Source organism: Achroia grisella, unplaced genomic scaffold (assembly GCF_030625045.1).
Source record: "Achroia grisella isolate CSIRO2021 unplaced genomic scaffold, CSIRO_AGI_Agris_v1 utg1112, whole genome shotgun sequence".
Taxonomy (NCBI): Eukaryota; Metazoa; Arthropoda; class Insecta; order Lepidoptera; family Pyralidae; genus Achroia; species Achroia grisella.
The window spans coordinates 332661-396131 of NW_026712582.1; the positions used below are offsets into that span (position 1 = coordinate 332661).

At 37.9% G+C, this 63471-nt stretch overlaps 1 protein-coding gene across 1 annotated transcript; it reads left to right on the forward strand.

Annotated features, from left to right (window-relative positions):
* Positions 1-219: 219 nt before the first annotated feature.
* On the forward strand, positions 220-53299 carry LOC131849977 (protocadherin-16-like). The gene is made up of 15 exons (XM_059200117.1): positions 220-295; positions 33640-33729; positions 38492-38688; positions 40431-40631; positions 41449-41676; positions 42355-42546; positions 42964-43013; positions 43081-43183; positions 43814-43960; positions 46925-47130; positions 47867-47987; positions 48068-48213; positions 48822-49039; positions 49365-49597; positions 53130-53299. The coding sequence occupies exons 1-15, from the start codon at positions 220-222 to the stop codon at positions 53208-53210; spliced, it is 2289 nt and encodes a 762-aa protein (XP_059056100.1). The 3' UTR covers positions 53211-53299.
* The last annotated feature ends 10172 nt before the right edge of the window (positions 53300-63471 follow it).

Consider the following 63471-nt stretch of genomic DNA (forward strand, 5'->3'; position numbering starts at 1 on the left):
GCGTGGATGCAAGGACTTTGAATTTATTTTTAAATATAGAATGCGTTGCAGGTCCGAGAGTGTTGTGTGGTGCACACGAGGGTGTGCGCGGATGCAAGGACTTTGAATTTATTTTTAAATATAGAATGTGTTGCAGGCGCGAGAGTGTTTGGTGGTGCACACGAGAGTGTGCGCGGGTGCAACTGCGGCGGGTGATGCATCCGAACCGGTAGCGGCAGAATGGGCCGCGCGCCGCCGCCCGCGCTGGCTGCGCTGGCCGCGCTGCTGGCCTGCCTGCCATACGGCGCGCCGCAAGGTACATCACTCAACTTACTAGTATAAATTGACTCAAAGTTCTTGCTATAGTCCCCCTTCGATTGATTGCCTGTTCAATTCAAACGGGGATCGAAATTAATACGGCCTAAGTCGAACCCCTATCGGTTCGAAAGACTAAAGTCATATCCGTCAAGCGGGAGTTGGCTATAAGTCCTTCCGCGGGTTTGAAGTACAATCTGCACTCGTCCGGTGAAGCTGTAAAGGCCAGTTGCGGTTAACAGCATTAGAGTAGTCTGAAAAAATATTACTGTAGGTCAAATTACGACTTACGATCTGTGGAGTAAGTCGAGTTACTATATGATTAAGCCACAAAATTGCAATAGTCCGTATGGACTACTGACTTTGGGGGACAAAGTCAATAGTCCATACGGATTAGTAATGTGGACTATTGACCCCATGGCTAGCAATATACCATGCCAGGTTGACCTCCACGCAGTTCTCCCTGGAAACCTTTATGATAAATTCTTAGTGAATATATCACGATGAGCTAACTGACCTGATCTCTAGTTCATCGTATCATCCTTCACTGGTGCTCCGCCAGAGTATATGTTAGCGCAGGCTGGGGCACCATTGAATCAACCAACTCGACATCTGGTACATTGGTAGCAATGGTTCATCAGTCCAAATTACTCCTCCAATCTCCTTTTCGCCCCCAAATTCTACGTCTTACGTCTTAGTAAGGTTTTTTCTTATGTTTATCTAAATATATATAACTCAAAGGTGACTGACTGACTGACATAGTGATCTATCAACTCACAGCCCAAACCACTGCACGCATCGGGCTCAAATTTGGCATGCAGGTAGATGTTATGTCGTAGGCATCCGCTAAGAAAGGATTTTGATTAATTCTATCTCCAAGGGGATAAAATAGGGGATGAAAGTTTGTTTGAAACTTTGTCAATTTTAAACCGATCGGGCTCAGACTTTGCATGCATAAAGCTACTATGACGTAGGCATCCCCTAAGAAAGGATTTTGATAAATTCCACCCATAATGGGATATATTAATGCGAGCGAAGCCGCGGGCAAAAGCTAGTATATATACATAATTCAAAGGTGACTGACTGACTGATATAGTAATCTATTAACGCGCAGCCCAAACCACAGACGTATCGGGCTGAAATTTAGCATGCAGGTAGATGTTATGACGTAGGCATCCGCTAAGAAAGGATTTTGATTAATTCTACCCGCAAGAGAATAAAATAAGGGATGAAAGTTTGTATGAAACTTTGTCAATTTTAAACCGATCGGGCTGAGACTTTGCATGCATAAAGTTCAAATATACCATGTCAGATTGACCTCCACGCAGTTCTCCCTGGAAATCTTTATGATAAATTCTTGGTGAATATATCATGATTAGTCAACTGAACTGATCTCTTGTTCATCTTATCATTCTCCACTGGTACCCCGCTTGCGTATATTTATTTTGTAAATAAACATTCATTCCATATATATATTGTTAGCGCAGGCATGTTACCAGTGTCGGTAGGTATGGTGCCCGCACCATTAAACCAACCAACCTAATACGCAATAGGGTCGTCAGTTCAAATTTCTAGCAAACCCATTTCGTCCTCAAATTCTAGTTGTATTACGTCTTAGTAATTTTTATTTTATTTATACTAGCTACTCGCCCCGGCTTCGTACGGGTGTATATGTATATACACCCGTACATATATAATAATAATAATAATAATAACCTCAGGACAATTCACACAGAACCATCTAGACCCAAGTTAAGCTAGCTAAAGCTTGTGTTATGCGTACTAGACAACTTATACAAATACATAGATTTTTTTTTTTCGTAAATACATACATATTATACATAGAAAACACCCAGACCGATACAAACAATCATACTCATGAATACAAATGTTTGTGCCGTGCGAGGAATCGAACCCGCGACCATCGGTAGTAAGGCGGTGTGCTAAACCGCTAGACCACCGAGGCCGTCAAATATATATAACTACCTCTAGAATCACTCTATCTATTAAAAAAAAACTGCTTCAAAATTCGTTGCTTAGTTTTAAAGATTGAAGCATACATAGGGACGGACAGACAGCGACAGCGACTTTGTTTTATACTATGTAATGATTTATTAATGAAATAACTTATTCTATGTATATAGATAAAGAAGGAAAACATAAAAAGCAATTTAAGAAAATATTATTATTAACAAAAAATGAAAACAACTGCCGATAATAGCACTTCTTGCTGTGATTTATCTCATGTTCTAACTATTAGACAATTAACGGGAAACTGAATTGGATATATTAATTGTGTTTAATCGAATAATAGAGCAGTGTAATTGGAAATGTTTGGGATTGCGTGCCAGTTATTGCACATAGCACACACGATCCGAGCGCCGTTGTTGGTAGGGTCGCCAAATATTACTAACATATTTCAAAACAGACGTGTTTATTCAAAACTAGCTGTGACCGCGACTTCGTCCGCGTGGAACAGTGACTCTTTATGGCATTTTTAATTATTAAACGCCAAAGATAAAAGTTTCGCCGTTCTAGCTTTAAATATTACAAATTCCCATTTCAAAATTCAATTTTTTTTAATAATAAAAGTAGCCTATGTTACTCATTACATCAGCTACCTGCCAAAAAAGGCCCCATCAAAATCGGTCCAGCCATTTCAGAGATTAGCCGGAACAAACACACGGACAAAAATTGTAAAAAATGTTATTTTGGTGTATGTACCGTGTTTAAATTCATATGCATGTAGTAAAAAACAGTTAGTTCAATATTACAAACGGACACTCCAATTTTATTTATATGTATAGATGTATGGTATTTACAAAAAATCTAAGTATTTATATCAGTTGTCTAGAACCCATAACATAAGCTCTGCTCAGCTAGGAACTGGATAACGTTGTGACGAGGATTATTATTATTATATTAATTGTTAGCGAGAGAGTCAGGGTCAGCCCTAGGCAATACTGACTGCGGCTCGGTCAAGCGCCTCATACACTCAACGTAACGTAACTATACCGTACATACTTTACATATTCAAGTTGAATATGTAAAGTATGTACTGTATAGTTACTATATATAGTTACTATATTATAATAATAATCCTGGTCACAACGTTATCTAGTCCCCAGCTGAGCAAAGCTTATGAGGATTATTATTATTATATTAATTGTTAGCGAGAGAGTCAGGGTCAGCCCTAGACAATACTGACTGCGACTCGGTCAAGCGCCCCATACACTCAACGTAACGTAACTATACCGTACATACTTTACATATTAAACTCTAGCGGACTGCATTTGTAACTACCATTCAACATAGACTATGCTAATTTGACAGCCTCGATAATCTAGCGGTTTAGGTACTTCCGATGGTCGCGGGTTCGATTCCTCGCACGGCACAAAAATTGTATACATAAGTATGATTGCTTGTATCCGTCTGGGTATTCTCTATGTATATTATGTATGTATTTATAAAACATAATATCTGAATATTGATATCAGTTGTCTAGTACCCATAACATAAGCTTTGCTCAGCTGGGGACTAGATAACGTTGTGACCAGGATTATTATTATTATATTAATTGTTAGCGAGAGAGTCAGGGTCAGCCCTAGACAATACTGACTGCGGCTCGGTCAAGCGCCCCATACACTCAACGTAACGTAACTATACCAAGCATACTCTATATATTCAACACTCAACAAATACTACATTATGTATTATATTTAGTCTACAAAACTTATGTATTACTATATTACTACGATAAAAATAAAATCAATACAAATAAATAAAGTCAAGGTTTCTGTTTATTATTTGAAATTAACAGCTTTTGACTAAATGCATATGAAAGTATATACATTAGAAAGTAGTTTGAGAAATTTTTGTCTGTCTGTTTGTTCTTGCCATTTCAGAGAGGCTGTATTGATTTTGACGGGACTTTCACTAGCAAATAGTATATATTATAATATTATTATAATATTATTATTAAGGACTATCCTAGACTACTCTTATTTTAGAAATGTTATTTTTATTATCTTATAATCCCCCTTTGCTAGCAATGTACCATGTCAGGTTGACCTCCACGCGGTTCCCCTGGAAACCATCGTGATAAATTCTTGGTGAATTTGTCACGACGGGCTAACAGACCTGACAAATTCATCCTATCATCCTCCACTGGTGCCCCGGCAGCGTGTCCCATTATCTCAGGCGGGGACACCATTTCATTATCATCCATTAGAATTAAATACTATTGATTTTGTGACATGCTTGTAAAATTAAACGTGCACCACTATATGGAATAGGACACTCACTTCTGGAAAACAGGTATAATTTATACCTTCCTCAGATGTCACACACATCATCATCTGCTTCTTCCTCTATCCCATTTATTTGGGGTCGACGTAATGTTTTTCTCTTCCATTCATCTCTGTTCGCAGTCATCTCTATGTTACGTCAGATACTTCATAAATTATTTGTATAAAATATGTGAAATAAAAAATATATATAAATATTGTTATAAAGAAATTAACTTACCCCATTTATTTGGGATCGACGTAATATGTTTTTCTCTTCCATTCATCTCTGTTCGCAGTCATCTCTATGTTACGTCAGATACTTCATAAATTATTTGTATAAAATATGTGAAATAAAAAAAATATATATAAATATTGTTAAAGAATTGAATTAAAACATTCCATAATGAATATATTTAGCGGAAGCTTTAGACAATCTTTGTCAATTTCGGCGAAAGCGCCCCATTTCGTCAGTTTCATTGTTACAGACCGACACTTCCTTTACAAACTTACTGTTTGAGGTTACAGTTCACTCGGATTGGTGACAAACGAGTCCAGTTGGTGAAACAGGAAGTTGCAATATCACGAAACCTCAAATTGTTTCGTTCGTTTAATCAAATATTTGGCAAATTTTGGTTGCTCAACGTTACGTTGGTTAAACGTCTATTTTTTTTATTAGGTACTAACTGTACATGCGACTACGTCCGCGTAGAATTCATCTTTAATTTTCTAAAATAAAGGTAGCCTAAGTTACTCCTTATTATATCAGCTATCTGCCAATAAAAGTCCCGTCAAAATCGGTACAGCCATTTCAGAGATTAGCCGGAACAAACAGACAGACAGACAGATTAAAATTGTAAAGAATATGATTTTGCTGTATGTACCATATTTAAATTCATATGCATGTAGTAAAAAACGGTTATTTGAATATTACAAACAGACTCTCCAATTTTATTTATATGTATAGATAGATAAGTGAGAGAGGTACCCACGCAGATAACCTAACCCAAGACTCATACACCAAATTGTTTTCAATCAAAATTAAGTACGTAACAATTAATTAAGCATTAAAGATAAGGACAATCACATTAAATATGAAGGTAACGCACAGTTGCCGAGGTACGTACACAAACAAACAAACAATACAATACTTGGCGTTCAGATAAAGAGGACCTTGAGAACTCCACTATTTTTATTCAATTAAAATAAAGGCGCGGAGGAAGCAACGGCTGTTAACGTGTGAATTTAATAATGTTGGATACAATGAGTTTCCGACAAACGTTATTACTTGGTTAGATTTACTGCAAAACGTAATGTATACACAAATATACATTCATCATCATCATCGTCTCAGCCTGGAGGACGTCCACTGCTGGACATAGGCCTCCCCCAAAGATCTCCACGACGATCGGTCCTGCGCTGCTCGCGCAAAATAAATCTTATATATAAAATTCTCGTGTCACAGTTTTCGTTCCCATACTCCTCCGAAACGGCTTGACCGATTCTCATGAAATTTTATGAGCGTATTGAGTAGGTCTGAGAATCGGCCAACATCTATTTTTCATCCCCCAAAATGTTAGGGGTAGTCCACCCCTAATTTTTTTTTTTAAGGCAAAACAACGTTTGCCGGGACAGCTAGTATACTTTATAAATGCTTAAACTTATCTTATATATAAAATTCTGGTGTCATAATGTTAGTTACCATACTCCTCCCAAACGGTTTGATCGATTTTTATGAAATTTTATATGCATATTCAGTAGGTCTGAGAATCGGCTACCATCTATTATTCAAACCCCTACGTGCTAAGGGTTGTCCACCCCTAACATTATTGTTTGGTCAAAATTTTTTATTTATATTTTTTTTATTATGTGTCATTAAAAGATACATATAACCTTCAATTTTTAGTAGGTAGCTGATGTAATAAGGAGTAATTTAGGCTACTTTTATTTTAGAAAATTGTTAAGTTAAATTCCACGCGGATGAAGTCGCAGAAACAGCTAGTCAGAAATATAGCAAAACAAACTGTGTTGATATTTAGAAGTGAAATCATAAGTGTTCAGTATAACGGGCATCGCTGAACGTGGTCCTCATCATGCCCATAGGAGAGTTATTAGTTATGATAATGGAAAGTTGCACCCGCCTGTGCTATCGGTTTACACTGACGGGGCATCAGTGGAGGATGATAAGATGAGCGAGGTCAGGTCAGGTAACTCATCGTGACAAATTCAACAGGAACTTATAAGATGATTTCCAGGGGGAACCGCTTGCAGGGTCCATTGCTACCATTGGATTAGTACCAAACCCCTTTCTCACAAACAACATAATATGCAATATAACATATGTATTTTTTTATCCATATTATTATTAAATCTAAAGAGTTTTTATAAACGCGCAAATCTCAGGAACTACTGGAGTTGTTTATTTGTTTAAACGCGCTAATCTCAGGAACTACTGGTTCGAATTAAAAAATTCTTTTTCTGTTTGATAGTCCATTTGTCGAGGAAGGCTTTAAGCTATATAACATAACGCTATGACCAATAGGAGAGGAGCTGCAATGAAAAATATTGCAAATGGTGGGGAAATGAAACGCAGAAGTTGCGCGGGGCAGCGAGTATAAAATATGTGTTAAAATATTTAATACAGATATATATATATATATGTATGTTAATGTACTTTTTAAATAGTATTACAAATTGAAACTAGATAGGACATTCAATTGTACATCGCATAATGAATACCAATTTCTTGCGGCAGCTCTACAAATCTATTTGCTACGCTATAATCCGATTATTATTGCCCCAAAATCCAATTGTGACAATATTAAACTGTTTACTATCAATCTCTTTAAAATAGAGATGTGTCAAGTCGAGTTGTGCTGAATTCGAGTTAACTCGAGTTAAATTCTCCCTACTCGAGTTGGGAGAATTCTACTGGTAAATAAACGAATCAAGTGAAAGAGCGAGAGCGTGATTCGGTCGTTTGATTCGTGTTTTAGTATATACTCCCGCCTTTGCATCGACTGAATTCAATCGACAATGACATGAAGCTTTCTGATCATATCATATCATACTATTTTCGAATCGTAGTATAAGTAGGGAATAGTAGCTCTTTATCGAATAATGTTAAAAAAAACACTCAAATATTTGAATAGAATAGAATATAAAAATCATTTCTTCAAATAAACTTAATTTAAGCACTTTTGAATAGTCATAACAAAATAATGTTTTTCATCTACCGCTCATTCGGAAAGCTGTCTCATCGCAAGAAGAATCAGCAAGAAACATGTGTGTTGCTCTTCTAAATAATCCTTGTAAGTTCACATTTTACAAATCGAAACGTGTGAATACAAAAATACCAATCAGCACAAATTTATTTAGGCTCAAATATAAAAACACAATAAGATTAAATCAGTCGTAGTGATAAGAGCAGACAGACTTGATTTGGATGAGTTGACCTACAACCATGAATGCACTCCATAAGCCCTTCCGCGGGTTTGGAGTGCCATTTCCACCCGCCCCCTATCCGCCGCCCCTGCAATCAACAACATTACAATAGTTCGAAAATTAAATATAAACTGTTTTTAAATTTCGAACTGTAACTCAAGTCATCTCGAGTTAACTCGAGTTACCTGAATTTCAACTCGAGTTAACTCGAGTCACGTTTATTACGAGTTAGCACATCTCTACTTAATAATTTGAATTTTGGTTACGTTCGGCGTTACAAAATGTGACTGATTCGTATCGGCGTACCTCGAGCGGGAAGGCCGCGCGTTACACTCTCTCGCGAAGATGACTTGATGGGATTTGAACCGTTATGGCTCATTGTGACGTTAATTGCCCGGCTGGAATGTATTGACTGGAAATATTTCGTAATCACCTTTCTTTTTTTGCCGACTGCAAAAAGAAGAGTGTTCTCAATTGAAGATTATGTTAATGTACACGCCAAAAGTAATCGTCTTTTATGAACGTTAACTGATCACAGTTAGTTGTGAGATTTATTAATTTAACTTATCCGAGAGTTAACTTTGTTTAATATACAACAAATTTAGCATATTACAGCTCGTACTGTAGTTTATAGGAGACTAATTACCTCAAAATTTATATTATTTTTTACATTTTACACATGTGGTTTTTATTTTGTTCCTAATGAAAAATATAAAAACTATTGAAGCAGAGAAAATCTAAGAAATAGAAATAATCTTTATTGAATAAAACTTAATACAAACACTTTTGAATAGTCATTCTTTTTATTCTACCACTCATTCGGAATGCAGATTTATCACAAGAAGAATGACCAAGAAACTTGTGTGTTGCTCTTTTGAATAGATGTTTTTTTACGTGCAAATTCAACTGGCATTACATTGGTTATTTACTCCATTATACCTTGAAAAGGATTATAATTATTGTAATTCACTTCTAACATGTTTAATAATTAAACGCGCTGTATAAAAATTATGTCTGTATAATGAATATTATTGAGTGTATTTATAATTTGTATGTTTTGCCCAAATTAAGTTTCACCGCCAAATAAACTATAATTACTGAAGTTCATAATTACATCCGAAGTGTTATGATCATAATTTTAGAAATTGATTGATCTCGAGATTTTGATATCATAATCGTTGTAAGCTACTTATGTGTGTATGAGTAATGAAGAGGAAACGCCACTTCACATTTATTTATTTATTCTTTTGCACACATAATTGTATACATGCCGACTTAATGCCTAATGGCATTTTCTACCAGTCAACAGTCGCGTTGATCAGAGATAGTATGGCGGTGTAATTTTACAGGTATCAAATAAATTAACACAGAACATATATATATACATAATTACATAAATAAGCGAAATATATAAGCTTAGTAATTATCATACAAATTAAATATAATATTAAACTACAATATACAATACATATGATTTCATAACAAATATCTTCAGACAGTGGATTGAACACATCGTATTTGGTTGTAGCCCACTCATGCATAAACGAAATATCTCCTTTGGAAAGTACACACTATATCTTGAGATAAAAACCATCGCTCCTAAGAATATCCTTCAATTCTTGTCCCTGACGGGTCTAGGTAGCGAACTTTGAATAAGGGCGAGTACAATAGATCTATACAGGTCGCAGTGTTACAGGTCTTCACAGCTTCACGAGTGCAGATGGCACTCCAAACCCAAAGGACTTATGGAGCGGCTGAAGGCCAACTCCCACCTGACAGATACGACTAGTCTGAGGGCACCGCTAGGGGTTCGAACCTCGGCTCAGGCCGTCGTAACATGGGTCCCCGTTTGAATTGAGGATCGATCGGAGGGGACTTATGTCTGTACGAGTCTAATATAATAGGCCACGAGCCGACAACAGACGAATGTGACCAACTTCCTCCGTGTTGAAAACTTCTATAATGGTTACAGTAGTTGTATTATGAAGTCTAGGGAACGTCAGCTGGGGTTCCGAGGCTAGGTTGAGGAGCAGAAACCTCACCAACTGTCCTGAAATTTATTTTAACAGTTTGTCTACTGCTCACTAGATGGCGTTCTACAAAATGTAGACGGCGCTATTAATTTGTTCTTGCTTTTAATGACCTATTTAAAATGTCATCCAGTGACAGTGGACAACCTGTTATGGACTTTAAAGTTATAGAGCCATAAAGCTTATTTTCATCAAACAGAAAAAAATGTAATTTACGAGGATCCTACTTCTCAAATCCTCGGAACCGTCACTGACTTCCACTAAGCTTCATAAGACAAAAAATCTTAAACATTTTCCATTACAATACATGTCCTAATTAAATGACATGAACTTTAAAGTTATAGAGTATAAAGCTTATTTTCATCAAACAGAAAAAATGTGATTTACGAGGATCCTACTTCTCAAATCCTCGGAACCGTCACTGACTTCCACTAAGCTTCATAAGACAAAAAATCTTAAACATTTTCCATTACAATACATGTCCTAATTAAATGATATGAACTTTAAAGTTATAGAGCATAAAGCTTATTTTCATCATACAGAAAAAAATGTGATGTACGGATCCTCGTATATCACATTTTTTCTGTTACTTTACTTCTCAAATCTTCAGGACTGTCCTCAGAACCGCCACTGATTTCCACTAGCCTTCATAATATGACTATCTTAAACATTTTAGAAGATTTTAGTCGAAAGGAAATGATTAACGGAATTAGGGTCTAGCTCGGGGACTATAATTATAATCATAACGTGTAACAATTAACCTTGTTTGAATCTGCGCACGCAGCATCAATTCTCGAGGTGTAACGTGATAAACGTGTGTATCCTGTATTATATAAAGTTACAGGAAATTATGCTAAATGGCCAAGACAATGAATTAGAGCTTCCTTCCGCGCACACTCAGATTGTGGACTGAACTACCTGCCGAGGTTTTATCGAGTGGGGTTTTTAAGAAGGGTACATTAAGGATCGATACGTGAGACCCCTGGTGTTTCACGTGTCCATAGACTACGGTGACCGTTTACCATCAGATGGGCTGTATGCTTATTTGACACAAAGGTAGTGTCAAAAATAATTTGTCGGTGTATACAAACATTGTATAGGTCATGTTCCGTATTTATAATCATGTTTTTTATGAAACTGCAACTATCTAGTAACACAGGCTGTACTTAGAGCTTGATGATGTTGATTATTATTATATTTATATAATTGTGACTCTCGCATGCCTTTTTTTTTTACTTGGAGAAAATCCCTCATGGAGACCCGCCGGCCCCGGGGGAAGCGCGCGGGTACTGTGAGACTCCTACTCACTAAAAACTCCAAGATGTCCCTCACCCAACGCCATGTGCCGGAGTCGCGGGATCAAATTATAGTCCACCGCAACTCTGACGCCGGTGGCCCACCTAGTAGCGGGCCCCATCTCTGCGGGTTCCCTACCGGAACCCACCACTTCCCTCTTCTTCCCTGGGGAAGGCGCGCGGGGAAATGCGCGCGACTTTTTCGGGCCTGGTTCAGTGGAGTGGGACCGCCCCCGCGCGCCCCCTAGATCTCTACCCGGCCCGGTAGCGATCTAGGGGCAACTTGCGCCGCCCCTGCCTCCTTGATCGCTAGGAGGGGAGTTGATGTCCCCTCTGACCCTTGCATGCCTGTGGGAACTAATGGTAAAGTCTATACGGAGTAGAATGTTGGCCAATAAAGGGGTCACTTGTCCAAAGGCTTCATACCACCGAGATAAAAATGTTGCGGTGGTCTGATAGAGTCACGAGACTAGATAGGGTGCGAAATGAGTACATCCGCGGTAGTTTCAAAGTGACCCCAATAACGGACAAACTTACCGAAAGCCGTCTCGGATGGTATGACCATGTAATGCGTAATGACGAGGATTACGTGGTCAAGAAGGCCTTAAAACTACCCGAACGCAGAAGAGGTAGAGGACGTCCTCCAGCCACCTGGTGAACCAGTATGAGTAAGCTTGACGCTGCGGAAAAATTGCCCGACTCCAGGACAGATTGTCCTGGCGCCGAAAAATTAGGAGAGCCGACCCCGCATAAAGAGGGACAGAGCTAAGAGAAAGAGAAAGAAGAAGAAGAATATATAATTTTGATAATATTTCCAGTATCACGAGCCTATTTTTTTTGACATAACGTATCTGTATGTTTGTAACTTACTAACTCCTTACGATGGCCGGTGGCCGGGCGTTGTACACCGCGGATATAGTTACGCTCGAGAGGCCGGAAGCACGCATGGCGGCGCCCGACCCCCGGACCCCCCGACCCCATCGCTTACTTCACTTGTTTCCTAGCTTTATGTCGCAAGACATACGGACAAATAAAGAAGCTTGCCAACTAAAAATGTCGGTTACTATTCCTTAGATACATGTGTAATAGTCCGTCGGTTACTAAATGCTGCAACTGAATAAAAAAATCATTGCACGCGAAATAAGGTCATTGGACTCCCTATAATATGGTCGAGCGCAGTGCAGCTCATACGTCATACTTGTGCACGAGTGCTGCTTGTAGGGACTGGTCTGCTCTAATCACTACGACTGATTTAATCTTATCTAAATATATATAACTCAAAGGTGACTGACGTAGTGATCAACGCACAGCCCAAACCACTGGACGGATCGGACTGAAATTTGGCATGCAGGTAGATGTTATGACGTAGGCATCCGCTAAGAAAGGATTTTGATTAAGTCTATCCCCAAGGGGATAAAATAGGGAATGAAAGTTTGTATAAATCTTCTTAGATTTTGTAGGCCCTAATTTTTTACACACGCAAACAAAAGTAAAGCCGCAAAAACTACACCTAATTAATAACATCTTACTACTACGTGAGCGAAGCCGCGGACAAAAGCTAGTTGTTTATAAATTTAATATATGGCCATAATAAATTAGTGCTAGTTGGTAGTTTGTATTCACGCATTTCGTCTTAAAAATGTAAAGTTACAATCATTATTTAAATTAATTTAGAAGAGTTTCTTCGGCTTCAATGCAACCCCAGGGGGAGCAGTCAAAGGGGACTGTCTGTAGCACCGATTGTGTACAAGTGTTTGTTTAGGGGACAGTGGCCCGTTATTGTCTTTAGCATTCTTTTAAGGTTTTGTCTATTTAGGTTTAATAGACGTTTTGTGAGTCATGGATTTTGTAGGATATAAATGTTAGAATTCTACCGAAGTAGGACCAAAAGGTGGGCGATAAAATGAGTGGACTGTATGTGTGATGTAAATCAAACAATGGATAGAAAATGGTGAATACTTATAATGAAGATACGTGTACAAACGGTTGGAAGACAAAAAGTGACAATAAAATAGATGACAATTCTAAAAGAAAATAATAATAATTATTATTATTTACATCAACAGATATACACGTTTACACATTTTATAAGATAATATAAATTACAAAAAAACAGAGTATATTAAAAAAGAAGAAACAGATTTTATATCTATTAAAAAGAGCAACAAGTTTCTTGCCCATTCTTCTTGTGATGAATCTGCATTCCGAATGAGTGGTAGAATCAAAATATGACTATTCAAAAGTGCTTGTAATGAGTTTATTTGAATAAAGATTATTTCTATTTTTATTTCTATTTAAGTCTCAACATTAGGTCACTGCTGTCCTTACTAGGTCATTATTATGAGCTGTAGATGGACATCCAGTTACATAATATATAGTATAATATATATAGAAAATACATTTTAAACCGATAGAAAATAAACATATAAAAATGTTCAGATTTTGCAACATATATGTTACTGGACTCAACGGTAATATAATGTAACACAAATAACGTAGTAATTTTGTATATTTATTGTGAAGTAACAACTGTAGAGTCTTGATTTATTTTCACACCGTACTGCAATTCTTTACGGTTTCCATCAAAGTACATAATAATATAATGATAGGTACTTAAGTAATGGTTTTGATGAACTAAGTGGATCGGAAATCGCCGACAGATCGTGATTCAATAAGATTATCCACCCGAGATTGCTCGATAGCGCCTTTCTCCGATATAACTCAATTATAAAATTGAATTTTTTAGAAACCGCTGTTGAAATTATTTATTGAGGGTTTTGGACTATTGTCAGACATCTATTGTGCACGTCGTTTTTTTTTTTCAAAGTTCGCTAGTTAGGCCCGCCAGGGACAAGAATTGAAGGAAATTCTTAGGAGCGATGGTTTTTATTAGAGATGTGTCAACTCAAGTTTCAATTCGAAATTCGAATTCACCGCAACTCGAGTTGAGTTGCGGTGAATTCGAGTTGAATTCTGCCAACTCGAGTTGGAAATATTCAACTGGTAAATGAACGAATCAAGTGGAAGAGCGACATGAGTCTGTCATCGAACCGACAATGACATGAAATTTTCCGATCATTTCACATCATACAATTTTCACTCGTCACAAATGTTTCAATATTAATTTGAGGTCGTTATCATTTATTTTTTTTGCATTTTCGTCCGGTTATGCGTTCTATAAGTCCTTCCGCGGCTTTGAAGTGCCATTTCTACTCGCCCCCTATAGTTCGGTGAAGTTTCAAGGCTAGCTGCGGCCAAAAACCTTAGATTTGTTCGAAAAAATAAAAAAAACCTGATTATTCCAGGTAACTCGAGTCAACTCGAGTTATGTTTACTACATCTCTAGTTTTATCTTCTCAGGATACAGTGTATACTTTCCAAAGGAGATACTTCGCTTATGTACAAGTGGACAACCACATACGATGTGTATTGGCATTTCCTCTTCTGTTTGGCAGAATCTACAGATTCTTTATCTCAATCTGCAAATCAGAAATCATCTTAAAATGTTTTACTTTAATTTAGAACGCATTAATGCAATGTGCTAATGTACATTAGGTAAGTCACATTATCTAACGTCACGTAATTCACAGAACGTTTTAGTATATATAGCAACAAGTAAAAATCAAAATTCCAACCAAACAAGTTTCAACCCTACTGTGTGTAAACACACACTGTTTACTCTCACCACCAATCCTGCCGTCACTAATATGAAATGTACGCAATAAGAATTACATCTAAACATATATAACTCAAAGGTGACTGATGAAGGTGACATAGTGATCTATCAACGCACAGCCCAAACCACTGGACGGATCGGGCTGAAATTTGACATGCAGGTAGATGTTATGACGTAGGCATCCGCTAAGAAAGGATTTTGATTAATTCTACCGCCAAGGGGATATAATAGGGGTTGAAAGTTTATTTGCAACTGTCTTTGGGCTGAGACTTTGCATGCATAAAGCTACTATGACGTAGGCATCCCCTAAGAAAGGATTTTAATGAATTCCACCCCTAAGGAGATAAATTAACGCGAGCGAAGCGGCGAGCAAAATCTAGTTCTCATATAAAACTACCGAAGTTCAACGCATCTGTAAAACTAACTCACGTATATCCTAAAGGAAGCAGTATCTGAAAATCTTCTACTTTAACAAACATACAGTTAATGGAATCTTTTTAATGTAAACTATATATATAACTTTCATAGGGGCTATGCACATATGTACGTTAAAAATCTATTTTCAGTAGTATGTAAATTATAAATGCTTTCTCTATTTATATGTAACTAACTATTCGTCCGGCTTTACGACTACTATTGTACATATAAACCTTCCTCTTGAATCGCTCTATCTATTGCTATCAACTGCATTAAAATCCGTTACGTAGTTTAAAAGATATAAGCGAACAGACAACGGAAGCGACTTTATTTTCTAGTATGTAGGGATGTAGAATTGAAGTAAAATATTAAAAAAAAAATCAATGATTATATTTAATAGTAATTTAAGTAGAGAAGATTTGACATATCATAAGTTTACAATAGTGTAGACTTACAGCGCGATACAGGTTCGTAAGTAATGCGAGGTCCAATGTAAAATCAGCTTTGTAATATTTGTATACTAGCTACTCGCCCCGGCTTCGCACGGGTGTACATGTATTATATATATAAACCTTCCTCTTGAATCACTCTATCTATTAAAAACCACTTCAAAATCTGTCGAGTAATTTTAAAGATTTAAGCATACATAGGGACGGACAGCGACATCGACTTTGTATTATACTATGTAATGATTTCAAAATAAATAAAAAAATCTAATCTTTTTAACACTTAAGCAGAAGTGTTGTAATCGTAATATTGACTGGTATATGTGCAATAGAGTCACCTCTATGGTCAGTGCAGTTTTAAATAACATTCGCCAGGAAGCCGAGGGGTTCAATGCAAGACCTCTTCCGTCCCCCACTTGTGTCGCACCTGCCCTCTCACTGTGGCTTACTGACGCGTAACTGAGATACCATCATTTTTATACTACAATACTGGCAATGCCATACGGCCCGCCTGGTGGCAAGCGTTAACTTGACTTATCAATAAAATAAGTTAAACATAATAATATTGTATAATCACGTTTAATATTTTTACCACTTATTTTACCTAAATGTCGTTTAACTAAAGTTAGTAATTCGTTTTATGGCAATTGCGTAAGGTTTTACAACAAAATACTAGAGTCTGTTATAAATCTGAGTGAAAAAAGATTTAAATGTCATATAGAATACTTCCTCAACAAAAAAGCTTACTATAAAATTGAAGAATTCGTTAACGACAATAATGTTTTTATAGAAAAACTTTAAATCCATAGCACTGACAATATTATCTGATTACACTAATAATGAGTGCGTAGCGATTTCTATGTTAATTATCACATGATTACTTGTTATACTGTAATTATTATATAAAAAAAATTCTATTCAAAAGAGCAATACACAAGTTTCTTGCTCATTGTTCTTGTGATGCATCTTCCGAATGAGTGGTAGAATAAAAATATGACTATTTAAAAGTGCTTGTAATGAGTTTATTTGAATAAAGATTATTTCTATTTCTAATAGTCATATTTTACAGTATCTTCAGATTCGGAACAAGTTCAGCCAAGATGGATTGGCAAGAAATTTGATAAGTGCTTTTTGAACAAAAACCATCAAAATGAACAATGAAATTATCAAATAAATCAGTTGTAACAACTACATATTATGATAGAGGAGTTACTTTTGTATGTGTGTGTGTATTGATAATCAGGACAAACGGTTCATAAGTATAGTGTATAAGTTTTTTTTTACAATTCACACAGCGCCATCTAGACCCAAGTTAAGCTAGCTAAAGCTTGTGTTATGGGTACTAGATAACTGATACAAATACATAGATTTTTTCGTAAATACATACATAGAAAACACCCAGACTGATACAAACAATCATAAATACAAATGTTTGTGCCGTGCGAGGAATCGAACCCGCGACCATCGTAAAGCGGTGTGCTAAACCGCTAGACCATCAAAGTTGTCAAAGTTAGAATAATGGTTTGTAACAAGTACGGCTGTGAGTACAGGGGGATGGCGCATCGGGGAGGAAGTGGGCACGGCGCGGCCGGCCACCGTTGCGGCCATAGCGCTCTCCATCAAGTCCAGGGGTGAGTGCACCCTGTGTGCGCCACTACACTGCACCCCTCCACCTTCGTTCGCATAAGGTTGCCAGAATTAGAAAGATTATTTTTTTAATTTTCTTAATTATATGACTGTCTGAAAATACTGTCCATTATGAACGATTAAAGAAGATAAAGAACATTCTCCTTCTTTAATTTAAATGATTGTATGAAAATAGAATATTAGAGATTATAAAATCAGAGAGCCTATTAGAGATTGATAAATTCCTAATCAAATAATAAAATGACTGTTTGAAAATACTGTACGTTATGAACGATTAAAGAAGATAAAGAACATTCTCCTTCTTTAATTGAAATGATTTTATGAAAATATAATATTATGGCCAATTAAAGATTTTTAAATTCCTAATCAAATAAAAAAATGACTGTCTGAAAAAAAATTTGTTATTGACGATTAAAGAAGATAGAGAAAATTCTCCTTCCTTAATTCAAATGATTGTATAAAAATACTATATATTACAGCCGATTAAAGAAGATTGCAAACGCTATTCTTCTTTAATGTTAATCAATTTCAAAAATACTATTATGATGATAATATAACATAAAGTAATTTAGAGATAGAACTAAAATTCAGCGCTATTTATTCATTTGAATATTTTAAATATTCTTTATTGCACTTAAATACATTTTTTAGATATATTAATTAGAACTAATGTCAACAAAAAAGGACTTATCTCTAAAAGAGATCTCTTCCAGTCGACCCAATACAGCGTGACATAGGATCTTTAGTGGGGTCAAATTGTGCATGATAATTTGATATAAATGTTATAAATAATTAAAACTAAGCATAAAAAAATAATGTCCAAAATACGATATATTTAAGAGACTTACATTTTTTAGTCTTCTTACACGACTCATATTGCTCTCGTCTGAGATTTCTGACCTTTATTATAAAACTATAAATATTCTGGCAACCCTATTAGACGTTCTACCATTCATGTATAGCCACTACTATAATTTCGTTGTCCGTAGTAGCTTTCGTAGTTGGCAATGTCTAGTGCAGTTTACTCGTTTTGCAATTCATTTTGTATAACTTGCAAGTCTTGTAATTTGTATTATTTTGTTTGATTTTGTATAATTTGCAAGTCTTGTTAATATTATTTTGTTTATTGCAATTTGTTACATGCACCTGCATCATATACTTACGTAGATTTAGTTAATTCATATAGAAGTGAACGTATTTACAATTGCTATAGTTTCACATAATTATTATGATCGTATTAAATTTAGCATTGCTTTTTTATGACCTATTTTATTATAATTATAATCAAGGCCTCGTAATAATTTTGAGTTTTAATTGTTTGTATTGTTAATTTTATTATACTGTCTTTTACCCGCGACTTTGACCTTATGTACCTGATTAACTAACATATATATCTCCTTTCAAAATGCTGCTTACTTAAATTCAGACCAAAAATATTACTAGTTTTGTTTGGGATTTTTTTATAATTGGTACAATAGTTTTTTGTGTGACAGAGTAACAAACATCCATACATTAGCGTTGTCAACCTAACAAACTTTTACGTATTATTGTGTGACAGAATAAAGGTAAAAAAAAGTTTTGTCCTAAAATTAAAAATAAATGGACAACCCTTATCACTTAGGGGTATGAATAATATACATTAGCCGATCCTCAGACCTACTGAATATGCATATAAAATTTCATAAAAATCTGTCAAGCCATTTCTTAGGAGTATGGTAACTAAGATTGTGACACGACAATTTTATATATAAGAATATTAAGATAAAATTATTTGTGTTAAAACCCGTTTAATCAATATTAATAATGTGTACAAAATACGAAAGTTTAAAAATAAGTACTCTCTAATAAGTTATAGCTGAAAGCATTCAAAATGTCTACAATATAACTTGAATGTTTTTTTTTTCAAAACATCTGTTAAATAAAATTTATGGAGCAAAGTCTATTATGCACTAAATGATTACTTGAATGACGAGCGTGCATGGCAATAGTTGTCCATCCACAGAATTTTCATTTAACATTAGACATAGACACCTATATAAATATACATGTAAATAAACTGGCTGTTAAAAAAAAGTCATTCAATTAAGTTTGACTCTATTGCCAGTTTTTGTCTATTGGATTTATATATTGAACTGGACAGGTAGGGAAAAAAATATAATATAAAAAAATTTACGTTTATAAGTTAGGTACGAACGTAAATTTTGCTATATTACATTTTTTTTTTAAATTAAATGTTTTTAAAATTTTAATGTCTCCAAGTATATTTGCGATCATGTCATAAGATTATGAGCGAATCTGTTCTGTGATGCTGTCATATAGGGCTTCCCATTGATCTTTTACTCATCAACCTGAAAGTAACTGCTTTTTATTAGTGCTACAATTACATATATTTAGTTACAGTCGCATGCTATATTGTTGTATCTAGTTAATTAGAAATGTATTTTTTATTCTAAACTAGTTGTTTCGTCCGCGTGGATTTTAACTTTATTTTTCTAAAATAAAAGTAGCCTAAGTTACTCCTTATTACATCTGCTACCTGTCAAAAGAAGTCCCGTCAAAATCGGTCCAGCCATTTCAGAGATTAGCCGTAACAAACAGACAGACAGATAAAAATTGTAAAAAATGTTCTTTTGGTGTATGTACCGTATTTATATTCACATGCATGTAGTAAAATACGGTTATTTCAATATTATAAACAGACATTCCAATTTTTATATATGTATAGATTTGTATTTTAAATTTATAGTTTTTTTTTATAGAATAGGGGACAAAAGAGCATGCGGCTCACCTGATGGTAAGTGATTACCGCCGCCCATGAGCACCCGCAACACCAAGGAAATTGCAAGTACGTTATCGGCCATTTAATAAGGAATAAGCTCTTTTCTTGAAGGTTTCAACATCGTATCGGTTCGGAAATACCATTGCTGGAAGGTGATTCCACAATGTGGTTGTGCGAGGCGAAAAGTTTCTAGAGAACCGCACTGTGGAAGACCGCCATTCATCCAGATGATCAGGATGAAGTTTAAATGTACAGTTAATTAATTGTACATTCTTGTATATATTTTCAATTCTGTCTTATCAATAGTTTTCCTTTTTCACATCCTTACTAATATTATACATGTGGAAGTAGTTTGTTACGCTTTCACGCAAAAACTACTGAACCTATCATCATGAAATTTTGTACACATATTCTTGGAGGTATTACAATGAACATAGGATACTTTTTATTATAAAAAACAAACAAATATCAACATTACTTCAGTGTCATCTCAACAGCCAGCAATGAAGTTATAAATCAATTAATGATCTTCAATACTTATTTAATGGAAACAATGCGAGCGAAACCTCTGGTAAAACTAGTATAAAATAAAATGACAACAGATGTATATTCGGATACAAAATTCAAAATACAAAATATTTTTATTCATGTAGGTCTATTACAGACTGTTATGATATGTCAAATCTACCGTCAGTTCGGAATTATTTCGAGATGAGAAGAACTGACAGGAAACTCAGCTCGTATTCTTTTCAAATTAATATTGTACATGTTTGCAGTAATATAGATTAATTTTTAAATTCAAACATGGGAGAATAGAGTGACCACCAGCATATGCTATTGCAAAAGCAAATAGTCAAATTAGTGTTCGCAACCCAAACAAACCAGTCCCTACAAGCAGCACCCGTTCACGAGTATGACGGCTGAGCCAGCCATCATTGCACTCAACCATATTACCAGACCAGATATAACCAGATACATGCGTCTCGTTAATTTGAATCTAACGTTTGAATTCTTAGTAATTGAAATGATAATAAAAGTAACATTTATACGTATAATTAGTAAAAATCACGGGATCTTACCACGTTTTATATTTATTTGCTGAGTTCCCGTTATTTCGGCAGTGTTTCAACCACCCTGATCACGGGTAAACTGAAGAGCAGCGGGTAGATGGAAAATGAAATCTTTTTATGGGCGGACATATGCGTCTACCTTCACACGTCTTCGTTTGTTGCTACTACTGGAACTCGCTCGATATTCATCTCGGCAAACTGTACTCACAGTATCTTTACGTACATTTAATACACTTTTTGATCGCGTATTTTGTTTTTGTTTAATTAAACCAATCACTGGATTCCAGGTCTTCTCGATTGAATTTTTTTTATTTCTGTATTTCAATGGCCTCTCTAACCATTCTTGGGATATAATGCCGTTCTGATGTTAATACTTGTGGTTGGTGTAGTTAGTAAGATCCCGTGATTTTTACTAATTATACGTATAAATAATGACCGTGTCAAGTTTAAAACAGTATATAAAAGTAACATAACACAATTCATTTTGTTGCTAAAATAGCCTCGTATTTACCTGTAAATGGGCCTACCTCTCGAAGTTAACTCGATTTTAGTTATTGCATGTGCAATGTAATTTATTCGGCACTTATCGTATATTGTATCATGTACCGTTTTAACTTTTAACAGACGTTTTCTCAGCGTAGGAACATTAAATTTGGATTCGTTTACAAATATTCGAGCATGATAATATTCTGCAGTCATGTAAGTGTAATAGATATAGTCACGAATCGTTCAAACAGAAAGACATATGGCCCTGACATAAAAATCCACTAAAATCTTACTTATTTTTAATATTATAAACGCAAAAGTTTCTAAGTATGGATGGTTGTTTGTTACACTTTTACGCAAAAACTACTGAACGAATTTTGATGAAGCTCTACAATATAATAGCTTAATACATAGGCTACAAATTCCATCCTCGTGAAACCGTTTTATATAACAACTTCATGATGAAACATTAAGGAATTCCTTCTCATATTATACTATCTGTCCCGGCAAACGTTGTTTTGCCATACAAATTAAAATTGCTATTACAGTATAGGGGATGGTGGTAGAAGGAAAACTGAACAATAAAATACTGTCGAGAGTCTGTTATAAATCTGCCAGAAAAAAAAATTTAAATGTCAAATAAAACAGTTCCTTTGCAAAATAGCTTACTATAAAATTGAAGAATTCGTTAACGATAATAATGTTTTTATAGAAAAACTTTAAATCCATAGCACTGACAATATTATCTGATTACACTAATAATGAGTGCGTAGCGATTTCTATATTGATTATCGCATGCCTCTTACTTGTTATACTGTAATTATTTATATAAAAGACATCTATTAAAAAGAGCAACAAACAAAGTTTCTTGCTCATTCTTCTTGTGATGAATCTGCATTCTGAATGAGTGGTAGAATAAAAATATGACTATTCAAAAGTGCTTGTAATGAGTTTATTTGAATAAAGATTATTTCTATTTCTATTTTTAACTTTTAATGTTTTATGTATTTTTAATGCCACATTATAAAAAAATTAATGTTGTCCAAAGAATCCAAAAAATGTTATGCATGGACAATCCTTATCACTTAGAGATATGAAAAAATATATAGTAGCCGATTCTCAGACCTACTGAATACGCATATAAAATTTCATAAAAATCGATTAAGTAGTTTCTGAGGAGAACTGTAATTAACACGAGAATTTTATATATAAAAATATGTATTTATTTTTTAATCTAAATACAAGACATATTGTGTGGTTTTTCTACAAACTAAGTCTTTAAAGAATTCACTGTGTTGTTGTGCACGACGCACTTCTTTATATATTTTTTACGTATTTTGTCTATTATTTTATATAGAAAATATATATGACATAGTCATTATTGTTCTGCTAACTATTATACTTTTGTAAATAATATTATATTATTGCTTCATAAAACTCGTGTTTGCATTATTATATCTACCAGCCCCATATATAATAATAATAATAATCTATTTGTCTCAAACAGAAACTTTTTACACAATACAACTATTGCCCATAGAATAATATAATTTAAAAACTAATTAATGAGACAAAACAGTCTATAACTCAGTGAGGGCAGTGAGTCCACCCAGTAAAATGTGAACTTACAAGGATTGTTTAAAAGAGCAACACACAAGTTTCTTGTGATGAGACAGCTTTCCGAATAAACGATTTAAAAAATGTTGACTATTCAAAAGTGCTTAAATTAAGTTTATTTGAATAAATGATTTTCTATTCTATTCTATTCTATTCCTCTCTGCTATTCTGTTATAGCCTTTATCAGTAAAATACAACAAAACAACTACAAACTACAACTAACAAAGTAAAAATAAAAATTGACAATAAGAAATTTAAATATATATAATCTAATACAGTACTTCGTTCACAATTATTATGGTAAATATATTCTTAAGAGAACACTTTGTGAAAATTTAGATCTGAACAATACAAGTAAAAGAATTTTAGAGGGTGGGGCATGGCACTAAAAAGGTTATGAAACACTGGTCTAACACTTGTAGTGTTACAACACTATTTCAAGAAGTATGAACGTCACGCTCGTTATTGTTTTATTTGCTCGCGAAGTAATTATCTGTTTCCGAATTACATTTGGTTCACTTTCATATCACTTTCTAGTGTGGTGTTACCGTAGTTGGCTCTTTGTTGAGCGTGTAATACACCACTTATGCACACGAACCTGTGATTTACGTTTTGATGATGTAGGGTCATCATAGGGCAGACGGTCGATTTCGTTTTTGTTTGTATCTATTGAGATTTTTTGAAATGGTGCACCCGCCTGCGCTAGCTGTTTACGCTGGCACCAGTGGAAGATGATAAGACGAGCATGAGGTCAGGTCAGTTAATCACATGATAAATTCTTGGTGAATTTATCACGATCACGATGGTTTCCAGGGAGAAGTGCGTGGAGGTCAACCTGATATGGTACATTGCTATCAATTGTGTAATTAATAATAATAATCTCAGGACAATTCACACAGCGCCATCTAGACCCAAGTTAGGCTAGGTAAAGCTTGTGTTATGGGTACTAGATAGCTGATACAACGCATAATTTTTTTGTAAATACATACATATTCTACATAGAAAACACCCAGACCGATACAAACAATCATACTCATGGATACAAATGTTTGTGCCATGCGAGGAATCGAACCCGCGACCATCAGACGTAATGCTGTGTGCTAAACCACTAGACCACCGAGGTCGTCATAATTACTAACAATATCCTTCGCCCCAATAACTAAGGAGTTCACATAACTCAGAAATAATTAACAAATATTTTGTGATCGTTATAAATACCAAGTTTGGTTGTTGCAACGAAAGGATCAATAAATAAATTAATTAGATAGATAGATAAAAAATTTATTCACGTTAAAAGCACACACACACACACACAAGGCGCTGTAATAATAAGAACAAAAATAAAAACAGATATACAATTACATTAGTCAAGTCAAACAAAATACAATACACAACAAATATATACAGATAAAATAATATGCAATACAGATAACAAAAAATAAAACGGTATAAGTAACGTAGTGTGTGCATAGACCATACGCAAAAAGACAGCACCTAAGTGTATTGTTTACTGCATACAAGCAAACCACTGATATTCAGGCACTGCCCAGAGACATACGTCAATTAATCTAAATATATATAACTCAAAGGTGACTGACATAGTGATCTATCAACGCACAGCCCAAACCACTGGACGGATCGGGCTGAAATTTGGCATGCAGGTAGATGTTATGACGTAGGCATCCACTAAGAAAGGATTTTGATTAATTCTGCCCCCAAGGGGATAAAATAGGGGGTGAAAGTTTGTATGAAACTTTGTCAATTTTAAACCGATCGGGCTGAAACTTTGCATGCATAAAGCTACTATGCCGTAGGCATCCTCTAAGAAAGGATTTTGATAAATTCCACCCCTAAGAGAATAAATTAACGCGAGCGAAGCCGCGTGCAAAAGCTAGTTATATATATAAACACCACCGTCCTAAACTAGGCTTAGGCCCTTGGGCACACAAGAATACGGGGCTCTCCTGGAAAGTAAAAAAAAAGCTCATTAGGTATAAGAATTATAACATTACGGATTTGTGAAAAAAGTGTAGTGTGTCCGAGAAAAATCTTTTGAGAATAAATGTGTGAGAAAAATTGTCAGTCTTTCGGGGGCCCCCTGAGAATGGGGGCCCTGGGCACGGGTCCACTGTGCCCTTATGGTAAAGACGGTATTGTATATAAACCTTCTATATTTACTCTATCTATTTAAAAAAACCGCTTCAAAATCCGTTGCGTAGTTTTAAAGATTTAAGTACATATAGGGACGGACAGACAGCGACAGCGACTTTGTTTTATACTATGTAATGATGATGATGAAATCATATACAAGAGGTATATGATTTCATCATTGTTTTTATAGATCTATTTTTTTTTTTAATAATAATCTCTGGACAATTCACACAGCGCCATCTAGTCCCAAGTTAAGCTATCTAAAGCTTGTGTTACGGGTACTAGATAACTGATAATTTTTTTTCGCAAATACATACATATTATACATAGAAAACACCCAGACCGATACAAACAATCATACTCATGAATACAAATGTTTGTGCCGTGCAAGGAATCGAACCCGCGACCATCGGACGTGAAGCGGTGTGCTGGACCACTAGACCACCGAGGTCGTCAGTTTTTATCATTAAACATTACAATTGCTAGTTAATATTGAGTATTATTCATTCATGATGGCCATTCGTTACGAGTAGCTCTCTCCAAAGGTCGTGGGACAGTGGCACAGATCGAAATGCATTTGTTTTCGAGTCCGGCATAAATACACAATTATACTGCCATAACGATAGTTTGATGGCGTTGTGTATAAACATTACAGATTATAAATAGGTATGATCGCTTTTGGATTCATAAAGAGTATGTTTAAGTAACTACTCGCCCAGACTTCGCACGGGTGTACATGCATCTAAATATATATAACTCAAAGGTGACTGACATAGTGATCTATCAACGCACAGCCCAAACCACTGGACGGATCGGACTGAAATTTGGCATCCATGGTAGATGCCAAATTTCAGTCCAGTCAATTTTCCAGGGAGACTTTGCATGCATAAAGCTACTATGACGTAGCCATCCCCTAAGAAAGGATTTTGATAAATTCCACCCCTATAGGGATAAATTAACGCGAGCGAAGCCGCGAGCAAAAGCTAATTATATATATAAACCTTCCTCTTGAATCACTAAATATAATTCAACTTCAAATTTAAAAAATACTTATTCATGTAGGACATTTTAGCCGCTTATGAACGTCAAGTTTTACATGATAATTTTTTCCCCTACCGTCCAGTTCGGTATATAGATCCAATTGAGAACTGGCAAGAAAATCAATTGAATTACCTTTTTTTTAACAGCCAGTATATTTACAATTAATATTTATATAGGTGTCTATGTCTAACATTAAATGAAAATCCCGTGCATGAACAACTATTGCCATGCACGCTCGTCATTCAAGTAATCGTTTAGTGAGTAATAGGCTTTGCTTATTAATTTATTGCTATGTATGTTTATTGTTAAGAAAACCGCTTCAAAATACGTTGCGTAGTTGTAAAGATTTAAGCATACATAGAGGACGGACAGACAGCGACAGCGACTTTGTTTTATACTATGTAATGTTGTAGATATTGAAGTAAAATTCATTTTATAAACTGTTGATAGAACATAAATGGCTATATCTCTATTTCCAAGGCGACATCATAGAGTACGATATTTTTTTTATTTTATGCTTATATTTACTACTGGCTGTACCCGCGACTTCGTCCGCGTGGTATTTTGCAACATCATTTTTCTAAAATAAAAGTAGCCTAAGTTACTCCTTATTACATCAGCTACCTACCAAAAAAAAGTCCCGTCCAAATCCGTCCAGCCATTTCTGAGATTACCCGGAACAAACAGACAGACAAAAATCCTAAAAAATGTTATTTTGGTGTATGTACTGTATTGATATTCATATGCATGTAGTAAAAAACGGTTAATTTCAATATTACAAAAGACACTTCAATTTCATTTATATGTATAGATTATAGATAAGTATTTTTGTTTATTACGAACTACACTAAATTCCATCTCGACCTACGGATATTGTAGGTTCACAACTTCACGCTCCGCCGCGGTCTCTCTTCATTAAGTCGTGTTTTTTGCACAATTATAGTCTATTCGTGGACTAGACACATGTGTAATAAATCTTCACCTTCAACATACATAAAAACGAAACGCAAACGTAAACAGTACACTGAGAAATTGGAAAATAATAGAATCAGCGTGGTTTAACTAATTCAATTGAGTTTCTTGCTCTCAATTAGATATACTGAACTGGACGGTAGGAAAAAATTATATAGAAAATGTGACATTCATAAGCTAAAATTACCTACATGTAGGTAAATGATTTTTAAATTTGAATTTGAACGAGTTAGTTTATGTACTTATTGAAAAAGATTTAAAAAGATTTTTGTATTGCTTGTGGGGACTAGTCTGTTCGGGTTACGAATTGCTTGGACTATTTGCTTTTGCAATAACATATGCTGGTGGTGACTCTATTCTCCCAAATTTGAAATTAAAAATGAATCTGTATTATTGTAAACATGTTCAGCATTTATTTGAAAAGAATACGAGCTGAGTTTCTTGTCAGTTCTTATCTCGAAATCATTTAGAACTGCCAGTAGATTTGACATATCATAAGAGTCTCTAATAGAGCTACATGAATAAATATAGTTTGAATTTGAATTTTAATATAGGATGCTTATAGTTTATTGTATTAACGTCAAGTTAAACGTGTTAGCTGCTGAATTTCACTATCGCACTATCCGCTAGAAACTAAAATGTCATACTGATCATCTGGATGAATGGCGGTCCTCCACATTGCGTTTTTACAGAAAATTTTTCGCCACGCATAACCACATTGTAGAATCTTCTAACAGTACTATTTCCGATACGATATTGAAACCTTCAAAAAAAGAGCTTATTCCTAAAAAGGCATTGCAACGCACTTGCAATCCTGGTGTTGCGGGTGGTCATGGACGGGAGTAATCATTTACCATCAGGTGAGACGCATGCTCGTTGTCCCCCATGCCATTACAAAAAGCATTCTGTAAGACGTTCAGTTTTAAATTCAGCCCGAACAATTAGTGTAAGTACTATGCATTATACAAAAATGTAAAAAAATATCCACAAAAGTGATTTTACAAGTTGTTATTACAATGTGTTATATCGTAGGTCTATCCAAAACTGGACCTGTACCAGGTAAGCTTGAATTTTATATTAGATAATAATTATATTGACCGCCTCAATGGTCCAGTGATTTAGGACACCTCTTTACTTTCGATGGTCGCGCATTCGATTCTGCGCACAACTTGTATTCATGATTATGGTAGTTGTTATCTTATCTATGGTAAAATGTAAGGTGGGGTGACTCGGTTTGTGGAATGGTTAGTAGACAATATTTAGTTTGTTTTACTGGCATTAAATTATTGAAGGTACTACTGAAGTATATTGGAGTATCTAAGTGTAAGATGCTCTAATAAAAGATAACAACTTAGGCTTTGAAGCCGGCTACCGCAAGGGAAAGCCCAAGTAGCACCTGTGACTTGTGACACGGGTGTAGGTTTAAAAGGCCCTTTTAGAATGCATTAACACTCACCTTCACTACTTGCAGTTTCCCTCTATGCTCAACTAAACCCATTCCTAATACACTACACTTTTGTATCCAAAACACAACCGGCACGCTCTGCGCTCGTCGACTGAATGCCGCAGCTCACCCAACCAAAGAGGATTATTCAACTACCGACCTCCGTATTTATAGACCGAAGTCAGTGTAGTAGGTTGGTCTATAAATACTAGATGGCGCTATTTACAATATTTGTAATAATCTTTACATTGGGTACTTCATTAGTACTAAACACAAACTACCTTCTTTTAATATCGTTTTAAAATATCGGATTTTCTCTATAATATTGATGTGAACTCTAACATAAGTAACTGTGTCCCATAGATATTTCCCCTTGAAAAAAAAAACATAAATTGAACTAAATCCTTTATTCTACATTGCCTTGTCTTTATCCCATTATTTGTGGTCGGCGCAGTATGTCATTCTCTTCCACCGCTCTCTATCGGCCGTCATATCTGAGCATACTCTTCTTTTATTCATATCATCTTTCACACAATCCATCCATCCTTTTTTGGGGCGTCCTCTCCCTTTCCATCCATCCACGTTCATATACACTTTCCTTAAGACATGATCCTCGTTCCTCCGCGTAACATGCCCATACCAGCTTAATATATTACTACAGCTTGTGTTATGGGTACAGACAACTGATACAAATACATAGTTATGTTTTTTTTCGTAAATACATACATATTATACATAGAAAATACCCACACCGCTTTACGTCCGATGGTCGCGGGTTCGATTCCTCGCACGGCACAAACATTTGTATTCATACTAAACCACTAGACCACCGAGATCGTCAAATCTACACATAGTGTTATATATATATATATATATATATATATATATATATATATATATATATATATATATATATATGTTTTTTTGTTCGTAAATACATACATACTTTTTTTGGCAGTATACACGTCAGCTACCTGCCAAAAAATAGTCCCAAAATAAGGAGTAACTTAGGCTAGTTTTATTTTAGAAAAATAAAGTTATTCCAAACGGACAATACATTCACATGTAATTATAAATGTATTGACTACTTGTACGAAAAAAAAATATTTTGTAATAGTTACTCAAATCATTATGAATTAGGTAGAGGTTTGTGTCATCAATAAATTTAAGATCGAAGCAGGTCATCAAATCATTCCAATACTTATAATATATATATACATATATATAAATTACCATTTGCCACATTTGTTTGGGAAGTTAAAACGAATTGGGACGGCCGTTGTGCCGATATATTAGGGTGGTGGACAGCCCTAGTTGAATGAATTAAATATTACGACATTAATATCGCCCGAATTACTTGGTTTTATGCAAAATACACTATTATATATATATATATATATATATATATATATATATATATATATATATATATATATATAGTGTATTTTGCATAATACCACACTATATATATATATATATATTCAATTCGTTTTAACTTCCCAAACAAATGTGGCAAATGGTAATTTCCGTTCAGTGGGCGGCCGAGCCTCCCCTCTCCCTTTGTCCTGGATAGATAAGTGCTGGAATGAACGGTGACCTGCTTCGACCACCATTAAACTTATTGATGACTACAAACCTCTACCTAATTCATAATGATTTGAGTAACTATTACAAAATATTTTTTTTTGTACATCAATACAGTATTACATGTGAATGTATTGTCCGTGTGGAATTTAACTTTATTTTTCTAAAATAAAAGTAGCCTAAGTTACTTCTTATTACATCAGCTACCTGCCAAAAAAAGTCCCGTCAAAATCGGTCCAGCTATTTCAGAGATTAGCCGGAACAAACAGACAGACAGACAAAAATTGTAAAAAATGTTATTTTGGTGTATGTACCGTATTTATATTCATAGGCATGTAGTAAAAAACGGTTTTTTTTTCAATATTACAAACACTCCAATTTTACTTATATAAACAAATGTGTAGAAAATATTTGTTCATGAATACAAATGTTTGTATTGTGTAGCTATAGTATTAAATACAAACAACAAAATAAAATGTTAATCATTAGTATCCTTATGCATTTGTTGTAAATGTATTTTAAAATACATTGCTTCTAAATGTTGCTATTTATTTTTAGTAGGCGCTTAAAAATGGAAAATGCCATTATTCTTACTAGACAGGGTTATTCATAGAGACTAGGTATCGTACCAAGCCAAAATCAAGTAAAATAGTTATAAAAAAATACCACTTTCACCAAGGAACCAAGTGGACATTTGAAAATAAATTTTGGACATTTGATATCAAATTGATCACTTAACCTCGCGTTTTGTGCAATCGTTTTAAAAATAAGATCTATTTTCCACTTTCTTGGAGAAAGTTATTGAGTTTCATGAATATTATCAGTATACGACAATATTATCTTATTACACTAATAATGAGTGCGTAGCGATTTCTATGTTGATTATCGCATGCCTCTTACTTGTTTTTTATAATAATTACAGTACATGTAATTATTATATAAAAACACAAGTTTCTTACTCATTCTTCTTGTGATGAATCTGCATTCCGAATGAGTGGTAGAATCAAAATATGACTATTCAAAAGTGCTTGTAATGAGTTTATTTGAATAAAGATTATTTCTATTTCTATTTCTGTACTACTTAATGGATTTATATTATTCTGTTTAATTCCGCTACATTAATCATCTAATTCGATTAAATCAGACATGGCGGCGTTCCGGCGTTCCTTGTCTTGGCGGAGACAGAACTCTTGGAACGCAAAGTTCCGCTTTGACTGCTCTCTGTGTACGTGGGCTCATAATCTTCGTAATTCTTAAAATTCATTACTTCCATTTTTTATACTGTCTTAGATTGTTTATGAAACAATTGAAGATAGGTAGCATAACAATGTGATTGATGGTAATATAGGATATATTTAACGACGATTTTATTTATATGACGATACTGTCCTTGCTGTTCCGGCTGCGGCGACCGCTTCACCTCAGTGTTGCACACGATCAGACCACCGAATTTTCAGGAGTTTCCGTAGGCTTTTTAAGTGAAAGCTATCCAATATGCGGATGTGACGACGATACACTACCCATGTCTCCGCAGAGTAGAGAATAATTTTCAGTACAGTAGCCATGTATACAGATATTTTAGTAGCCAATTTCAGGTCATGTGAGCGGAAAACTGATGCCAGCACCGACCCTGCTATTGATTTCGTTGTCGAGATCATGTTTCGAAGACAGTGTACTCCCCAAATAACGAAACTTTCCAACTTCCTTCAGAATGTCCTCATTCAGAATTGCCATGTATACCACATATAAACACATTTTATACTCTCTTCAATTATTCAAACTAATGAGATAAATATAGAGCCTCTTTTATTATGAAAATCAAATTCAGTTGCGTGTAATTCTAAAGGAATTTTGTTTAAAAATATGGCTGGTTTGAAATGTTAATTTCCATTTTCTATGGACAAAAGTCATGAAGTTTAAATCTAGATTGTGGAATGTTTTTATAGTAGCATGTTTTGTATGGAGGGGTTGGGGACACGTAGCCTTAACATAGTTGCCGGTGATGGGGTAGTTGCACTGGTTTCACTAATATGATTGCGCTCCACAAACGTGTGTAGGACATGTTGTTATAATGGAATCGATGACTCAAACACTCTACAGGACACAATAATGATATTGCTATATTTTATAAAATACTCTGACCAAATATTATAGTATTATATTATCATGTATATGTATGATCTTATATCTATTTAATATAATTACATTTAATTTATTAAAACTAAACCGCCTTTGAGTATCTCTGCACTCCCTACGGTTGGCTGGTAGAATGCTATCAGCATTAATCCCGCCTATTGTACAAAATCAATAAAGTTAAATAAATAAATAAATATTATAACCAAATAATATTTTTTCAACCGATTTCAACATGATTAGTATTATTTTTAGCCGATAGCAACCAGGAAGAAGATATTATTAAAGACTGGTCTTAATGATTATTTACAACTAAGTGGATAATGTATTAATTATATTTTTTCAAGAAAACTTAAATGGCAAACAATTGACGGCCCATCTGATGCAGTATGGCAACTGTCCCCTGTGGGGGGAAGGGGATTGTTAGATTACTAACTAATTAACTATTTGTTAGCAGTGGGATTATAAGTCCACTAATGTAGACTTATAATCCCACTGCTAACAATGTACCAAGTCAGGTTGACCTCCACGAGGTTCCCTCTGGAAACCATTGTGATGAATTGCTGGTGAATATGTCACGGTGGGCTAACTGATTTGACTTCGTGCTCATCTGATCACCCTCCACTGGTGCCCCGCCAGCGTAAACCGTTAGCGCAAAGAGTGCACCATTTCATTATCATCCATAAAAAAAACTGACCTCTATGTAATCTAATCTAATAATATCACTATAGATATAACGTCGTCGAAAGTGGTTTGTTTATCTGTATCCTGCTATTTTTAATGAGAACCAAAACCAACTGTTATTCAGGTGACTGTTTTATTTGCAGCTATCCAGGACAGTCGGTGCTACTTGATGAACGGCGGCGCGGTGGAGAGCTTCTTCATCAGCGAGGACCTCCCCGTGGGCAGCATCATTGGTATGTGGTCCCCATATATTGGGTTATTTAGGCTATTGTCAAATACTTGAACCTGTAGCACTGCGACCTACATAGATCTATTGTGCTCGCCCTTTTTCAAAGTACGCTGTCCCTATATAACTCATATTTAACATTTTTTTTTTAAATACAATTTTCCACAGAACAGAACACCCCAAAGTAAGCAATGTAACACCAAACTTACTCACCTTTGCTCAGGAATGTCACGATGTGTAGTACTGTTTAGTGGCCACGCACTCTACAGTGTATGTATATTTTCATAAAAACAATTATATTGTAGCTAGTTGACCCCGTGAATTACGTTCCGCCTCAAAATTAAATGTCAGAGGTTTTTTGAAGTTTACTTACCCAATAAATTTCTGAACGCACCCTGTTTGACAGGTATCAGCAGTTTGTACGGGAAAATAAAATTGTTGTTTTTACTATTTTACAAGCAATTTCTTCATATTTTATCACTGTTTAAACCTTCCCTTGTCTTCCTTGAATATTACAAGACCAAAATTAGCCAAGTCGGTTCAGCCGTTCTCGAGTTTCAGCGAGACTAACGAACAGCAATTCATTTTTATGTATATAAATAATTAAATTTATAATTTTCTTGTTTTATATAGTTAAAAATACCTTCTCCTTTTTATTACAGTTCTTATTTTTTTTTTATTATTCTATATTCGAAATTTAAGTGGCCATATGTTTTATTTGTGGCCAGTATTACCAAGCGCCCTTTGCTATAGTATGTAATTTTATGTTATCTGTGGCTATAGTAAGCAAGTCGGTGATACAACCTGCTTAGACTAAGGAAGTTCGGAATACGGAACAAATATTTTACCTCTGAATACTGATAACACGAACTTAGTATTGACCATTAAATATAACGTAGACTCGACAGACGATATTCATCAGGGGCGGATCGTGAATTTGTGGGGCTCTGTGCTAAATCGACTTTGGGGGCCCACCGACCAAAAACAAGCGACCACAAATTCCCCGTTCCTTTCGATAGACGCACACTTGCATGGGTTCATTAATCTCAGGGTTGCCAACTTTACGATTTTATACGTATAATTAGTAAAAATCACGGAATCTTACCACGTTTTATATTTATTTGCTGAGTTACCGATATTTGGTCAGTGTTTCAACCACCATGATCACGGGTAAACTGAAGATACAGCGGGTAGATGGAAAATGAAATCTTTATATGGGCAGACATATGCGTCTACCTTCACACGTCTTAGTTTGTTGCTACTACTGGAAGCCGTGATTTTTACTAATTATACGTATAAATAATTTACGATTTTTTTAACAATCTAGATATTTATTTTGTTATATTCTAAATATAGTTTCAATGGGGACTCGAGGCCCTTTGTATCCTCGGGGCCCTGGGCTGCAGCCCAAACAGCCTTTAGGTAGGTCCGCCCCTGATATTCATTATGGTTTTCTTAGAGAATATTTCATCACATTAAATAAAGTTAGCGGACATTACGGAACTGGAATGAATTGATGTTCTCCAGCCATTGTGTTGTAGCCGTTAAAGTACAATAGTCAATTCAAATGTTTTCAATTATGCATTTTTTAAGAGTTAGAAAGTTTTATAGGAATGTAATATATTATTGCATAGCACAATAAAGACGTATGCGGTTAATTTTAGGGTTGCCAAGCCCAAATTAAAAAAACCAGGATCAATAGTTCAGAGGATCGGAAGTAAAGCGATGTGATAAATCGTTAGACCACCGACTGTCAGACTATATCCAGTTATAACAAGCACTAACAATCTGTATCACTAGGTCGTTTGTATAACAACTCTATCATGTTACATCACATTCGTATTTTTTTTAGAGGATGATAATGGAATGATGCACCCGTCTACGCTAATGGTTTACGCTGGCGGGGCACCAGTGGAGGATGATAAGATGAACATGAAGACAGATCAGTTAGCCCAACGTGACAAATTCACCGGGTATTTATCACGATGGTTTCCAGGGGGAACCGCGTGGAGGTCGACCTGACATGGTACATTGCTAGCAATGGGATCATTAGTCCTTCACATTCGTGTTATAGTAATTCATTATGTGATAACAATCCTATCAACTATCATAAGGGGCCATCTGACATTCACGGGAGGCTCGAAAAGTTCAAAGCTCGAAAAGGGGGTTCGGTAAAAATAACGAAATATCACAAGGGGAATGTAGTAAGATTCGTGTATTCATCAATGCGCGATTTCAGGACTGAAAAACGGCTTGTAGGGTACTTTTCTGAAATAAACTTATTTTATACTTTTCTAAAATTTTCTAATATAAAATTAGATTACACTAATCTAATCTCAAATTTAAAAAACTAGGATTGGAATTTCAAAAAACCAGGACTATCCAGTTTAAAAGCAGAACGCAGCAATAGTGTTGCAATAGTTATATTAATATTTAGTAAAATTCAAGTAATTAATATAATCAGGTTTTAATAAAACGTATTTGATAAAATATACTGTTGAATATCAGTAATTAAGAGGCGCGCATGTTTTAATAACCCAGCACGCTGACAAATAACTATTCAGGACTTACCAGGACACTTCAGAAACTAGGACATGTCCTGGGAAAACAGGACGGTTGGCAACTCTACTCCAAAGTGACAGGTCTACAGATTTTTAGTCCTTCGATAGTTTTATATGATGCCCGATTCCTTAGATAATAATAATAATTTTACACAATTGTAAAATAATTAAGAGGCAGATTATTTTAAAAACCCAGGATGCTGATAACTATTCAGGGCATCCCAGGACACTTTGAAAATAGAAATAGAAATAATCTTTATTCAAATAAACTCATTACAAGCACTTTTGAATAGTCATATTTTGATTCTACCACTCATTCAGAAACTGCTTAATCGATTTTTATGAAATTTTATATGCGTATTCAGTAGGTCTGAAAATCGGCTACTATATATTTTTTCATATCTCTAAGTGATAAGGGTTGTCCATGCATAACATTTTTTGGATTCTTTGGACAACATTTATTTTTTTATAATGTGGCATTAAAAATACATAAGACTCTAAATGTTCAAAATAGAAATAGAAATAATCATTATTCAAATAAACTCATTACAAGCACTTTTGAATAGTCATATTTTGATTCTACCACTCATTCGGAATGCAGATTCATCACAAGAAGAATGAGCAAGAAACTTGTGTGTTGCTCTTTTTGATAGATGTTTTTTTTTTTATATAAGTAATTACAGTATAACAAGTAAGAGGCATGCGATAATCAACATAGAAGTCGCTACGCACTCATTATTAATGTAATCAGATAATATTGTCAGTGCTATAGATTTAAAGTTTTTCTTTAAAAACATTATTATCGTTAATGAATTCTTCAATTTTATAGTAAGCTTTTTTTTGCAAAGGAACTGTTTTATTTGACATTTAAATCTTTTTTCTGGCAGATTTATAACAGACTCTGGTATTTTATTGTAAAACCTTACGCAATTTCCATAAAACGAATTACTAACTTTAGCCAAACGACATATAGGTAAAACTAGGACATGTCCTGAGAAAACAGGACGGTTGTCAACTCTAGTTAAATTGAGTGTTACCGCCATGTTTTTGGTCAAAAAATCTTCACCTGCCGACTACGTGTTGTTTATTAGCGTTGTGGTGTGGTGAGTTGGTCAGTATTCATGATAATGAGGTCAACAGTTCAGTCCTCAATAACGTTATAAGAAATTTTATTTTATTTTTTATTGCGGACTACTTCTTTATAAATCTTTATATTATTGGCCTATTCTATATTATTATATTTATTTTAAAGACTAGCTACTCGTCCTGGCATTGCCCGGGTACCTGTATTATACATATAAACCTACCTCTTGAATATACCTATATTTAAAAAAAAAACGCTTCAAAATCCGTTGCGTAGTTTTAAAGATTTAAGCATGCATAGGGACAGACAGCGACAGCGACTTCTTTTTATACTATGTAATGATGCGGATATGCTTAAATCTTTAAAACTACGCAACGGATTTTGAAGCGTTTTTTTAATAGATAGAGTGATTCTAGAGGAAGGTTTTTGTGTATAATACATGTACACCCGTGCGAAGTCGCTACGAGTAGCTAGTTTTTATTTTTTTTTTCTCAGGACAATTCACACAGCGCCATCTAGACCCAAGTTAAGCTAGCTAAAGCTTGTGTTATGGGTACTAGATAACTGATACAAATACATAGATATATATATATTTTTTTTAAATACATAAATATTATACATAGAAAACACCCAGACCAATATAAACAATCATACCCATGAATACAAATGTTTGTGCCGTGCGAGGAATCGAACCCGCGACCACCGGTCGTAAAGCGGTGTGCTAGACCACTGGACCACCGAGGTCGAGGAGTTAGTTCCATTTCGCCCTTATTCCTGGTATTATTCTGTATCTGAATTTAGAAGTACAGGTTATACTGACGAAGTAATTCTAAATGTCTTAGTATTATAAATAGTTGTGAGAGTTTAGGATAAGCTACTTATATTCAAAATTCAAATTCAAAATATCTTTATTCATGTAGGTCTATTACAGACTCTTATGATATGTCAAATCTACCGTCAGTTCGGAATGATATCGAGATGAGAAGAACTAACAAGAAACTCAGCTCGTATTTTTTCAAATAATAGTTGAACATGTTTATGATAAATACAGTTATTAAAATTCAAATTTGGGAGAATAGAGTGACCACCAGCATATGCTATATCTGGATATGTTTGTCCATCAGGAACATTGAGCGTAAACGGGGACCCGAGTGAGAACGGCGACATAACCCTGAGACTGCAGGAACGTGAGGCGGCGGTGGGTATTGCCCCCGGCTCCAAGAACCTGACGCTGCTGCGCGCGCTGGACCGCGAGGAGAGCCGCGGACCCTCCAACGTGTACGTCAACGTGAGGTGCGACCGACGCCGTACCACCGACCCGGTATGTTTTTTTTTTTGGATGATAATGAAATGAGTCACCCGCCTGCGCTAACGGTTTACGCTGGCGGGGCACCAGTGGAGGATGATAAGATGAACATGAGGTCAGGTCAGTTAGCCCATCTTGACAAATTCACCAGGAATTTAACACGATGGTTTCCAGGGGGAACCGTGTGGAGGTCGACCTGACATGGTACATTGCTAGCAATGGGGTTATCAATCCACATTACTAACAATACCCTTCCCCCCGACCCGGTATGTTACCATGACTTTACCGTTTACCTTTCACCAATCCACTTTTTAATGGAATGGTGCACCAGTCTGCGCTAAAGGTGCAGGTGGGATACCAGTGGAGAATGATGTATGAACTTGAGCTCAGGGAGGAAATCATACCAGTCACCAATCCCTTTTTTTAATGGAATAGTGCATCAGCCTGCGCCAAAGAATTGCTCTGGCGGGACATCAGTGGAGAATGATATGATGAAGTTGAGGTCAGAAGAAAGACCCCTTCCTTCTTCTGACCTCAACTTCATTGTTAGTAATGTGGACTGATTACTAGCAATGACCTCGTGCTCATCTTATCATTCACCACTGGTCTCCAGCCAGCGTAAACCTTTAGCGAAGGAAGGGAAGGAAGGAAGGAATATTCCATTATCACCCATTAGAAATAGAAATAGAAATAATCTTTATTCAAATAAACTTAATAGAACACTTTTGAATAGTCAAGTTTTTTTATTCTACCGCTTATTCAGAATGCAGATTCATCACAAGAAGAATAAGCAAGAAACTTGTGTGTTGCTCTTTTAAATAAATATTGAATTAATTATATTTAATTAACAACAAGGATTAGGCATGCGACAATCAACATAGAAACTGCTGCGCACTTAATCTCTGTTCAATCAGATAACATTGTCAGCGCTATGAATTTGTTAGAAAACATAAGGTCAGGTCAGTTAGCCTATCGTGACAAATTCACTATAAATTCTACGATGGTTTCTACGGAGAATCACGTGGAGGCAGTCTGTCATACATTACATTAGTATATTGCTAGCAATGGGATCCTAAAACCACATTACTAACAATCCCCTTTTCCCCTTAATAATCCATCTTGAACCCCAACACACAATCATAAGATTAGTAATGTTTTTCCTCAGCTGAATTTATTTCTTAATCCTGTATTTAGGGGAATTTCCAAATTAAGTTTGTTGATAATCTGCTATTATTGTGTATTGTGTGTACTGAACAATTGTATTTAGAAAAAGTATATATAAATCTAAAATTAGACTTAACTGTCTACAGTTAAGTCTAATTCTAGATTCTCTGGGCAGCATATTTAGAAATTATTCCGGAGGTCAGCTTATTTCTCAATATTATATCAAAAGTTAGCGGCCCGAATGAGTAGTGAAAAAAAAGACTATTCTAAAGTGATATAGTTTATTTGAATAATTTTAATTTCTAAATTTGTCTATAGTTTAAGTGCATCTTTAAGTAGAACATTGAAAATGTACATATTATTACCTCAGGAGAGACTATTTTCTTTCAGCATATATTTGTCTACTGCTGGACGTATGCCTCTTGCATAATTTTCCACTTCAGTCTGTCTGTGGCGTGTCTTGTCCAGGTCGGTCCTGCCGTCTTCCTGATATCATCGGACCATCTGGCAGTTGGTCTGCCTACGACTAGAGAGACTATTGCAGACCTACAATTGAGTAATACTTACGGAATTCTCCTCGTGGTGGGTTGCAGAGTTTCGTGATCCCGGTGTCGGTGCGCGTGTGGGACGTGAACGACAATGCGCCATCGTGGGCGGGCGCGCCGTACAGCGTGCGGCTGTCGGAGCTCACCGCGCCCGGCTCGCGCGTGCTGCCCGCGCTCAGAGCTACCGACGCCGACCAGCCCGGGCCCCACGCCACCGTGCACTACTCCGTGCTGCCGGGGCCGCACAGCGTACGTACTCCACACGCTGCACTCTACGTACTGTACACTATACGCCGACCAGCCCGGGCCCCACACCACCGTGCACTACTCTGTGCTGCCGGGGCCGCACAGCGTACGTACTCCACACGCTGCACTCTACGTACTGTACACTATACGGCGACCAGCCCGGGCCCCACGCCACCGTGCACTACTCCGTGCTGCCGGGGCCGCACAGCGTACGTACTCCACACGCTGCACTCTACGTACTGTACACTATACGGCGACCAGCCCGGGCCCCACGCCACCGTGCACTACTCCGTGCTGCCGGGGCCGCACAGCGTACGTACTCCACACGCTGCACTCTACGTACTGTACACTATACAATTACACCGCAAATTGCACATTACTACAAACCACATACTTAACACCCATTCCCAAATTAAAGAAAAGATAACAGTTTCAGCAAATAACATAATTCAGTTATCATAGAAATGAAGCAGGGTCACAAAAAATCAAAAATTCGGTAAACATCTGGCATCATTAACAATAGATGCTTTACCTAAATGACTTAATGGCATAATCACCTAACGTACCGCTAAATATGTATGTATAAATATGTATATTTGTAGTAATATACTTGCTTGACTACTAAATCATATCTTCTTAATCTGATAACGGATGACCTTTTTTTCCCCAGAATATCTTAAGAAAGAAATAACAACAAAAAATATAAAATAATTAATACTGTTACAGTGTTGGTGTTTTTAGAAACACAATAATGGACTTCGCAATTTTAATTACATAAATAAAATGGCCTAATGGTGCTTATTTATAATGTTATCCTCAGGAATACTTTGGTTTCGCTAACGAGTTGGACAGCGTGTTAATGGTGAAGAAACCCTTGGACTACGAGACTTTAAGAAACTTCACTGTAACGTTGCGAGCTCAGGACCATGGCACGCCACCCTTGCACAACGACACACAGCTGTACGTGGAAGTGTTGGATGCCGATGATCAGAACCCAAAGTTTTCTCATGACCACTACTCGGCGATATTGCCTGATAATGCGCAAGAGGTAAGCTGTAATATTTTCCGTCCATTATTTATATTACCGTCGAAATTTTGGTCATCTATTTTTGGTAGTTTTGTATTGGGTACTCTAATTCACATGATTAGAGTTTCAATCCGAAACCGATTAAATATTTCCTCAACTATTAATTAATTAATTAATCAGATAACATTGTCAGCGCTATGAATTTGTTAGAAAACATAAGGTCAGGTCAGCTAGCCTATCGTGACAAATTCACTAAATTCTACGATGGTTTCTATGGAGAATCATAATCATATTTCCTCAACTAGTTTAGGATACATACCCCGCAAATCTGCCAATTATTTCTGAAATGTTCAAAAATTACATATTTTGATCAATTTATCCTTGAGGACAATTAGACGATTAAGAATAAGACGAATGTGAAGGATATTCAATTCATATGCTATATTCGTAGTAATATGACCAAATCATATATTTATTAGCAGTTAGTGGACAGTCAGAACTGAAGGTCTCAGTCTACGTCATCTATAAATTCCACAGTTTGTCTTCGTGTATACAAATCTATTACAGAAAATCTTATAAAAGTCCTAAAATAGTCCACGATGTTTCTGGTCTCCTGGTATCCGCATCTAATTTTGCTTTGTACATGTTATATTAGTAGTACATAAAAATATAACTATATTCTTCTATTAATATTTTCAGGGAACAATATTGGAGACTTCCCCAGGTCCAATATCAGCGGTGGACCAGGACGTGGGCATTAATGCTCCACTGTACTACTCGACGTCTGGAGACAACCGCGAGCTGGTAGCCGTGGACCGCGACACCGGCCGAGTGATGGTCACCGCCAGGCTGTTGGCCGAGCGGCAGCTGCCTGTCACCATCGTCATTAAGGTTATTCAATGAGGTTCTTGATTCTTATGGATGATAATGGAAAGGTGCACGCGTTGTTCTAACGGTTTATGTTGGCGGGGCACCAGTGGAGGATGATAAGATGATCATGAGGACAAGTCTGTCAGCCCGTCGTGGTAAATTCACCACGAATTTATCACGATGGATTCCAAGGGAGGTCAATCGGACATGGTACATTTCTAGTAATGGAGTTATTAGTCCACAGTATTAACAATCCCCTACACCCGGTCACCTCGACTTGTTCCTGATATGCGAGTTAGTCTTGAAAACTAAGCCAGCTTATTCATTGAACTCTATAACGGCTTGGTTCGCAAGAAAGGGGCAGTGACAAATGAGAGAGCGTGGTATTCCGCGTAGACGATTGGGCGTTACGAGGTGATATGATGATTGTGTTTGCAGGCGACACAGGTGGACAACGCGGACCGGTACGCGCTGGCGACGCTGGCGGTGCGGGGGGCGCGGGCGGCAGCGGCGCCGGGGGCGCCGCCCGGCGCCGGTGCGCGCTTGCCGCCGCGCGGCGGGGGGGGGGGGGGGGGGGGGGGGGGGGGGGGGGGGGGGGGGGGGCGGGGGCGCCGTGCTGGCCGCGCTGCACACGCTGCCGCCGCGCGACGCCGCCGCGGTCAGTGACTCCGCCGTGTGTAGTCGACGCCGCCGCATCAAAAACGTGTGTATCCGGGGTGCGAGCGACCAACGCGGCCATAGACATATCAAAAACTATCCTCCAAATGAGAAAATAAAAAATAATAATGAATAATGTGAGCTCACTCAACACCGGCAATCCGGCTCGAAGGATCAAAGTATATATGTATAAAAAAACCCACAGTTACATAATAGACTGTGAGGAAATAAATAATAATTATAAATAATAATGTCAGCCCACATCCGGCTCGAAGGACCAAATTATGTGTAGAGCTTTAAACACAATTCCACGATAAAACCGCCTGAGTTGAATGCAACTTAACCATTATTTTTATTGCTAGTAACAATATAATCAGATTAAGTGGATTATGAGTTGAAATTGTATGTGTTGGTAATAAGATACAGCGCAGTAAGCATGCATAGCATCTACTAGCCTCCTTAAAAGATTCTAAAATCCGGATATCCACATCTTCATTCACGAGTCGTGATTATTAAGGCAACGAAAATTAATCATTATAATGATACAAACAACAACAACAAACAAACAAACAAACAAGTACAACAAACAAACCGTTGTATAACTTTTTAAAGTATACCTCTTGTGTTGCAGAGCCCATTACAATTTTACGTGTCGGACCGTAGCTTCTTGGAGAAGTTCGCGATCAATAGCAACGGTGAAGTTATACTGCGCCGCGCACTCGACTATGAAACGACAAAAGAGTATTTTTACCAAGTGATGGTCACTGACGGAGTAGCTGTGAGTATACCATATCATGTGCTGTGTTTAAGACAATTTACTATAGAGGACCCTACAATAAAACACACAACTATTTACACTGCGTATATTCGTCATCGTCTTGACCAAAAAGCGATGAAAAAGATTTTTTTCGGATTACTCTAATGCTGTTGGCCGCAGCTGGCCTTTACAGCTTCACAGACGATAGGGGCGAGTACAGATGGCACTCCAAACCAAAGGAAGGACTTATGGAGTGGCTGAAGGCCAACTCCCGCCTGACGGTTTTGAACCTCGGTTCAGGCCGTCGTAACATCGATCCCCGTTGGAATTGGATGGAGGATCAATCGTAGGGGAAAAAAGAATGAATACAATTCCAGTCCAGATATATCTGTCTAGTATTACGTATTGCCGATATATTAGAATAGAATAGAATAGAATAGAAAATCATTTATTCAAATAAACTTAATTTAAGCACTTTTGAATAGTCATAACAATTTGTTTTTTATCTACCACTCGTTCGGAAAGCTGTCTCATCACAAGAAGAACGAGCAAGAAACTTGTGTGTTGCTCTTTTAAATAATCCTTGTAAGTTTACATTTACAAGTCGAAACGTGTGAATACAAACTACCAACAAGCACTAATTTTTGGGTCAAATATAATCATGCAATAAGATTTAATCAGTCGTAGTGATAAGAGCAGACCAGTCCCTACAAGCAGCACTCGTTCACGAGTATGACGGATGAGCCAGCCATCACTGCGCTCGACCATATTTTAGGGAGCCCATTGACCCGGCCCACCACGCCGCCACATGTCTGGACATTTTAGTGAGCATGACTACTCATTCCACACGACCACGTCACAGCTATAAAAATTACTATATGGTAGTTACAGTATTCGCACTTTACATAAGGATGCATGCGGCAATCAATACAAAAGCCGCTACGCTATCATATATCAAGAAAGCAGTATGAAAATTAAAATTATAACGTTGTCCGCAAATAAACTTATTCTTGCTATATATTGCTATCATCTATAAATTCATCTATCTTATAATAGGCTTTTTTACATAACATTTGTTTAATATAAGATTTGAATTGCCTCTCTGTAAGATTTAGCGTAGACTCTGGCAGTTTATTATAGAATCTTACGCAATTACCATAAAATGAATTACTAACTTTGTGTAGACGGCATTTAGGTAAAATTAGCTTATTTTTATTGCGTAAGTTTCTACTTGTACAGTCTTTAAGTTTCTTGAAACTATCTAAGTTTTTTCTTGTATACATAATATTTTCATAAATGTACTGTGAGGCAACGGTGAGGATATTTGATTGTTTAAACTGAGCTTCATTTATCTGCACAGTTGAAACTGAATTATTATTTGGCAAAGTTGAATGATCACATGTACAATGTTTAGTTAACGACTCAAAACGGTCAGCATTGTATTTACTGACATCAATCAAATCATCCATTGCTAAAATATGCTCCTGGATTTGTTTTTGTGAGATAGTATACTTGTTATTTAAATCATGAAGCGATGATTCTAAACTCTTTATTTTTGAAGTTAGGTAACTTGTATCCATGTCATATAACTTTTGGCTTTCCACTAGTTTATTACATACTTATTAATATAATCATGCAATTTTAAATTGTTTAAACTAGTTTTTTTTCAGCAACTGACCATTTTTGGAACGTTTATATAATATACTCCGAGTCTTAGTTATAAACTTTTTTAATTTTAAATATTTTTTTAATTTATTATGACTCAACATACATATGTTATTATTATAGTTGCCCTGTGATGTGTCACTAGTAAGGTCAATCACAACTGGATGGCTGCATGGAACTGAAGTAGAAGGAGGCATACAGTCGACACTAATAAGCTCATCATATAAATTACTAATCTCATTACTTTGTTGAGATTCAAATTTTGTGTCAAGATCATTAATTTTAAGATATGCCTGCTTTAACTCAAGCTCCAACTCAGTGATACGCCTCAAGGCTTGCTCATGTGTATCACTACATTGGTGAAAGCTACTTAATAGTTCTTGAAGCTGATTGCTGCTCAATAACTTCCTGATGACTATTATAAAGTTCTGACAATTCAGATTTTAATTGTGTATTTTTATTTATAATTTTTAAAATTTCATCTTCACTCTCTTCTCTCTCCCTGATCAACTTGTCACTGAGATCTTTGGATGCCTGAAGTTCTTGTAGGGCCACTTTAAGCTTCATCTCTGTCTAACAGCAGTTTGGAACGGGTAAGATAGTGACATTATTAAGAATATAAATAGTTACTAGGGAGAGTGAAGTGAGCTATTTCTAAAAGAAGCTAAGTATTACAACGAGAACAGCAGCTGAACCTTACTATACAGTTTAAGTGTTAAAATTGTGAATAAATTCTCCTAGGTATATTATAAACAAGTTATATTTGATAAATTGATAATCTAAATAAACGTTTTAACTGAATAACGAAATAAATGTAGATAAATTGTGCTCTTTCCCTTTAAATTATAATAATACAAAATATAAAAAGACTTACAATTAAATTAGTGGGTATTTTTTTCCTTCGACGTATGCAACAACCGAACTTCACTATAATTATTATTAATTTAACTTAATATGAATATTTTATGTAAAACTTGCAGTGATTATGAGTTTCTTGGAATAAATCCAACAAACAATTGCAAAATAATTTTGAATAAAACTTAGTTGTTCACGAACAGTTTGACAGATGGCCGGTACACTATTTGTAATGTCGATTTTTGCAAGTAATACACCACTAAACTGTACACAAACAACAATCGACACTAATTACACTATTAGATCACTAATAACAATATTGAAATTATAATATTTGTATGATAAACAATTAAAATTTATTTATTATTACGGCCAGCTGAAAATGACAATTGTCGTCGGTGTTGCCAGTCGAAGAAAAAAAGAAAAAAGAAAAAATTAAATAAATGTAATATCAATCGATTGCAGAACGATACAGCTACCATCAATATAACAGTAGTGAACGTGAACGAGTGGGAGCCTCGGTTTCGACACCCACAGTATGAGTTCCGTGTGGACGAGGAGGCTGCGAGCGGAGGCAGCAGCGGAGGCCTGCTGCCGGTCGGGAAGCTGGACGCGTACGACGGGGACGCCTCCGACACTGTCTCGCTCACGCTGCGTGGTACTCACGCCAGGTGCCTATTACGCAGTATTTTAGACTCATGAAATAAAAATAGAAATAATCTTCATTCAAATAAACTTAATATAAGCACTTTTGAATAGTCAAGTTTTTTGATTCTACGATTTCATGTTGCCGAAAAACTCCCTAGTAAAAGAAACGGACTAGTTAAACTAATACTATATAATATAACTATACAATAATTAGCGTCTAACCTGAATATTAAACAAATTCATCATCTAGTCAAGATTCCTGTTTTAATATCCCATGAGAAAAAGATATAGAAATATACAGAAAAATTTTTTATATAATAACTTTGTATTTTGTTTTTCTCGAGATTAGAATAAAAAAATTTAAAAAGATAACAAATTGGCATTTCGTTGCAAAAATATGGCAAAAAATTTTATTAGCGGTATTTCGGAAGCTGCAGTCCGTTAAATTAAATTACAGAACATTTCAATATTGCATTATTTCATATTATCTATGGTCAAAATTTAATTCTGAAACTTTTATCTTTCCTCGACTTTTAACTTTCTTAGACATAGACACCTATATAAATACCTATGCATTGTAAATAAAATGACTTTTAAAAAAAAGTAATTCAATTGAGTTTCTTGCCAGTTCTTCTCAATTAGATCTATGTATATACCGAACTGGACGATAGGGAAAAAAATTATAATGTAAAAACTTGACGTTCATAAGCGGCTAAAATGTCCTACATGAATAAATGATTTTGAATTTGAATTTGACAGCATGTTCTACATCAACGACGCCGGTGAAATGTTCCTGCGTGCGGAGTCTCTGGCGGCGCTGAACACGTCCGTGCTACACGTGGTCGCCACCGCGCGAGACTCGGGTTCTCCGCCGCGGCAGGTACGTCGCTAGGGACGCTAGGTACGTCAGTCGCATTCGGTATCAGTTCAGCTCGTACTTAACGTTGTGTGTGTGTGCAGACGTCGGTGCCTGTGCTGGTGCACGTGGGCGAGCGTCTGCTGCGCGGCGCCCCGCGGCCCGCCGCCGGCCCGCTGCTCGCGTGTGCGGCCGCCCTCGCGCTGCTCGCACTGCTCGTGTGCGCGCTGCTCGCGTACATCTGTCGCGCGTGAGTACCCGCCCCCGCCCCGCGCTGCTCGCGTACATCTGTCGCGCGTGAGTACCCGCCCCCGCCCCGCGCTGCTCGCGTACATCTGTCGCGCGTGAGTACCCGCCCCCGCCCCGCGCTGCTCGTGTGCGCGCTGCTCGCGTACATCTGTCGCGCGTGAGTACCCGCCCCCGCCCCGCGCTGCTCGTGTGCGCGCTGCTCGCGTACATCTGTCGCGCGTGAGTACCCGCCCCCGCCCCGCGCTGCTCGTGTGCGCGCTGCTCGCGTACATCTGTCGCGCGTGAGTACCCGCCCCCGCCCCGCGCTGCTCGTGTGCGCGCTGCTCGCGTACATCTGTCGCGCGTGAGTACCCGCCCCCGCCCCGCGCTGCTCGTGTGCGCGCTGCTCGCGTACATCTGTCGCGCGTGAGTACCCGCCCCCGCCCCGCGCTGCTCGTGTGCGCGCTGCTCGCGTACATCTGTCGCGCGTTAGTAACTCCTTCTTTCCTTCCCCACCCACTTTGCTATTGATTATCGTGTCATATTCTGTTTTGGATATTTATGCGGTAAGAATGCAAAGATTGTGAACATTATATAATAGAATCAAATTAATCTTAATGTTTGATACAGGAGGCGACGATCGAAGCAAGTAGCGAGCAGCACTCCGCACAAGAACGGCGGGTTCGTCGCTCACGAGAAGGTGCAGCCGGCAGGCGGCGCGGGCGCGGCGGCCGGCGGCGGGTCGGGCTCGCTGCTGAGCGTGTCGGCCGGCGCCAGCACCATCCTCGCCAACTCCTCCTCCAGTCTAGACTTGCGGGACACGCTGCCTGACGGACGGAATTCGAGAAGTGAGTACTGTTATGTTATCTTTGAATGAGTTGTGATGTAGAGTGTGTAGATACATCACTTTAAGTGTTATTTAATGAGAGTAATGTGGTATGAGGTAGATGATATCTGTTGTAACATTCGGATGTGGAAGAATATAGTTAAAACTCTATTATATCCAGAATCTATAAAACAGTACCATTTGAAGTGTTATGGTAACAATGTAAACGTGAAATTGATTGAACCACTTAAAAATTTTATGAATCTGCGTCCATCGAAAAATTTGTTGTTGTTCTGAACTGCTAGAGCTTCTAGGTGGTCAAATATAAGTGTGGGGGGTATGTGCAGGCGGCGCGGCGCGGTCGCGTGCAGGCGGGGGTGCGGGGGGTGCGGGCGGTGCGGGCGGTGCGGGGGGTGCGGGGGGCGGCGCGGTGGCTCAGATGAGCGACCACCTGGCGGCGGGCGCGGGCCGCGCGGGCCGCTCGGGCGTGGCGTGGCCCAGCGCCACCATCCCCGCGCGCGTCAAGCAGCTCAGCTGGGACGACCCCCAACAGGTGCGCACTCCTCACTACACACCACTCGTGCACCCTCACACACTAAGTATGCGGGGGGCCCGGCCGCCGCTCGGGCGTGGCGTGGCCCAGCGCCACCATCCCCGCGCGCGTCAAGCAGCTCAGCTGGGACGACCCCCAACAGGTGCGCACTCCTCACTACACGCGTCGTGCACCCTCACACACTAAGTATGCGGGGGGCCACGCCGCCGCTCGGGCGTGGCGTGGCCCAGCGCCACCATCCCCGCGCGCGTCAAGCAGCTCAGCTGGGACGACCCCCAACAGGTGCGCACTCCTCACTACACACCACTCGTGCACCCTCACACACTAAGTATGCGGGGGCCACGCCGCCGCTCGGGCGTGGCGTGGCCCAGCGCCACCATCCCCGCGCGCGTCAAGCAGCTCAGCTGGGACGACCCCCAACAGGTGCGCACTCCTCACTACACACCACTCGTGCACCCTCACACACTAAGAATGCGGGGGGCCACGCCGCCGCTCGGGCGTGGCGTGGCCCAGCGCCACCATCCCCGCGCGCGTCAAGCAGCTCAGCTGGGACGACCCCCAACAGGTGCGCACTCCTCACTACACACCACTCGTGCACCCTCACACACTAAGTATGCGGGGGGCCACGCCGCCGCTCGGGCGTGGCGTGGCCCAGCGCCACCATCCCCGCGCGCGTCAAGCAGCTCAGCTGGGACGACCCCCAACAGGTGCGCACTCCTCACTACACACCACTCGTGCACCCTCACACACTAAGTATCTAGGCGTGGCGGGCCCACGCATCCCCGCGCGCGTCAAGCAGCGGACGGACGACCCCCAACAGTGAGTACTGTTATGTGCACCCTCACACATCTTTGAATGAGTTGTGACCATCCCCGCGCGCGTCAAGCAGCTGTGTACGACCCCCAACAGGTGCACTACACACCACTGTTATTCACACACTAAGTATGTGGGGGTAGATGATATCGCGTGGCGTGGCCCGGCGCCACCATCCCCGCGCGCGTTAAGCAGCTCAGCTGGGATATCAACAGGTGCGAATCTATACACACCACTCGTGCACCCACAGGTGTTATGGTAACAATGTAAACGTGAAATCCCCGCGTTATCAAGCACTCAGCTGGGACGACCCCCAAAGAATGATTAACAGAATGAATCACACACATTTTTGTGCAAGCGCCACCATCCCCGCGCGCGTCCGCATCTATCGGAAAATTTGTCGTTGTTCTGAACCGTTAGCGTCATCACACATGTAAGTGTGGGGAGTGTGTGCGTGGCGTGGCGCGCGCGCGTCAAGCAGCTCAGCTGGGACGACCCCCAACAGGTGCGCACTCCTCACTACACACCACTCGTGCACCCTCACACACTAAGTATGCGGGGGGCCACGCCGCCGCTCGGGCGTGGCGTGGCCCAGCGCCACCATCCCCGCGCGCGTCAAGCAGCTCAGCTGGGACGACCCCCAACAGCTGCGCACTCCTCACTACACACCACTCGTGCACCCTCACACACTATGTATGGGGGGGGCCACGCCGCCGCTCGGGCGTGGCGTGGCCCAGCGCCACCATCCCCGCGCGCGTCAAGCAGCTCAGCTGGGACGACCCCCAACAGGTGCGCACTCCTCACTACACACCACTCGTGCACCCTCACACACTAAGTATGGGGGGGGCCACGCCGCCGCTCGGGCGTGGCGTGGCCCAGCGCCACCATCCCCGCGCGCGTCAAGCAGCTCAGCTGGGACGACCCCCAACAGGTGCGCACTCCTCACTACACACCACTCGTGCACCCTCACACACTAAGTATGCGGGGGGCCACGCCGCCGCTCGGGCGTGGCGTGGCCCAGCGCCACCATCCCCGCGCGCGTCAAGCAGCTCAGCTGGGACGACCCCCAACAGGTGCGCACTCCTCACTACACACCACTCGTGCACCCTCACACACTAAGTATGCGGGGGCCACGCCGCCGCTCGGGCGTGGCGTGGCCCAGCGCCACCATCCCCGCGCGCGTCAAGCAGCTCAGCTGGGACGACCCCCAACAGGTGCGCACTCCTCACTACACACCACTCGTGCACCCTCACACACTAAGTATGCGGGGGGGCCACGCCGCCGCTCGGGCGTGGCGTGGCCCAGCGCCACCATCCCCGCGCGCGTCAAGCAGCTCAGCTGGGACGACCCCCAACAGGTGCGCACTCCTCACTACACACCACTCGTGCACCCTCACACACTAAGTATGCGGGGGCCACGCCGCCGCTCGGGCGTGGCGTGGCCCAGCGCCACCATCCCCGCGCGCGTCAAGCAGCTCAGCTGGGACGACCCCCAACAGGTGCGCACTCCTCACTACACACCACTCGTGCACCCTCACACACTAAGTATGCGGGGGGCCACGCCGCCGCTCGGGCGTGGCGTGGCCCAGCGCCACCATCCCCGCGCGCGTCAAGCAGCTCAGCTGGGACGACCCCCAACAGGTGCGCACTCCTCACTACACACCACTCGTGCACCCTCACACACTAAGTATGCGGGGTGACACGCCGCCGCTCGGGCGTGGCGTGGCCCAGCGCCACCATCCCCGCGCGCGTCAAGCAGCTCAGCTGGGACGACCCCCAACAGGTGCGCACTCCTCACTACACACCACTCGTGCACCCTCACACACTAAGTATGCGGGGGGCCACGCCGCCGCTCGGGCGTGGCGTGGCCCAGCGCCACCATCCCCGCGCGCGTCAAGCAGCTCAGCTGGGACGACCCCCAACAGGTGCGCACTCCTCACTACACACCACTCGTGCACCCTCACACACTAAGTATGCGGGGGGCCCCGCCGCCGCTCGGGCGTGGCGTGGCCCAGCGCCACCATCCCCGCGCGCGTCAAGCAGCTCAGCTGGGACGACCCCCAACAGGTGCGCACTCCTCACTACACACCACTCGTGCACCCTCACACACTAAGTATGCGGGGGGCCGCGCGAGCGTGATACTTCAATAACAGCAATAATGTGAAATACAATCATCATTTTTCATTCCCAAGAAATAAAATAGTGACACACCACTACTGTAAAAAAGCCAAATATATAATCAGTCTAAGTTATTAGCGTAGTAATACTAGACTTAATCTTTATTTTATCTGTGGTCATTTATAAGACAAATGTCGATAATATGATAAACGTGAATTATAATGATTAGAACTCTTCTCTCCAACAAAAAAAATCATCAGAGCAAATCCAAAGCTTTATGTTCAGTCTTCTTCAAGACTAGCTAATACTTTGTCTACGTTACATTTTCCCCGTTTTTACAGCATTTTTCATAACAACCACTCCACTTCTATTAGTTACAGTGTGGTGTGGTATATAGCCTATAACATTTCTTGATAAATGGAAGAATAAAATATAAAAGAATTTTACAAAAAAATACAAAATCAGTGCAGTAGTTCCAGAGCTTACCCCCTACCACCTCACAAATTTTAACTCTTTATATTATAAGTATAGATTTAATTACGTGACATCTACAGCAGCAATCATGCTAATATCCATAGTGACAGTGTCACATAGTGATTTCCTTACGGTCTAATGATAACAATGTGCAGGACAGCGGGCAGGAGGCGAGCCCGCACGACGCGACCAACCCGACACTGGCCGATCACATGAACCTCACCGTCTACTTCTGAGCGAGCCGGAGCCCGAGCCGGCGCCTCCACCTGCGCCGGCGGACAACACTCTCTTAATAAACTTCCATTCCAAACCACCAAACAACCGCCATTTGCCACCAGGTCGTAATTCTGCACTGATAACTCGCACCATACCGCGTCGAAGTCGCATACCTTCTAAAACTTCCTCTAATTTAAATTCTAGTAAGGATAGAAAACATTTACCCAGTACCTATTCACCAACAACATTACCAGGTCAGATCGATACTAATTTACCTATAAATACTTCAACTATAGCAGACGATACAGAATTAGCTAACACAGCATCATCAAATGCAAGTTTACGAAAAAGAAATGAGCGGCGTGTACCTCCAGCTGTACCATTAAAAAAAACTTCTTCCAACTCTTCAATACCGAGATTAATTGGGAATTATCTTCCCACAAGTTCTGCGTCCACTCCTGGGGCACCTACTTCTAGAAGACCGGCGAGTGCCTCTACATCTAAGTCTAATGCAAACTTATCAAAACGAAATGGACCACCATTAGCGGCCTTGCGAGATATGGATAATGCAAAAAAATTGCTATCAGATTCCGATCATGCTAAGTTGACAATTCGTTCGTTGCCAGAAAGTCGTTCGGTTCCAATGGCGATAATTCCCATTACTTTGAATCAAGGTCCTCTGTCGATTCCTTTGTCTTCTGAAGAGACGAGGACCAAGTACGCGGTGCCAACAACCAGTCCGCGACGAACCCCAAACTCCGCTTCCTATGCAACCATTAATCCTCAGAAACTGAGGACCATGTACGCTAGAGCTTCCATGTTTAGATAGGCCACAGTAAACTCTTCCATTGCGAAATTTATGTTTATATCAATTATTTCGGAAATTTATAATATTTTATTATACGTGTCAAAATTAACAGCTGACACTGTTCCGTGTAATGATAGAGTAAGAATAGAATATCACCAATCCTATTTGCGTCCAGGATCTCGTAAACCCTCTCGTAAACCCAAATAGGAGAACAAAGCACGTCCTACTAGTGCAAGAGAAGTAAATCTCGTAATAAAACCCTATTAGAGATTTAAAGAAGTAAGCTAATATTCTGTTTTTTTATATGGAAGAATCAATGGCCTATGACCTAGTGGATTGTTAATTGGTTGTTAAGATAAACCTAACTACGCTCATATTGAAATGGTTACGTAAAAATTTATTACAGTTAGGTATATGTAGAACAGGAACTAGAGGATATATGCCAAAAAGCACTTTTTTCAATTTTACTCCTTGTTTTAAGCTGCACCTTAAATATGGATACTGGGTATTGCACGCTAGAATCGGGTTTGCATTTCTTCAGGAATAATCCAAAACTGTTAACAAACTTTAGAGATATGTATAGTTACCTAACAATTTAGTTAGTCAATAAATTATGGTTACCAAATCATGAACATCATCAACATTAGGATTATATTTCAAAATGTACCTTTAGTAAGTATTCTGTTTTGTTTAGGACGAAAATGTTTACTGGGTTACGTTATTATCAATGTTATGAAAGTGTATAATATTGAAACTACTCGACTAATTATATTTAATAGCACGGTACATGTACGTATTGTTCCTTTTTCGCGTTTTTATAGTTTATGTTTAGATGTTTAGGTTTTGTAGATTTAATTTTCTTTAAAAGTACTAAAACATTTTGTCTTCCTCTTAGATAATTAGTTAATAGGTACTTGGGTGTATATGTCGTAAAAAATAACTTCTCATCAGGTTACACAATTCAATAAGTTCTTTGTTCATTGCTTAATATAGTTATATTATTCTGTTTAATGCCGATACCATTAGCATGTGTGTGATCACAAATATGCAGTGCAGAAACCTGACCAGTGTTACTGAACTGGAACGTTAGGACCTTCTCTATTGGTGATCAAATTCCAACCGTTATTGGGTCTAGCTTGGTTTACACCTATATTGCGACCAGTAGTATAGCTACCTAGGGACTAGGCGGGGCAGTGCCCCGAGGGCAACCAACCCTTTACCAGCAAATCTCGCTCGACCTGAACTTTTGAGAATTTCTCTTATTTTAGTTATACCTTCTTATATATATATATATATAAGTTATACCTTCGGAATTCCGCTAATTTTTTTCTGTGGATTGGCCTATTGACAACTATGTCAATTTGACGGATAGTGATATGTGCGTTTTAATAAAACTGTAATGTAGGGCCTCACTACTGGGTAGTGGGGCCCCATTTTTTGATTTGCCCCAGGGCTCTTGGTTACCTAACTACGCCACTAGTTACGATATATGTTTCCCCTCTGAAGGAAGCATCATGAAGCATTAAATAGAGTTCGGATATATTCAAATTCAAATTATCTTTATTCATGTAGGTCTATTACAGACTCTTATGATATGTCGAATCTACCGTCAGTTCGGAATGATATCGAGATGAGAAGAACTGACAAGAAACTCAGCTCGTTTTTTTTTTCAAATAATAGTGGAACATGTTTATAATAATATACAGTCATTAAAATTAAAATTTGGGAGAATAGAGTGACCACCAGCATATGCTATCGCAAAGAGCAAAAAATTTAATCAGTGTTCACAACCTGAACAGACCAGTCCCCACAAGCAGCACCCGTTCACGAGTATGACGTAAGCCAGCCATCATTGTACTAAACCATATTTGAGGGAGCACATCGACCCGGCCCACCACGCCGCCACAAGTTTGAACTTTATAGCGAGCATGACTGTTTCAGGTTACTCCACTACGTCAATTATATTATTTACAGCATATCGTTTGTCGTCTTTGGTAATAATACTCACTTTTACAGCCGTATATAGAAGATAACGACAATTTTATTTACAACATTAGTCGTGCCCGCGGTTTCACCCAATTCAACCCAAAATCCATTCAATAGTTTATGCGAGAAAGACTAACAAACATCCATCCATCTGTCTATCCATCCATACTCACAAACTTTCGCGTTTATAATATTAATTATAAGATTTGTTGCGAATTATTAAACGATTACGACCTGGGTGGTAAATGTACGTATGTATAAAAACAGACATTTATATCCATTATTGATTTTTTGTCACTTTCTTTCAAATGAAGAAAATAGAGAAGGAAATGGACTTGTAGTTAAATATCTAAAATAGTTATGATTTATTCAAAGTTGAACATCATTATGAAAAATGGGGAACGTGTACATTTAACTATATACAAATACATCTCTCTCAATAGTATATCGTTCCGATATTTAAATCCGTTTCGCTAAGGTTGCCTTGACAAAACTGCTTTCAGCAATAAGGCCGCCTTATTGTATACATGTATTCTTAAATATATGTTTTATGTAATTTCTTTACTGTATGTTACAAATAAAGTATATTCTATAGATGTATGTATATATTGTGTTAAGGGGCTATACATTATTACGTCCCTTGGGGTGGGGGATTCATATAATGTTTTTTATTATTAATAATCACCCACCCCAGGTAATACGTTGTGAAGCATAACTCATGTATTTTTGGTACCTACAAAGTATCTGTAAATACCATTATAAACTAAATTAAAACAAAATAATTTTATGGCAAATAAAGGTATTTACCTCTCTCGACGTTTCGACTAGGTTGCACTAGCCGCGGTCACGAGCTGACTGGAGTAACAGCCATGTCAATGTAGATCAACAGAGTCAACAGAATCAACAGAGAGGATGGCTTAAAATTATCATCTGCTTGGAATCCAGTCATAAATAAATTCAAGCAAAGTTCAGTAGCATCAATAGTCAATAAGTGTACGGATACCGTGAGTACTGTGTGTCGCGAACTTTCGTTGAACAATCTAGTGACGGTAGATGAAGAAACAACTGCTGTCACCTATCTACATTGACATCGCTGTTGCTCCAGTCAGCTCGCGACCACGGCTAGTGCAACCTAGTCGTAACGTCGAGAGAGGTAAATACCTTTATTTGCCATAAAATTATTCGTGTTAAGACCCGGTTAATAATTTTAATAATGTATATTAAACAGATATAAACTATAATTTAATTTAATTCTAGAAAATACAAGGTCGCACTACATGCCACAATTCGGTTGAGAAATCGAGCGTTTCACGAAAAAGTATAAATATAAATCTCGCTAAAAATATTGAGAAGTTAATACACGCTAAATGTATAAAAAAAACACTCTAAATATATAACAAAGGAAATACACGTTAAAAATATAAAAAATAAATCATACTTAGGGGGGTATACCCCCTCTCTCCTTGTGATATTTCGTGATTTTTACCGAACCCCCTCCTCACTCGAACCTCCCGTGAATGATGGATTGCCCCTTATGGTAGTTGATAGGATTGTTATCACATAAGGAATTATTATAACACGAATGTGATGTAACATGATAGAGTTGTTATACAAACGAACTAGTGATATAGATTGTTAGTGCTTGTTATAAGTGGATATTGTCTGACAGTCGGTGGTCTAGCGGTTTGGCACGCCGCTTTTCTTCCGATGGTCGCAGGTTCGATTCCTCGCACGATTTAATATGATTGTATCTGTCTGGGTGTTTTCTATTTATATTATAATATGTATATATTTATAAATAAATGTATTTATGATTAGCTTGGGACTAGATGGCGCTGTGTAAATTGTCCAGGGATATTAATATTAATATTTGTAAATAATGCAATTTATTCGACATTCCCACTGGTTCTTTAAAGCTCTTTAAAGTTCTTTAAAGGTTAATAGGTTCTAATCTAAGTATGATAAAACTGAAGTGTATAAAAACATATATAAATAAAATTATACTTGTTAATTAGGACTGTAGAAAAGCTGGTAAAAAAAATTGGTATAAAATCATAAAATTCTAAATCCTAAGCAACCGCATTCCTATTTAAAAAGAATGTTATAAATTATTGTAGTGACGAACCATCTCGTTTCAAATAAGAACTCATTACAATCGACCTATTCGTTTAGAAGCTACGACGCCACAGACAGACATATAAAATTTATAACACTCCTCTTTAATAGGGAGTTAAAATGTATATTAATGAAAACAGAATATCAATATTAGCAAATAACCAAATAATACAAAATCTGTATAATTCTCGTGCTTGATTCAGGTTTTGTTTTTAATGGAGATATTCAGTGGAGTGGATATACAGCAGCAAATATAATTTGTTCTCGTTCCGATCAGTTGCACGTTACATATAAACTGTTACTTAGCAACATGATTACTTATTTTAAATGTGAGGGATTAGACATTTTTCATCTAAAATCAATGTGCCTAATCAGCCCCTTAATCCAATACATTTAAGACACTCTACATTTTCTCATTGACTTAGAATGTTAGAAATTGTTGCAACTATCATAATTCCAATCATCTCTATCACACGCGGTTGCAAATAAAAACTCATTACAATCGATTTAGAAGCTACGACACAGACAGACATATAAAATTTGTAACATTCCTCTTTTACAGGGAGTTAAAAATGTATAGTAATAAGAACAGAGTAAAAATATTGTTTAGCAAGTACTATTAAATATATACTAATAATCAATTTGTTTGTCCGTCAATGCATAATATGTCAGGAAACAACAGACTAAATGGCTACTGTATCAAATTCAAATTCAAAATATCTTTATTCATGTCTATTACAGACTCTTGTCAAGTATACCGTCAGTTCGGCATGATTTCGAGATGAGATGAACTGAAAAGAAACTCAGCTCGTATTTTTTTCAAATAAGTGTTGTACTAGACATAAATAAAGATATTTTGAATTTGAAAAATTTGGATTATCTTATTTCTTGCCTCTTGCGACTTATTTACTTCCCTGAACGGCTCTATAAGAACCAACTGTTGTAAGAGCTTGTATGAATACATACACCAACGTTTATTTATTATTGTTTAGAGAGTAAGTTACATTGTAATAAAACTTTATGATCGATTGTTATTATATTTTTGTTAGTACAAGTTGTGTTTTATTTGTCTGACTAGTTATATCCCGCGGCTTTCACCGCGTTTTTATTACTGAATAGCTGTACTCCCGACTTCGTCCGCGTGGAATTTAACTTTATTTTTCTAAAATAAAAGGACCTTAAGTTACTCCTTATTCCATCAGCTGCCTGCCAATAAAAGTCCCGTCAAAATCAGTCGATCTATTTTAGAGATAATGGAATGGTGCACCCGCCTGCGCTAAAGGTTTACGCTGGTGGGGCACCAGAGGGGTACATGCTAGCAATGAGGTTATTAGTCCACGTTACTAACTAGTCCAGGAGAAGGAGAAAGTGAGTAACGTGGACTTATAATCCCATTGCTAGCAATGTACCATGATAGGTTTACCACCGCGTGGTTCCCCCTGGAATTCATCGTGATAAATTCCTGGTAAATTTGCCATGATAGATTAACTGACCTGACATTATACTTATACTCCAATAGTGCCCATCCAGCGTAAATTTTTAGCGCAGGTGGTTGCACCATTCCACGATTTACAATAACACTAGCTGGGGGGGAAAGGGATTGTTAGTAATGTGGATTGATAACCCCATTGCTAGCAATGACAAAACCTCCACGCGGTTCCCCCTGAATGTCATCGTGTTAAATTCCTGGTGAAATTGTCACGATGGGCTAACTGACCTGACCTCATGCTCATCTTATCATCCTCCACTGGTGCCCCGCCAGCGTAAACCGTTAGCGCAGGCGAGTGCACCATTCCATTATCATCCACAAAAAAAAAAAAAATAACACTAGCTGTACCGGCAAACGTTGTTTTGCCTTAAAATAAAAAAAATATTTAAGGGTGGACTACCCCTAACATTTAGGGGGTTGAAAAATAGATGTTGACTGATTCTCAGACCTAATAAAAATTTCATGAGAATCGGTCAAGCCGTTTCGGAGGAGTATGGGAACGAAAACTGACACGAGAATTTTATATATAAGATAAAAAGAATAATCAAAAATAAAAAAAAAACAACACCCTATCCTCCACGAGTTCATTTATTCATATATCTTAAACTAATCTTAAAAAAAAACGTGAAAGTTTGTACTCGTAAGTATGGATGTTTGTTACTCTTTCACGTAAAAACAACTAAACGGATTTTGAAGCAACTTACAGTAATATAGCTTATACATCAGAATAACATATAGGCTATATAACACAGCTAGTTATTTATAAATCATTATTATGTAAAAATATATTGAAAAGAAAGTTAATATATTTATTGTCGCATTTATATAAGATCAGCTATAAGAAAATAATTATATCGTACAGATGCATAGTAATTCGTAAATACACATAACAGTTGATGTACAGACGTATACCGTGGCCTTTTATTGCGTGGAAGTTACCGGTATTATGATCTCGTGCCGGATGTAGCGAGGAGAGATTTTACGGAGGCTGCCAACTCGTTATTACCCGAGAGCGACTATCTCTGCGGTACGAGAAACTGGTGCGTTTACATATATGCGTATCACACGGTAATGATATACTTGGAGAGATGGCTTCGATGGTCTAGCGGTTGAGCACACCGCTTTCGTTCCGATGGTCGCTGGTTCGATTCCTCGCACGGTGCAAATATTTATGATTATAATTGTTTGTATCGGCCTGAGTGTTACCTATATATGTGTACCTATATGTACAAATTTTTTATTTCTTATTTATGTTTGATGTTACAAAATATTTAATTAATTATTACTAGTATTTACATAATTGTACAACTAAGAACCTAAAATTAAAAAGCTTAAAAAAATATATAATATGATGACTAAAATATATTATTAAAAGGGGTCCCTTTAGGCAACGTTCCGAAGATACAGACAGCGTTCCCTCTTTGAATAGCTAGACTAATTCTTTGTCCAAGCTATTGTCTAAGTAACCTATATGTATAGTGTTACCTATATATATATATATATATATATATATATAGTTATATAATATATATATTTATATTTAATGAATTTGAATGGTGCTCCCGCCTGTGATAACAGTATACGATGGCGGATCATCAATGGAAGATGCTAAGATGAGAAATATCTCAAGTCAGTTAGCCCATTGCGAAATCACTTGGTTTCCATGGGGAACCGCGTGGAGGTCAACCTGACATGGTACATTTTACATTCAAATTCAAATTCAAAAATCATTTATTCATGTAGGACATTTTAGCCGCTTATGAACGTCAAATTTTTTACATTATAATTTTAATTTTACCCTAACGTCCAGTTTGGTATATCCAATTGAGAAAACTGGCATGAAACTCAATTGAATTACTTTTTTTTTAAAGACAGGTTATTTACAATGTATATTTATATAGGTGTCTATGTCTAACATTAAATGAAAATCCCGTGCATGAACAACTATTGCCATGCACGCTCGTCATTCAAGTAATCGTTTAGTGAGTAATAGGCTTTGTTCAGTAAATATGATTTGGGGTCAATGTCAATGGGGTCCTATTCCCCAACCCCCTTCCCCCTCTATGTATATCTTTATTTTTTTAAACGTATACGTACGTACACTCATTTGAAAAGAATAAGAGAAGTTTCTTGTCTCTTCTCATCTTGAAATCATTCCGAACTGACGGTAGATTTGACATATCATAAGAGTCTGTAATAGACCTACATGAATAAAGATATTTTGATTGATTATATATGTATTTACAAAAAAAGGATTATTATTATTTTAGCAATTACTGTGCCATATTTAGCGTCATGGTATACGGAAGTGACACAACATCAAACACCTGCCTATAAAAAGGCTCAAATGAATTATCTTTGACCTAATACATATATTTAACTAGCTTTTGTAAGCGGCTTTACTCGCGTTAATTTATCCCCTTAGGGGTGAAATTTATCAAAATCCTTTCTTAGGGGATGCTTACGTCATAGTAGCTTTGTGCATGTAAAGTCTCAGCCCGATCGGTTTAAAATTGACAAAGTTTCATACAAAATTTCATCCACTATTTTATCCCCTTGGGGGTAGAATTAATCAAAATCCTTTCTTAGCGGATGCCTACATCATAACATCTACCTGCATGCTAAATTTCAACCCGATCCGTCCAGTGGTTTGGGCTGTGCGTTGATAGATCACTATGTTGTACTATGTGATACTCACCTTTGAGTTATATATATTTAAACTTGCTGTACACGCGACTTCGTCCGCGTGGAATTTAACTTTATTTTTCTAAAATAAAAGTAGTCAAAGTTACTCCTTATTACATCAACTACCTAAAAAGTCCCGTCAAAATCGGTCCAATCATTTCAGAGATTAGCCGTAACAAACAGACAGACAGACAAAATATGTAAAACAAAATATTTTGGTGTATGAGCCGTATTGATATATGCAAGTAGTGAAAAACGGTTATTTCAATATTACAAACAGACACTCCAATTTATCTGTATAGATTGTAATATAGGGTTGCCAAGCCAAGCAAAATTAAAAAAACTAGGATTAAATGTTCAAAATAGGGACTATCCAGTTCAAAAACAGAACGCAGTAATAGTGTTGCAATAGTTATATTAATGTGTAGTAAAATTCAAGTAATTAATATAATCAGGTTTTAATAAAACGTATTTGATAAAATTATACTGTTGAAAATCAGTAATTAAGAGGCGCGCATGTTTTAATAACCCAGCACGCTGACGAATAACTATTCAGGACTTACCAGGACACTTCAAAAACTAGGACATGTCCTGGGAGAACAGGACGGTTGGCAACTCTATTGTGATATTATTCAACACATTTCTAAAATTTCACCCCACCTGCATTCGTGAATGCGCAGTCGCTTGCCTAAGGCCGATTCGACAAGTCAGCCAGTGTAGTGTAGACTCGCAGAAAGTAAAGGTGATAGTGAGTGGTCGGTCGAAAGTGGCAATAGTTATGCATTATCATAAATAAGTGCAAGATTATTGGAGTGTATCTATATGTGTCGATGAGTTATATAAGTTGAAGGTAAGTGATAACTGAGAAATGACTTTGTTTGTATCTTATTAATTTTATAAACGCAAATTATTTATTTTTAATTGTGTGGTCCAATTCAAGTGGGATCGATATTACGACGGCCTGAGCCGAGGTTCGAACCCCTAGCGGTGCCCTCAAACTAAAGTCGTATCCGTCAGGCGGGAGTTGGCCTTCAGCCGCTCCATAAGTCCTTCCTTGGTTTGGAGTGCCATCTGTACTCGCCCCTGAAGGTGTAAAGGCCAGCTGCGGCCAACAGTTTTAAAGTAGTCCGAAAATAAAAATAAAATTAGGTTTATTATAAATCATTTTTAGATAATGTAGTAAGTCTCAAAATGAACT

Excerpts from the sequence above, each read along its gene's own strand:
- LOC131849977 (XM_059200117.1), top strand. The coding sequence starts at position 220 with ATGGGCCGCGCGCCGCCGCCCGCGCTGGCTGCGCTGGCCGCGCTGCTG. Across the intron at positions 33,730-38,491 it reads CCCCGTGGGCAGCATCATTG|GAACATTGAGCGTAAACGGG; the intron begins GTATGTGGTCCC and ends TTTGTCCATCAG. Across the intron at positions 47,131-47,866 it reads CTGCGTGGTACTCACGCCAG|CATGTTCTACATCAACGACG; the intron begins GTGCCTATTACG and ends TGAATTTGACAG.